The sequence below is a fragment of the Ammospiza caudacuta genome, chromosome 1 (genome assembly GCF_027887145.1).
Source record: "Ammospiza caudacuta isolate bAmmCau1 chromosome 1, bAmmCau1.pri, whole genome shotgun sequence".
Taxonomy (NCBI): Eukaryota; Metazoa; Chordata; class Aves; order Passeriformes; family Passerellidae; genus Ammospiza; species Ammospiza caudacuta.
Window position 1 is genome coordinate 64,377,849 of NC_080593.1, and position 72,089 is coordinate 64,449,937.

General features: G+C 41.1%; 1 protein-coding gene across 1 annotated transcript; it reads right to left on the reverse strand.

Moving 5' to 3' along the window:
• Positions 1-246: 246 nt before the first annotated feature.
• On the reverse strand, positions 247-53,372 carry RNF144B (ring finger protein 144B). Its single transcript, XM_058803672.1, has 8 exons — positions 53,161-53,372; positions 36,067-36,256; positions 22,978-23,082; positions 14,893-14,953; positions 10,131-10,335; positions 8,832-8,976; positions 7,026-7,115; positions 247-6,829 (listed from the first exon to the last, which is right to left on the reverse strand). Exons 2-8 carry the CDS (start codon positions 36,229-36,231, stop codon positions 6,689-6,691), a joined length of 912 nt encoding a protein of 303 aa, XP_058659655.1. The 5' UTR covers positions 36,232-36,256; positions 53,161-53,372; the 3' UTR covers positions 247-6,688.
• Positions 53,373-72,089: the final 18,717 nt, after the last annotated feature.

Sequence of the window (72,089 nt, forward strand, 5' to 3'; positions counted from 1 at the left end):
TGCACGCCCTGCAGCAGCTCCCAGGGCTAATCCAGAGCCTGCCCCACACTCTTTAAAAGGATTTTAATGTCAATTATTCTGAGAAAGTAAATAACAGTCCAGACTCTTGATTCAAACTTTTTAACCTTCTTTTATCCTCAAAATTTCCATTAAGCACATCTGATTAATTCAAATTTTTTCCATAAATTTTCTGTTATCTTTTTAAAGGCAGTTGAAGATTACAACAAAATGAGACGATGTCTTTACACTGATTTTTTAATGTTGCACATACCGCATTTTATAACATCAGAAGAAAAAAAATCCCAAAGTAAACCTTAAGGACAGAAAATAAATATAATTTTTATGAATATATGCAGAGAGTGCAAAAAACTGCATCTGTAAAACATTTAAATGCTGAATCATACCACAAAAAAAATTTACAAAAGCACTTATTTTTTTATACATATCAGCTTTCTTCTTATAAACACAAAAATATTTTAACAAATCTTACAAAGATCAAACCCTTTTGCCCTTCACCAGAAGAAAAGTGGTGAAGAAAGTGTATTACCTGGAGGAAAAGAAAAAACGCCAAAAAATAACAGATAAACAGAAGGTAAAATCTGTGAGGGGCAGGACAGGGGTCTGTGGCTGCTGCTGGTTCACACCACACACACAAACACACCCAGTGTCAGACTCGGACACTTCCATGCACACACATTTTAAACACAGGCTTTTTTCAGAAATGAGCAATGCTGGGGCAGTCAAAAGAGGTCTCACACAGCGACCCTTGGTGCCTGTGATGCCAATACCAGCATATGGAACAGTTCTGCTCTCTTCATTCCCAAGCCTTGCTCATTAGGGAAAAGTCAATGATCAGACCAGCTGAGCTCCAAATATCTCATGTGAACTGGAGCTTCTGTGAAACTGGACCAGACCAGCAGTGAGAGACTTGGAGAATGAATGGATTTGCTCTGGGTTCTGGGGTGTTTTGAAGGTGGGCAGGTAGCTATGGAAAGGGCAAGCTTGAGACAGGGCCGCTGGTGAAGATCTGGGACACAGTTGAACACGGTGAGACAGCCCAGCACAACAGGTGCCATAGAGCTGGTGACACCCAAAGCCTCACCTGGCCGAGTCCCTTGTGCACCACATCCACCCTGGGCCCCAGGAAGCCGTAAAGCTCAGGCACCTTCTGGAAATTTGAGCAACTCACTGCACACGTGCTGCAGCTTCGTACATTCAATCTGTCTGGGATCTCCTGGCACGTGGCCACCAGAAGCTGCAGCTTCTGTCTGGACATCCAGAAGGCATCAGCAAATTACTGACATCCATAATTTTCATCCAAGAAAAGATAAAGTTTCTGGGGAAGAAGGGAGAAGAATGAGGCTGTGTCCTTGAAAGAGCTGGTGGACCTTGTCAATCAGTATCATCTTTTACAGCTCAGATTGTGATGGTCAATAAAACTCATTGCTAGGAAATCACCTTCCCTAACAATAGAGATTTGCTCGACTCAAAGAACTAACCTGAAGGATCATAAGAAAACCCTCTGATATAACTACAAAACAGTAGGAAACATTTACTGTGGACTGCACCATATCACAGAAATTTACTTTGCAGGTGCACCATGACCTTCTCTACTGGAAGCAGAAGAGAAAAGCCTTCCAGTATGAATGCAATTAAAATAAATATCATATGATAAAGGCAATGATACTTCATCCTTAGTATTTTATAATTACTAATTATAAATTATATTTGCATTGCATAAATTATAATAATAAATTATAAAACCACATTGGTTATGAGAAACTTGACTGTCGTGACACAAGACAGACCTTTGGGCTTTGTATTCAGCAACATCATTCAGCTCTCACTTCATTACTTTGCTAACCAGAGTACAAATTAAAATGAGACTGAAGTTCTGCAGAGTCTTAGCAGTAAGTTAACCTTCCAGAAGGCTGCAAGAACCAACTCTTGCTGTTCCAGGAAAGGTAAATTTTCACATCTTTATTTCGAGCCATGTAAATTATGATCTCATCCTACACACTCATGTGTGAGAGATGTCTGACAACTATTTTATAACTAGCACACTCTGTTCAACTGCCTCAGCATATTTATAAGATTATCTTCCTGGGTAAGTGTACCCTAGAAAGCCTCCAGAGAGCTTGAATTCTTAAATTATGAATCTATACATGATAAGTATTTTTTATTTATATAAGAAAAATATGTATACAGGGTATAGGGGTTTTTGGCTTTTTTTCCCCCCAGCACATTTCCAAAGAAGTCTGCTTAACAACAGAAGCATCTCCTCTGTGAAGCTCAAAAGCTGCATGGCTCCCTTATCTATTAGCTCTAACAAAGCAGCCCTTATTTAGGTGTTAAAAGAGAACTTCTTAAGTCTCAATAAGTTTTTCTAAACAAGCCAAGTCTGGAATTTCTAACTTTGGTCAGGTAACTCAGCATCAAATTTCTTTTTAAAACCTGGGAGAAAATGGCTGGAAGATTTTTATCCTCATACAAAGAAATCTACTAGCTTTGCTCTAAGACTCTTTGGCCTGAAATACAGGATGAAAAATAAGATCACAAAAGGAATTAGTTTGAGAAAGAATGACTGGGAGAAGGAGATTACAGTGCAAAACAGATTTCAAATTTTTAAAGCAGCAGGCACTACAGTACAACCATCCATTGCGGTACCAAAAAATGGAGTTGCCAAAAATTGATTTTATTGTCCCATTGTGGAAATGCAGTTGTACCTGCCCACTTGTATTTATTTCTTCATGCAAATATGGAGGCAATATCCAGTTTCTCTTAGTTCATTCAAGTAAACTTTGTGTACATTTTAAACATGTCTTTGGATTTCATGCTGTGTAACTGGACAGACAACAAGATGTGGCATTTAGTATCATTAAAGCACTGAGAAACATTCATTATTGTTACCCCTTGTGCCCTTCTTTGGGGGAAGCAACCCCATGCACCAAAAATAAACCATCACTTACTGAAGGGCACCCACTATAGCTCTGGAATAAATATTGCAGAGATGCACTTGTGCTGTAGCATGACAAGTGTCTTCTTTTTACTAAGAGATGGATTTGGGAGCAGGTATCATCATGCTCATTTTAACACAAGGACATGAAGTGCTGAATGGGATCTTCGGCTGTATTGGACACAGATCCAGTGACTGATGGGAAATGGTGTGATATGTGTCCATGGAGATTTGTGGCCAGATGCAGTACAAATCCAGATTTCTAGCACTGGTCTCTTAAGTTTAGGAGCTGACCTTTAAACACTTAGGGCCCAATTTTCATAAGGTCTGAATGCCCCTGGTTCAGAAGGAATGGAGTACTTTCCACTTCTGTTCTCCAAGAGAGACATCTGTGAATGCTCTCAGTGTAACATTAAAGGCCCAAAACCCCCAAGGTGTCTCTCAGTGGTTAAAGGCCCAAGGACAAACTGGTGATGAGTCCAGGGTGGGCAATTGCTCCTGTGTGGCACCTGCACTGCCACAGCCCTGGGCTCTCCCCTGGCTGCCATCCCCACACCAGCCACCTGCTACAAGGGCAAGAAGAGAGATGGTAAGAGCAGTGAAGCCTGGTAGTTGGTGATGTGCACCAACTACATCGCACAGAGGGAGCTCAGGAGAGTGGATTTACAGATACCTCGATTAAAAAGAGTTAGATGTAGTCAGTCCTCTTTTTTAGTTCTACCTAATTATTACTAGTATTATTTGTCATGCTTTCAATAAATCTTTTATAAAGTGACTTTAATGTTTCCTACAAAATTGAAAAACAAACCAAAGCAACACAAAAGCAAAAGCCAACACTGTAAAAAGATTCCTGCTAAAATGCTTCTGTGGAAACTCTGTGAGCGTAGCCAGTTGGTGCAAAATAGCTGCCTTCTGGAAAACAAAGCATCAGGACTTTCCTGCTCCCAGCACTTCAGCATAGGTAATGCTTGACTCAGCCAGGCCAGGGTCTACTTAATGCACATGCTCAAGTATTCCCATGCAATGAAAAGCCAGGATACATGGGGCACTGGACACAGCCTTTTTTAAAAAATCAATGTTGTAAAACTTTAATTTTAAGCTCTTAAGATATCCAGAGCTTTTCTTGGTCCATTTGTTGCACCTACACAGCCAAAGGAAGGGGTGCCTATAGCTTGTGTTCTCCTTATCCAGTTTTTGTGTAAAGACCTCCAGCAAAAGCTTGGGCTACTAATCCACATCTAGATTTCTTAGATGCCTGGACTGGCACTGAGACTGCCAGGATGTGTTAACTCCTGCATGGTTAATTTATATGAGTTTTGGTGTGCCCACCAGGCACTTAAACTGCCTTCAGCAGCCTTTCTTTAGCAGAGGGAGAACCTGACAGTTTTGTTAACACAACAGTGCTAATGAAAAAAAGATTTGCCACCCTCATTCCAATAGGCATTGTAGCAAAACCAGGCCAACAGCAGGAGGGAGAGGAAAAGGAAAGAAACCAGACTAGCAAAGGATGCATCGGTCATGGGTAAGATCACAAAACATGAAAAACACTCAAATTTCAACATGCAAAGGATATTGGTACATTGCAATGCTGGTTATGGTTAAAGAGACTGTACAGCTCCTACGTCTTTGTCCTTGAGGCTCTGTTAAAGTAAGACTTGCAACTTCAAGTTCATAAATAAAATGGAAATGACAGTAGTGCCATAAAAACGTAGGTAGAAAAATAGTGCAAAGCCAAGGGCTGGACACTTTAATCTGTCGCGAGTACCCCAAAGCACTACCATTAGTGCTCTTCAAGAAAACACATACAGAAAACATTCTTTATTTATTATAAATGGCAGTTGCCTTCATTGCACTCTGTATTTAGAATATACTGTCTACCATTCTGCTTCCCTTCAAAGCTGAGGATGAAGAATAAATACAGCCTTTCACACTGGCGAGCACTGCCTGCCCTCCAGCCACGACTGGTAGCAAAGTCAGACAGTATTTATAAAAGAAATCAATTAAAAAGTAAAACAGACAGTATCATTTAAGGCCTCTGTCCTTGCTAGTCTGCTCAACAGACTACACTTTCTCAAAAGAAGAAAACCTGCCACTTTTGTTACAGTAACCAGAGAGCAAAGTTAAACAGAAAAAAGGTCACATTTACAGCTGCCAAGAAGGCAAAGTTCCTGAGGCTCGGCCAAGCAGCACACACACACAGGCAGCACTCGCAGCACCCTCGCAGCACTCCCAGCTGAGCTCCGACAGGGGCAGCCGGGCCCAGCGCCAGCCCGACACCGCGCTCGGGCCCAGCATCTCCTTCAAACCCTGCAGCCCTTGCAGAAAAGGGTTTGGAATTACAACCAATTGTACAGTGCAAACTTGAATCTGCTCCCACAGATATAGAATGCACAGACGGGAGTCCAGAACAAAAGCGCCACCGGCCCCGGTTGTGAGGAGCACCATCCATTAAGGAAATAAACTCCAGGGAGCAGAGTCTGATCTCAGCTACTCCTGACTGAAGAGCTGCAGTAATTCCAGCTCTTCAGTGAGCTTTCAGTGAACTTACACAGGTGTAACTGATACCAGGGCTTGAACTGGTTTGGCAGTGATGCACCAAATTAAAGTGAAACACTTATTAACTGACAGCCTTCCAGATTTAGAGTAACTGAAAAACATCACTAACAGAGTTTGTTAACCTTGAGCAGGACAAGAGAAATACCCACCAATGGATGGAGGTCACATTTACACAGCATTTCTCAAGATTCACTTCAGCAGGTCCATAAGGTTTTGAAGGAGGGCTTGGCTTAGCCTGGTTTCAATAACTTTTTATCAGGGTTCTTGCTGCCACCCCATGTAAACTGTTGAAAAAAATATACTGACTGCCCATATGTACTTAGTATATCTGTGCCCATGCTGCCACTCTGCACAGACCCAACCAGGATCCCAACGCTCTGCACAAAGTGGGAACTGTATCACAGTCTTTCTTATGATATTACCTTCACTGTGAGTTTTCTACACCCGTGGTACTGACAAAAGGCATGCCCAATGGTAGGGAAATATGCATATTCCTAATATTTCATGGTAGATATGTCATGTTAATGTGAAAAAAATAGCAGCTTTCTCAAGGTCCAGTCTCTCAAAAGAGAGCCCTATCTTAGAAACAGTTTTGTTGGTTTTTTACTTCTGTAGTTGAGATCAATGGCAAAAATCAAATTGATTTCAATGCTGAAAGAAATGCCATGGCAGCCAATTGACAGGAAACTACCAAACGTATTTCCTTAATGGTTTGTTACATTTAACTGTACATAAGCTATCAGACAGAAGAACCTAATCAGGCTTTTCCCTCTCCCTCTTTCACTAAAGACCCAAAACTTTCTGAGAAATCTGAGTGTCACCAAGAACCAAGAGCAAGCACAACAGTAATGACTGAATCTGCAAAGAAGAGTAATGCAGCAGGATCAAGTCATGTGCAGCTGATGGAAAATGGGAATGTTCTATCAGTCTTGAATAGGGTATGAAGGACTGAATGGTGTCCTGTTTTCCTCTTCAGGAAGCAAAAACCTACACTGCATGTACTGCACAATAATCTGGACTTGTTAGTGATAGAGTAGCCTGAAAAGAATAGGCACTTATCCCAAGAACTGGCAAAAAAAGGGAGCATTATTTGGTAGGTATGGCACCAAAACACAACCATTGTGCTTCCTCACATACGTATGCTGTACAGATGGAGACTCAAAGAGACACAGAGTTTTAGGTTGTTGGCAGGCTGGGTTTTTTCTTTTTGCTCCGGCAAGATTTGCAAATGCAACAGATGATGCATGGAGATGCCACAAGCAGCAAGGGGGAGGTCACCAACGCTATGATACCTAGTCCAACGAGGATCCCCACAACCTGAAAGAAAGGGTGGTGAAAAATACATATTTAGATAGTATGGAAAATAAAATATGCATGTGCATGCATAAACATAGCATTGGTCACCAAAAAAAAGATGAAAATATGAAAATAATCATCTTGGGTCTTCTCTGAAGGCTAAAATCTCTTTGCTTCAGCATGCATGAGAGCTCTGCCCAGCTGGTTAGGAACACACCTGTGTTCTGTTCCACATCACTGAAGCCCGTGAGTGGCCCAGCTTGTTTCTGCAAGGGCCTCTGTCGTAATGCCGTAAGAAAATATCATTCTGAAAAACAAAAGGAGAAGCTGTAAGAGCAGGTTAGAGAACTGCAGGGAGAAGTTCAAGACCAGAGTGGAAACACAACCTTCCTGGCACTGCTTTGAAATTGCCAGCTGCCAGCAGACAAGTTCACCTGTCTTCCAAATCATTACCTAGAGTAACTTGCAATTTCAGAAATTGATGTATGTTTGGCACCTGAGCTATCATACAGCATCTTTCCTCCTCCACTTTTAAAAAGCATAAGCACATGAGTTCCACCTAATTGCACAAGTACCTAGGCTATAATTTGGTGATGATAAAGGGAACTGAAAACAACAGGCATTTCTGAAACCTAGCAATGTGAGGGATCGTCCTCCTGAAGTATTTTACCTTCTGTACTCCTGCTGTACCTACTTCACAGTAATTCTCTTCTTAGACTCAACAGGAAAATATAAAAAGTACAAAAATCCTGTTGAATTTTTCTTTTACCATTAATACTCATCAAACTACTCATTCTTTTCTTCAGAAGGTGACTCATGCCCTGCATTACCCTCCCTAAACCACTGTGCTGTAACCTGATGCTGCTTCCCCTTTCATTTTTCAGCTCTGCTCTCTGGCTTTGCAGGTACTACCTTCATCTACGCCTGGAGCTCCTGTAACCCCCACACATTCAGAAAAACTACATTTGAATCACACAACTACAGTTTCTTTCTCTCTTTCTCCCTTTGAACTGACAAAAACTCGATAAGGGCATGTCTGTGGAGTCTGCAAGAATATGACACCCCTCAGGTTCAGCACAGTGTTAAGCAATCACCGTGTACTGCATGTACTCTGAGGCAAGCCCTAAGACTCATGTTGAAAGAGCACGTTCGCCCACACAGAAAGGGGACATAACACTAAGAGAAATCTGTTTAGTGTGCTGAGTAAAGGATGAAGACTGAGGAAGTCTCATTGTTTGCTGGCTGTGGAGTACAAAAAAGACAAGAAAAGCTACGCAGCACATAACATTTTAGTTCAAGTGCTGGTAAAGTCCTTTTCATGCTCCCACAGCTGTTACTGATGACTGTGCCAAAAGGGCAAGCTGCCATATATACAAGTGCATTACTTCCAAGACTCTTCATGCTGCTAGGATACTTGAAGTCCACACAAGCTGAGACTGGTTTGTAACCTTTGAGAAGTAACTAGCAACATGCACTTCACAATCTGTGTTCATGATCCAACATTTTTATCCTCAAGCCTAATAGCCAATCGTTCTCTTCAGCAAACATGGCACTAAAGATGGACTAGAAAAGGAGACCTGGTGCTCCCTAGCCACCATACCATGGAACAACCCCCTTCACCCAGCACCATACCATTTTTAGACAGACTGTGTCCTTTGCTGTTGAAACAGGTGGAAGACATCTATTTCCCTCACTCTCAACCAAACTGTTTTTAGGAAGAGAGAATCCAAGCAAGGTATTGCTGAAACAAACCTCCAGAAAGCAATGTGTTAGTCCCATCTCCCTCATAGAACTAACATGGGACCCATAGACATGGCCATAACCCTTTATGGAAGAAATAAAAAACTATATTGATATAATTAAAAGGACTGGGTGAAAGAAAAGAAAACAACTGAGTCAGAAGCTGAATTGAGCCAAGAAATTTGCTAGGACAGCAATGAACAAACAAAAAGCTTGTGCAGGGCCTTGGACTAACCCTTAACCCCATTATTCTTCATCCTGGTGTTTTTTCTGCAGCACTTACATCCAAGTTCTGTAGACAATACCAGCAAAATGTGTGCTTGCAGTTCTTGCACATCATCTGAGCACAGCCCTCGTTTCGCTCAATATAAATTCGACAAACTGGGCACTGCTTAATTGGTGCCTCTGTCTCTGCTCCAATAAGAAATCTAGAAAAGTAAGGAAACATTAAAGTGAGATGTGAACATATTGGTCGGTATTCAGGTCCACTGCCTGATGTGTATCGTGCTTATCTTTCAGAGCATCTAATGTTGTCCTAAGTGTCCTCAGTGTGTGAAGCTTCTATATTCAGTACAATACATTGAAACACACTCTCTACTAGGCGTAAGACTATTAATGTCACACAAAAGTGAAAATCCCTTGCCTTGTTCCTTTATGCTGTATAAAAGTAACACTCACTACACTCGCAATTAATCACCTATAGCATTAAAACTTAGCATTTTGTTACAGAGACCTTACACAATTCATTTAACAGGACTAGATTATGCAACTCATAATCCTTGTCTGAATCCTCCTTGTCTGAATAAAATAGGCTTAAACTCTACCACAGCCAGAGATCACACCTAGAGAAGAAAAATCACAGCAAGAGCTTTTTGGCAACACCTATTCCATGGAGTTTCTAGCAAGCAGAATGCTCTAGGTTTTAAGTTGTTCATTTATTGAAAAAAAATTATATAAAACTTTGAAAACATGACTCAATATAACCTGATTCTGAAAACAAAGATGGATAGCCGAAGACATGACATAGTTTAAACACAAAAGCCTCTCTTCTATAGATCAATGGCTTTTACAACCTGATCTGCAGGCTGTTTGCAGTTAAGGAAAATGAGCATAAATAAGGCTTCTCACTCCAAGTGAAATTTACACTGTGTAGGAGTTAAGGTTTTTCTATGCAAAGATTCTGTAAATATTAAGCAGGGGTGATTTCTTAACCACAGTATAAGCAAAATTTGGATCCTGCAATATTGGTATATTGGATTTTTGGTATGGGCACAGGTCATAATTCTAGCACGTGAACAAAGCCTTTAGGCAGATTTAAAGTCCTGGAGGGCTTCACCTTTTAGAAGTGTCAGTTGCAACCCAAGCTTGATAAGTACACAGATAATACTAAGTATGTGAAAATAAAATTTAGCATTTAAAGTAATATTTAGACTGGAATTGTATTTAGGAAACACCAGGAGAGTTGGACAGTCTCCAAGCTGAAGCTGTGGACCTAGAAGGAAGCTGCTCCATGAACGCAACGTGAGGCCCTGTGATGAAAAGAACCAAAAGATGGCACGGCCATCATGGATTCCCATCTTACCCCTGCTCAGTGGGTACCGGGGTCATTTGGTTTTCCTGGCACAGGTGCTGCCCGTGCCATGGCTCCTTGCAGGAGGAGCAGAAGGTCAGGCGGCAGGCGGGGCACTCCACTGGCACCGGCGCTCCCGACTCGCTCGGTGCGATGTGGCACACGGTTTGGCAGTCGGCTGTCGGGCACCATGTTCTCTGGGGGTCCAAATGGACTTCTGAAATGCAACAGAGAGAGAAATAAAACTCTTTATGCAGTCCTCTTCTTGTCCCAGTGACATGTGTCTAGGTACACAGCACCCAATTCTGCACAAGGGTGTGGAAGCCAAAGCGCTCCACACCCACACCCACGGGCATTTGGGCCTGCTCTTCTTCAGGCAGGTCTGCATTTGTCCTCTGCTAAGCAGTTGCACTGAAAGCATTGCGACAATAGAAATACACTACACAGAATGTGTTCCTTGCCTTTTTATAGCAAGGTTCAAAATATGAACCTAGCTGCTGCTGGCTGAGAAGCAAGTGTCTTTTGTAGCACTAGTCTTGGACATGTGCAAGCCATGCAGTAACTTCCATGTAAACAGCAGAAGGACTGTAATTAAATTAATGTCAAGTCACTTTCCATGCCTTATGTACTATCCTTTATCTATAAATTGCAGTTAATATTCACTGCATCATATCATTACTATTTGTCCGGTATCAGATTATCACAGGAGTCAAGATTCAGTGTGTAGACACTGAGTTACAGTCATCACCACATGGCAGAGAATGATAAATGTTGATCCTCTCTCTCACTTCCCAATCTTTATTCAAGGACTTTGCAACAAAAACCCAGCTGGGACACATTCACCGTTGGTCATTTGCTACTCAATTCCATGAAGTGCATGAACACTCACACCCTGCAGAGCCTCCCCAGAAAAGGGCTGTCAGGGGCTACCTTGCCCCTCCTCCTTCCCTGGTTGCTCTCTGGGACCACCACTGAAAATCAATAGATGGAGGGGATGTCTCCAAAGTCAATGGAAATCCTGACTGTGAGATGGCAAAAGACATTACAAGGTACCTCCAGCAGATAAAATTAGTTGTCCCACTTGAAACAAAAAGCTGCACAAGGACGTCATATACGAGTTCTCCAGCAAATTTTGCTGAAAGCACATATGGACACACAGGTACACACTACTCTGACTTTGGGTAACTTCTGAGTCTGTGTCAGAGAGCTCCAACATATGTAGAGAATTTCTATTTCCATGCAAAGGTTGTCACCTATAATTTAGGCAGGACAGCAAAACACCTGTGCCATCTACCTTCAGCCATTTCATGGATTTAGTTGCATTCTTTTCTCTTACTGTCTTGCACACACTTTGTTTGCCTCCCAAAACAAACATTTTGCTTTCTACTGAATGAAAGCAAAACCAAATTAGATCTCGGCTTCATTAGTAGGGAGAAGAGAGCCACAGCAAATCAAGTAACTTTTCATATTTACATACTTTTAAAAAGTAATGTCCTGACTGAGAAAATTTTATTTCTCTAGGTTCCTTTGGTGTCTCTTAAAAGAAACCCTGAATTGGTTAAGACTATGGCCTAGTACTTGCTATTGCATTTAATCCTTCACACAATAGATTCTGCATGTTTTCTGTTGAAAATTCAGCTTTGTAAACCTAAATTCCCCTATCCTGTGTTTGGGTGAAAGACAGAATGTCTGGTTTTGACATCATTGGGAGGAGGAGAATTGGGTTGTAAACCTGTTTTTTACAAATTTGTTGCAGCAAGATGTAATGCAACAGATGAAAGTCCCTCCTCTCCCACTTCCTCCATCTTACAAAGAACCTACAGATGGTGTTTTGCAATCCACGCTGTCTCATACTGTTTGGTTTGCCATGGAGCACAAGCAAAACCAGTAACAGCTAAAAAGGCGCAGCCAAAAAAGGGAAAGAGGCTATCAGCCTGCTCTGGCAAGTTGCTCCATCTCTTGGTTAGGGCCATTTCTCTCCTGAGCTTTTCCCCTGCTACCCTGCAGCCAGTTCAGCCACAGCTCCCTCAACTCTCAGGAGGAAAGCCTTCCCAAACAGTGCCAGTTTTGGGCAGGGATCTGGCCAGTTTTCATAAAACATCCAAGCAAGCAGGTGAGATGTAGGTGGCAGACAGGAGGAATGCAGCATCCTGAAGAAAATAATTTCTGGCTCAGAAGGATAGGACTGAAAGGATAAGACTGTGTTTCACAGAAATCTCCACTTAAAACAGACTACTTTTGAGTCAGGCATAAAATGGAGATTCTCCTCATCTACCCCTCAGCCTACTGGCAAATATTATGCATGTGCCCTAACCACTTACCATTCCTCTATTTCTTTACTTCTGTTGACTACATCAACACCATCCTTATAGACATAGAACAATTCCTGTTTTTCTAATAAATATGCTTCACAGAAACTCTGTGGCTTAGCCCTGACTGGACGCAGAGAAGTTACAGATATGCAAAAAATCTTGTTTTTAAAAACACATTTGCATTCTAAGAACACAAACCCCACAAGAGAATAGCTTATTATCAGTGCATCTATTATTAAATTTAACAATTGTCTGTAGATACACCATTCTATACCAATTACTTCTCACTATGTTTCCACACAATATTATTGGCCCATTAAAAAAAGAAAGCAAAGAAAATGAGAAGATATATATTCTATTAACATAGCTAGCATAGATTGGGGATGAGGGAAACGGCTGTTGGATGAGTAAGTCCTTCCTGGGGTGTTCCAAATTTTCCTAAAAATAAATCTCACAATGGAAAATGTCTGGACAATAAGTTGAAGATCAGGAAGGAGTCTCTGGACAGATTCTGGGTGAGAATTCATCCCCAGCAGATGCCATTAGTGAGGTCTATTGCTGGTTTCAGAAAACGAGTGTCAGAGCAGGGCAGGCAGGCTTTGCCAGGTAAGGCTCAGGTCTGAGACTGGTGCTTCAGGCCAGCAGAAACTAATAAGCCAAGTCCCAAGTTCCACTGATGAGTGCAGAAAGGTCAGCCTTGGCGACAGCATTAAATCCAGGATAGGCAAAAGGTCTTGGCTAAGGCTGGGATTAGTGCTGGGTGTCCAGGTCAGAGCTTTAGCTAGCAGGAATCGTTCCCAGACATCAGTAAGCTGGATTTATTGCCGGGGCCAAAAGGCAAGGCAAAAGGGCTATGCCTAAGTCTGCTGCTCGGACACCAGTTTTATCATAAAGGAGTAAGGGCAGATCTTAAAATCATAATGAAGAGAGATAGCAGAGGTGGAAGAGAATTTGTCAGACTTAGGCAAGAAAGAAAAGGAAAGGAGGATTTATAAACTAGACAAGTTTTAGGCTTCTCTGCGTGGGAGGCAGTAAAAAAAAAGTAACAAAAGATCATGAGTTCAGCTTTGGCTAGTTATAGAGGAAGAGATACCAGGAAACCAATAGTTTCAGAGTCATCAGTAAAAAAAGGTTTTACATAAAACAGATTCATGTATTGCAAGAAAGTCCCTTTTTTTTAACCCTTTAATATGGTGAATTAACAAGCTGTGACTTCCATTGTCTAGGACTGTAGACAAGCCACTGATTAGATCATGAACTGGAGAGACTTTGTAAGAAATTAAAAATAAACAAGAAAGTGGTAAAACAGGAGAAAGAAACAAAAAATAAAACCAAGGTTTGGGATTTTTTTTTCTTTTTGTTTGACCTGAGTGCCTGAATATCATATCTACAATCTGCATTTGCCCATAAACTCTGGGGTATATTTGAGTATTATGAGCAGTTTTTCTACTTTGTGGTCATTCACAAGGATTCATGTCAGATGAGATTCTGTAAAAACCTATATATTCTTCTACCTGACCAACTTTTCAAGTGCATTATTTTGCCTAATTTTTATAGACCTCTGCACTGTCTTACACAATCCACTGCATCTAAGCAGGCATGCAGAGTAAGAATATAAATCCAGTCTTTCAAGGAAAGTTTGAGAACTGGCAGAGTGGGGCAGTGTCTCAGACACACCATTCTGCACGCTACCATGCACTGAGGTCTTTAAAAACACTGCACCTTCCAGCTGAAACTTTGAAGCTGGTGGCAGTCTTTAAAACCAGGAAGGGGATCTCATCTTTCTGACTAGCAAGTTTCTTCTTCAGCCTTGTCAAGGACCATCTCTTGATGCAGAAGAGTGACCTCTGGGCATAGGAAATCTTGACCTCAGTGAGACCTTCAGTTTTAAATTTCTTTACAAAGTAGGCCTTCCTCAGGAATGAGGGGACTACTATTCCTTGGGAAGAAAAACTCTACTAGACGAATACATGTGAGGCTTCTACGTAAGCAAAGCTATTTTGAAGGGATGCTTGTAAAAATTCACATTGCATTTCAGAGTATGTGTCCCCCAGAAGCTCTGAAGATCCCTAGGGATGTGTAAAAGGACTGTGTGCCCTAGCCAGCACCAGCCTCTAGCACCTTGTCAAGTTCTACCAGTACAACCACCTCAAGGACCCAAGATGAACATGCCATCAGAAGAACAGTGGAGCGCCAGGCACACAGTCTGAGAGTGTTGCCCACAAGCTTGAGTTGAAGTCTGGTAATTCATTAAGACGCTGCTTCTTTGAGTCTGCAAAACAGAATTTCGACTTTGTCTGTGGAGCACAGCCTGACCTAGTGACTGCTCCTGAACTATTTAAAAGCAAAGACATCTTCTCTGTCTCTTCCTTCACTCACTCCACAGGCTCTGTCTCTGCCATATATAACAGTGCTGCCTCCACTGACAAAAGAGAAAGTAATAGAGACAAAAAGCTTCACACCTCGTTCAAACTTCAACCTCTTGTATAACTCAAACTGGTCAACAGGAACCAAACAGGCAATCTGAAATGAGAAACACACAAAAGAAGCATTAGAAATAGAAACTTTTAAAAGTTAAAAAGTGTTGCAATAGGACACAAAATGAACTATACGCACAAGCTGAAACGTCCAAGGTACAAAGAGTATAGTTTATTTTCGAACTCCAATATTTATAGACTTTCAAAAGTGACTATGGATTGGAGGATGAAATTGCCACTTCTCCAGCCACACTGGTCAAACTAACAATTCATCAAATTTTTTTCCAGAAAGGAATGCAAAACAATCATTATTTACATGAAAAGTGTGTGAGAAACTCTATTACAAAAATGTAAACATCAGAAGGCTTAGAAGAACTTAGAAGAACAGGATGACAAATAAGCACTATGTTCTACACACCTGCTTTCCTGAGCTGGCTCTCAAATTCACCTTTTTGTTCCTGCTTGCTTTCAGCACCACATTCTTCCACACCCTGACTTCTTCTCAAAAAAGTGGTTCTGAACCTCCCCTGTTTCAGCCACACAACCCAGTAGTGCAGCCCATGTCTTTCTTTCCATGCACATGCAAACCTTCTCTGTGGATTCCATATTTACTTCAGGCTCCCCAGTTTTATTTTATGTTGGTTTAGTGTAGCAAAGGGTGACATGCTGCCAGCCCTGGAGACTGCAGCATGCTGTTCATGCACAAGAATACAGCTCAAATGAATGGTTCTTCATTCACATCTCCCAGTGTTAATGGCAGGAGCCACTTAGCTCTCAGGAGCTGAAAGGCAGTCTGGTTTCCAGTTTTTATTCATTCCATGGGGTTTGGACCAAGACAGATAATGCCATTGCTGTTGGAATTTGCCTTAGACACGGAGCAACCTATTGGTTGCTGACTGAAGTTAACAAATGTAGTTGGCATAGCCAAACAGGCTTTGCTGATACATTTTGCACATTACCCTAATTAAACTAGCAGCCTAAAAGGCTAAATGCTCTAATCTCCAATTAACACTCTACGTAAGAAGACCAAGTGTCCTATTTAAAACTAATAAGAAAACCTGCATACAGGCTATGGAGGGGTTTAAAAGGAACTTCACAGGCACTTCAGGAGTCACATGTTTGTCAGATTCAGAATGTGGGACCATTCTCTTTATCTTATCCGTTTGTAATATTGTACTAGCACTGGAAATATTTTTCTCTTTTACTGAAAATAAACCTAGAATAACATAAGACCTGGGACCTGATCATTTGAAGCACAGTGAGACAGTGTAGAACTGACAGCTTCAAAATGGCCTCAGTGAGAGGCTTTCAAATCTCACATCCAGTATCCAACCACAGTCCTTCAGATTATTGTAAAGGGCAAAATTTGCCCTCAGTGAAGTGGACGCTGGCCCTTGCTGTCCTCCTCAGTTGCAGGGCATAGCACCCATGAGAAGAAATAAAATGACAAAAATCCAATATATATTCAATATCATGCTATAAATCATGCTATGAATACATTTTCTTTCACAGATGGAAAAAATTGTACTATAAAATACAAAATTGCTTTATTAATAACTCAAATAATTTGGACTTGATTGTACTCAACTGTATTTTGTAGCAGATACTTGGCTCATTTATTTAACTGAAGCCAGAGGATGAATCCAAATTATGTCAAGATTTAATAATTTAAAGATTCAAATGGCTTTAATTAATTAATATTTAAGATTAATGTGACTGTAAGACACAGAGATTTTTCTGGGAAACTCTTCACCTGTTCATAGGAAGTCAGCTGAAATACTCTTGGAAAATACTTTTTAAAAAAATCAAATGGGTAAAAAGAGTGAATTTTAGCAATTTCAGCAATGACACATCATTTCAGTTTTGCCCGCTCCTCCCCAGGGCAGCTTCACATATAAATAGTTTGGAAAATGAAAAGAGTCATCTGCATTTCTTTAGCTGGGTGAGCACTGGCAACTACTTTAAATTTTCCTTCATTACAACTAAATTAAAACAGTGAGTCTCAATGCTGTAAGAGCCACTTGAGTGAATTTTTTAGTTGGCTGGGGTCCTTCTGTACTTGCTTTTACTTCTAACAAACAGTTTTTTCAAGAGCAGTTCTATTGAGCCCAGAATTTCCCATGTATTAAAAATCAGCCTTTTTCATTACAGTGGGAGCGGAGTTATGCATCTTAACTCAGATTTCAATAGGAAGCAGAGGCAGTGCTGAAAGCTTCCCATTCTCCTGGGGAAAACTTGAGCTTGCCATGCCAGCTTTCCCCACTGGCTTCACTCAGCTCCACTCTTTTTCCTACATGTCTTCTTCAGAGCTCAGCTTGCCCCTCCCTGGGTGCAGCTCTGGGCGCTGAACACATGCAGCCCATCACCAGGGCCACTGACTCCCACAGGCTTGGAAAGGCCAGGTCCTGATGGCACCCACACACAGGTCAGCCTGAGAGGGGCTGAGCCAAAGCCTCTGACAGATTTAGCATCTTCAGGCATGAGGAAAACAATGCACAAATTCCTGCTGCTGCCTGAATTCAGTGCCACGTGAAAGCTGTATGTGCAAACTTAATTGAGGAAAAAAAAAAAAAAAAAACAAACAAACATGAATATCAGGTCCCTATTAAAAAACAGCCAATCCTTTCCTCAGGGAACTTTTAATCTTATTTATACCTAATCAAGAAGGACAGTATTAAGTACAATAAGGGGATTAGGTGTTTATCTCCTCCTACTTGGCATCAGTCTAAATGTCCATTTCCAGACAACTTCTCAAGCCCCACCTGGGTGTCTGTCCATCCCAAACACCTCCTCTCCTGCACAATCACTCATGTCTCTGGGCTGGTCAGGGCATGGAAATCTGGGGATGCAGCAAACCAGCAACCCAGCAGATGGCAAAGAGCCAAAATAGGAAGACCATGAGCATACCAGAAAACAGGCTTTTCTTATTCTATGCTATGAAATTATTCAATGTAGGAAGAAATGCTAGAGGACAGTCTGGTGAACTTGTCTTTTTTTTTCTTTTTAATACTGGGGGTTTAAATTAAAAAAATATACAGGTAAGAACACTCCTCTCCTGAAAATATCTTGATTTGAGACTTATTAGGCTGTTAGGAGTTGAAATAAGTTTTCTGATTTCCCACACCCTGTAAGCAATATCTGCAGTTAAAATCCTCTTGCTATACAGCACAAGGATACACAAGAGCTATTGCTAAGAACAGCAGCATTCACCTGAAGTAAAAACATTGATGGACAAAAGCAAAATTCTGAAGGCTTACTACCACAAAGGGCTCCAGCTGGATCCTTGTCAAGCATTCAAAAAGATCATGTCATGAAATGTGTCACAATAACCAGGGTCCCTGCTACTACATGAGACAAAAGAGCAAAGAAAGGAAATTGAAATGGTTCAAAATAATTTGGTTCAGTGTACACAGCAACAAACTTTTCCAGGCAGTGCAGTAACCAGGACCCAAGGAAGAACAACTCCCCTGTTTTTAAATACTGGCTACCACAGTGGAAAGGGAAAATCACCACTCCACCTATTCTCAGACTTTCAAGGGGCATGCAAGGAGGCAATCAAGCAAATTGAATAGATCTTACTTCCTTTCACACCCATATGAATCAAACTTTGATAATGCCAAGGGAGGGAAGTTCAGCGGGCCAAAAGCTTCTCCCTCTCTCACTTTAGCAGACAGCCAGCAAGGGCAGATCCTACACTGGCAGAAGAATTTGCTAAGGGTGGCATTGCCCACCTCTGCCAAAGCCCCACTCACAGAGGCACTGTCTTCTTTTGCAAGCAGTGTAAAATGGTTCCAACAGGGGCTCTGGTTTGCTTTTGAAAGGGGTATGGGAGCTCAGTCTCTATGTCGCTAGAAATTACACCCACAACTTTCTTTGTCAAGCTACTATGCTCACTAGACTCATAATGAAACACTAAATTATTCATGTTCTCCATTAAAGAGCTCTTCTCTTATTTAGCGACAAATAAAAACAAAATTAAGGCTCTCTCACTTGCTCCCCTAGGTTTTACATAAAAACAAGTAAATAAGAAGAACAAAAATTTTTATTTTGACCGTGAAAAAGATAGGCCAGCGTGCAACATGTTCTCACATTGCTTCTCATTTTACCATTTCAATCTCTTCTGGAGCAAAGCATAAACCAATTTTGAAATTAAAAATAAAACTGATATTTTAGACTGAGTCCTAGTGGGATTTTGTGTTTGGCTAGGTATGGAATATAAGGCAATTAAGAATTCTAAGATCTGGGTTACTGTCCTATTTCAGCATTGCTTTACAGAGTGCTGACAGCCCTCTGTCAGGTTAGCACTGGCATGGATCACAGATTTACACAGACAGAGGGACAATGAGCAGAACCTGCACTGCGTGCAAAGGGGGAATTCTGGACAAAGAACCCAAATCAGTGCCTCCTTTACTGACTGCTGCACAGCTTTAGTCCAAATCAGATTGTGTATACATGGATCACTGCATCGATGTCATAAACCACAGAACAATACAGGAATCAGAAACAGCAAAGCACAATGCCCTAGATATTATCCAAGTGAGTATTACAGTAGAAATCCCTGTATGCAGTGGAGATTTATCCTGATTCATAGCTTACACTGATGACTGGATTCACACCAAGCAAAATAATTTCAAACCATGATAAATTACCCCTTATTTAGATTAGCGGTATTAACTGGTCCAATTACATCAATGGCGCAAGTTCCCAAGAGAGGCAGGAATATTCTAGACATAAGAATTCTGCATGTTTAAAGAGAACTGTATTAACATAAGATGTTCCTTCTACCTTCTGCTTCCAGGAAGGAATCCAAGTAATCTTTGTTTATTGTGCCACTGGAGCTTGAAAGGGCAAGCATTTTGTTTAACAAGACTGTTTTGGACTTCCCCTGTTTTGTGTAACCAGCTATTTGAAAGAGAGTCTGTAGCCAAAGTCACTGCCTTACCACCACCACCCCTCATTTATTTCTGCTACAAGACAGCTATACTACAAGCTGCTATCTAGATGTAACAGGTCAAGATGTGACCTAGGATTGCACTTGATTTCAAGCACTTCAGTGGAACAGTTCCTTCTGTTCAAATGCACTATTTGTCAAAACAAAAAACTACTGGGAAATAAACCAGTTTCAACTAGATTTTGTTGAAGGAAAAAGAAACCCAAGCCAGAGGGGTTTCAGAAAACATATTTTCAAAGTACTGAAAAGTATAATTTTCTAGTTCAAATGACTTTTCACTTTATGCATTTTAAGATCAAAAAACCTGGAACATTTTTTTTCTGAGGTCCAGAGGGACCTCAGAAAGTAAAGCCTTAATTCCCAACATCTCCTATACTCTATGAATAAGAAGTTTATTCCCTAAGCACTGATTAAATATTCAACTGTTTTAGAGAAACACATTCCTACTATTCACACTTGCTCATTTCTTCATGAGACATACAAGAAAAAATTCTATTCTGTGTTTAAAATGTTAACCAGAGCTTTTCCCTCCCTCCATCCCCTAAAAGCAACTGAAGAAGAACACAAATCAGAAGCAAGGCAAGAGCTTTGAAAAGGCTCTAGTAATTTAGCACCAAACTAGACAAACTCTTCAGAATTTTACTGAGAAAATAAACAGGACTTAATTCTGATTTGTCTAAATGAAGAGAAACAGGTCACTGGAAAGCACTGAAGGAATGTTACACAGCTTGAATAAGGACCTTGAGAGGGAGAAGAAGGTGAAATTTCAAAGCTATACTGTGTTCATAGCTATACTGTGTTATATATGCTTATAAGCTTTGTTATTAATTGTTCAGTTTCCTTATTGAAGAAAGCTCAATCCAAAATGCACTGAAGCCAATGAAGAGGCTTTCCTTCACTTCAAATTATGCCCAAATTCACCTTTAGCTCCCTTTTTCAGGCTATGGCAAAAACAAAACATAAACAAAACAACTGCTTTAGCTAACACAGTGAGATGCATTTAGCTCAAAGTATAGGAGCCAATTTAGCAACACATCCATGACAAAGACAGTTCGAACTGTTATTTTTTCTTCAAATTGTAACAGAACCTGATGAGCAGCAGTCACAGCATAGTCTGAAATGAACATGACATGAAAAATATACCTTTACAAAACACTGATGCTATCTCAGAGGAGAAAAAAAAAGGATCTTTTATTTTTGTTTTTCCCCACAGTACAGGCAACGTGTATTCTCACCATGGTCCTGGTGAGGAACCTAGTCCTGCCAGAAGCCAGAGAAAAAATCCAGGACCCCCTCAGAGGTGAGAAGCCGCCCACTTTTACACCAGGAGTTTGAGAGTGTAAGGAATGAACTGTAACTCTAAATAGTACTTCCATGACAAACAATAGTCCTAGTTAAGCACATTCTGTATCATCTGATAAGGTTCTGCTTTTTTAAGAAATAGCTTTAAAAGGCTGCATTTTCACAAAGAACAGCCTTTATTTATAGAGAGGAAAAAAAGTAATAGAAAGTATTCATACATAAATCTCTAGTTTACATACTGTTCTTTTATATTGTGAACGGAGTCAGTTTATTCTTTATTTCATTACTGTTTTTCAGGGTGGTTTTTTTTTTTTTTTTCATTAAAGAAATAGGTATTTGGTAAAACACATAAGCAGTAATTTTAACCAGGCTGGGGATTTGTTTGCTATTCAAGCAAAAGATTGTGTTTCAAGCACCTTGCCAAAAGGGAGTGTCAGAACCTTCAGTCATCCATGGGACACTAATGCACATTTGGGCTGTTCAGTCATTCTGCTGTCAGCCCAAAAAACACCCAAGGATTAGGCCAGTGGTCCATTTTTAAATACCCCTGGAGTCTCCTTTACTAAGGGGAAATATATATTTCTTAATTCCTATAGCATTATAACCCTGGTTGAACAGAGCAAAACTCTTCCTGTCATTCAGTAATTTTTCTTTAAAAATACATTTTCAATAAAGGCTAGATGCCTCCAATCTGGTGCAATGGGTGGAAGGACATTGCTACACCCTCTCTGTATCTTTGCAGAAAGAGGAGAAAGGGAAACAGCTGGCTGCTTTTCACAATAGCTGGATTCAGCCAAATAAAAAGGCTCCACCATAACTAACATAGCTGAAAGTCCCATGACCTGATTAAACTAAGCACAACATTTCAAATGTTTCAAATGCTGGGGAATAGATCCAGAATTTTTTCTGGAGAAAAAGTAATTTTTGGTATTGGGAATCACACTGTCACTGATGACATTTGAATAGGATTATATACTTCTGCCATAGTTATGGCATCTGTGTGCACAGAGCTCAAGATAACCCAGAAGACAAACTTCTCTTCTGCAGTTCAAGGATGGAGATCTAATTCTCCTTGATTTTATTTCTCAAATACTGGGAGAATGTACAAAACTTACCAAAAATCCCTTAGCCATGTTATTTTTCCTGGTTTTTTGGTTTGCCTTTTTTTTTTTTTTTTGTCCTATTTGTATTCTCAGGCTCAGCAGAGACATTCCCGCCTCACAAAGCAGGCGAGCAAGCATCCTTGGGTGTATCCCAAGAGACAACTTCCATATCTCTTAAGACTTACCTGGTGTTGTGCAGGTAGCTTTCTCTCAATATAATTATACAGCCCTGCATTATTAGACTGGACTGCAAATTGGTTGTTGCAGCCCAAGATCAACATACACAAGGAAATTCTGGCCTTGCATACCATCAATCTGAGTTCTTGCTCTTAAGAAAGATGTGAGAATTTCAGTGTTTGCAGTCAAATCAAATCTGACTGAAATGACAGTCTAATGGAGGCTCAGCAATTCTGGGATACAGGGTACTCTGGTTAAGTCACCTGCATGGGTAATTCAGAGGCTGTCCAGATGCCAAGGGAACTTCTCCTCCAAGGCATAGAGGGAGGGAAAAAAGAGCAAAACCCTTGGAAAACATCTGCTTGTTTCTATCACCTCTTGTCAGTCAGGCCTCTTGCCAAAAGCTCATTAAAAGTAATTAAAGGGAGGAAAACTTGTATGATTACATTTATTATTATGCAGATAAAGAAATTTGGGGGATATATGTTTTAAAAAAAGAGAGAGAGAGAGAGAAAGAAGTATGAGAAGTATAGATACCTCTGCTTCTTGTAGGGTCCCATGGTTCAAGCATACCATGTCTGGACATGTGATAGGGGAACCACAACCTTCTTGAATTGCCAGCTCCACGTACTGTTTTAAACACTAGAAACAAGCAAAGAAAAGAAAAAAACGTTATAGCCCACATGTTGGTAACAACCAGATGTCAGAGATGCCTTGCAGTTCCCACCTTCACCACCTTAATTGGCTGTCCTGAAGCTCCAGCACACAGCAAACATCAATTATTGTAAGTGTGAATGCTACAAGTCATTACATTGGAAAGAATGCAACAAAGAACAATTAATTATGCATGACTTCATCTGCCAAGCATTGCATTTACCTAAGTCAGCAAGTCAGACCTTTCAGCCCTAACAACTCTTATGCTCTGCTAAACTGGGATTGGAGAACTTGGCAGGGGTGAGTATCTTTTATCCTAATTAAACAGGCTTTGTGCCTTCGTTTTTCCTCCTGTGTTCCTAATTCAGACTCTCATCCAGCAGTCACCATTGTAGGAGAACTCCTTTACAACACTGTTCTCAGCTGCACAAAAGAGGAAAGGGGTTTAGCACCTGCTTGGGAGGTTATAATGTGCCCTAGAAGATGTGCAGCTATCAGTTTTTCCTCCCCCTCAACGCTGCCCCCCCATAGTTCAAATAATATCCACAATTTATTACAATTTATCATCAGCCCCTACTCTATAGACTCCAAAGTCTATTTTCAGCATGGAGGCCACTTTATGAATGTATCCAAATTGTTCCATTACAAAAACAGTAGGCTTCCCCTCCAAGCTCAAAGAGCCCTCTACTCTCCTCACACTTTATTTGGTATGCCAGTTTCAAATATATTCAACTTGTCTTTATAACACATATTCTTCAGTAAAATCATGGCACAAAACTCATGCAATGGACCAAAGAACAGTGCTTGAACTGTTCCTCCAAATTGCCTAGGTAAGTAAGTAAGGTCACTTCTACAGAAAACAAAACAACAAAGTCTCCTCAAAATAATGGCAAAGCATACAATAAATTGCAAGTCACCATTAACAGAAAAACAAAGCATGGACTTCTGACAGATTTTGGTATCAGCTTGCAATGTTTACTGTAAATGAAAATAAACATGTTATGAAAAGTAGAACCGATGTAGTTTTTTCCCCTACAGTTTTATATTTCATGCCCACATTACAAACCTCCTCCCCAGTACTGCTGATTTCTTCATTATTGCCCCATCGATTTTCAAGAAATATGTCAAAGTGAAATAGGGTTTTGAGACCTCTGTCTCTCTGCCAACTTTTGGAAGAGGCACTGAGTTCCAAAGCTAATAGGTGAGTGATGGGGAAATCACAGCCCTTCCGAGTATGGCAGCCTTAGACTCTTCAAAAAACATTGTTTTATTATTTATAGGCATGTAACACTCAAGTCTGCGTTAGTCTGGACTATTTTGAGAAGGCCTTGCATATTGCGCTCTGATTAAAGAAATTTCCTCATTTGTATTTTTTATTGGAAAACTGATTCCCTCTAAGCCACCAGGATAATTAGGACCCTTACAAATGGAAATGAGATTTCCTTATTATTCTGTCTGTCTCTCTACTGAAATCTCCAAATCCACATTTTGTTGAATTCTGATGAGCTATAGAGATACTAGCTTAAGCAAGTAGAATAATCTTAACTTACTGGCATTTTAAATTAACTTACTTTTGATTTGTAAATATTTGAAGTGTACTCTCTTAGAAGAACATTGGGATATAACCTAACTGGTAAGCTTTAAATGTGTATCTCATTAAGAACTAATGTATTCAGATCCAGCATGCACCCCTATAAGAAAGCAGTAGAGCAGGTTGTAAGGAATTGATGGTGCAAGTAGTGTGTGGGAGGCGAGGGAGATACTCACAGGTGAAGAGCAAAAAAGAAATCATGTCAGCTACTGAAGGCAGTATTAGCTCCCTAGAGATTATCAGCCCAGATTTAACCAGCGTTATTCTTTTATTATTCCAACAGCAGTCTCCATGCCCTGTCCCATCTTCGCGCCCACTGCTCCCAAAGGCACCCAGGCACAGTGCTTTTATAAAGTCAGTTTACCCACGGGATCAAAGCACCCCCTGGCACAGCAGCTCCATCACAGAGCAGTGAGCAGCAAACAGAAGCAGGTATGGAAGCACAGTGGTGCCTGGAGTGGGCTCCTGGTGACACTGGAGCTGCCACGGCTGTGCCCACATCCGCCACCATGGGCTGGGCAGTGGCAGCAGGTGACATAGGGAAAGCCCAAAAAAAGCATGCCCAGAGCCCAGGGTGGCTCCCAGTGGTGTTACTGATGCAGATGGAGGCTGTGGGTGACCTTGTCCGGCAGCTCCACATTCATTAAGCACTGAGCATTGCCCACATGCTTCAGCACATATCACAGGAGAAATGGGGCAGCAAGTACTCACTCCCTACACAGATTTTCTCCCTGGTTTGTACCTGTTCACAGCCTCCTCCACAAATAAAGTAAACAGAAAATTCTGCCCTCAGAGCTCTTTCCCCAAGGCCTGCACAGGCTGCAGTGCGTTAAGTGTACTTCTTAAATCCGTGGGCAGAACCTCCTTACATCTCACTTCATCTCCTCATGGGAGACCTGATTATTTTCTGGATCAAGTCTCAGGGCAGCATTTGGTGAAGGGCAAATGTTTCCTTCCCACCAAAGCATTTAGGTTGCCTTAATTCCTCAGCAAGCATGAGAGAGCAACCTTTTACTTTTGCTAAGATCCTGGCTTCTGTCTCCTCTGTGGGGCCGCCTGATATTTAGTAATTTGTTTTGACAGCATAGAACAGTAGATTTGTATTCTGGGGGCAGCTCAGGTCAGGTGGTTACAGAGGGAGGACAAAGCCTGAGAAGTTACTGCAAGCCCAGCAGCAGCCCAGAGGCTTGTTCTTAATTTAGACTCTCAGGACAGGAGCTCGGAGCACTGACGATTACACTTTCGTACAAGGATGGGCATGAAGCTCTTAAGGAGCTTCGATCCACAGTATGGATTTTGCAATCATTTTCCATATGCAGTATCTAAGTCATTATGGGTACCAAGCCAGGAGAACAGAGGTTTCTGAGGATTGCTAATGATCTGGATTCTTCTTCTCTTCTAACCCACTGCTTGATTGTAGGTGAACATAAGTGGCCAACCAACATTCTGTGGTTCTTTTAGAGGTTGCTGTGTTTTCAGCTTGGGGAGATTATGTAATTGGGCTATGCAGTGCCATGGATCTTCAAGCATTTCCCAGAAAATCTCTCTGTTAAATCATTTTTATAGATATGAAATATTTGGTCTTGACTTTCTGTGCTTGGAGAAGGTGCTTTGGGTGCAATACAAGAAAGGCTTAAAGTTGCCGGGAAACTTGAAGGAAGCATTTAATATTTATTGCTGAAGGATTAGGCTTTTTACCAAAGGATGTACATAAATGAAGATGTGAATTTCTTGTTCCCTCTTAGCACCAAAGAAGAAACATTGGAAAATCACTAAAACTTTAAAGTATGCCTTCATCTTGCAGAGAAACTCTTCTCAGAGGGGTTTCACCATTATTTACAGCTCAGCTACTAATTCAGCTGCTTACTTGAGAAGCGGCAACTAAGAGTATCTGAAAAGATGCAAGCCAAAAACGTGATGAAAAGATGCTTTCATGTCTGTATAATGAATCACAACTGACCTTCTCAGCAATGTGTCCTCCCACACTTTAGAGAATACATTATTACAGACATAAAATGGCAAGATTTTTTGGGCATTTTGTCTACAAAAATCATCAGTGTCTCAGGAAAACTGCATACACTACATATGCTACTTAATTGCTCTTCAAAGTGAAGGGAAAATCAAGATGCTCTGCCTTCTGTGATACAAAGAACTTCCTGAAAGGGTCTTAATCTTGACATGCTAGAAATTATGAGATCTCAACACCCTGGGCTACACTCTCCCAGCAATTTCTTGCAGTACAGTGACTTTTGAGCACGGAGAGCAGTCAGTGGCTGGGGTGACCTCAACACAGGATCTGTGACTTATGGTGACATTAATGCCATCCTCTTCCTTTCCATGGCCGGAGCCAGCAAAGTTTCCATGAAAGTTTCACATAGCCAAGGCAGGATGGTTGAGACAACAAACTAAAAATTGACCAAGGTCCTGCTGAACAGGTTAGAATCCTGCTGACCACAGAACACACACTGGAGGTTTGATTCCATTATGTTCACCCCTCAAATAAAAAGCAGACACCAACACAAGTAGTTTTAATTCCCATACCTGCAAGTGTGCTCTAATCAGTTAACTCAGATTTTGCCCCACTGAGCAACTATATCATCTACATTATCTGTGGTCTGGGAAACATAATAAAATCCTGAGGCATTCAAGCAAGAGAGATCAATTCAAATGTGATAATATAATTCCACTAGTAAAACTCAGTACACCTAACAGAATGTTTTGTTGCTGATCTAGCTTTGTGAAGCACGTTTTGCTCACACAGGACTACTGACAACTTCAGTCAAAAGAGGACTACAACTATTTTTTTCTCTGCCTGAAATTCATAATATGTAATGACTTTTTTTTTCAATAATTTGCTGTCTAAGCATTTTGGGGCAAGATTTTTTCCTCTTATGCTAGTTTTGTCTTTCAGGCCATTGCCTTCCTCTGTTGATTAAAATAACATCAATATCCAGTTACCTATGTCACAAAATGCTACCCATGAGGTTTTTTTGGTGGAGTTTTGTTGGGTTTTTTTGGGGTTTTTTTGGGGGTTTTTGTTTTGGTTTTTTTTGTACCTTGCAAAACTTGTAGGAAACATTATTATTTAGGCAAATTCTTACAAGTTCCCCAAGTAAATATTCCCCTCCTGGAGCTAAGGGGCTGTTGAAAGAGTACATTGAAATGCAATGGAGTCATCTTTAATAATACACTGAAAAGCCTAATCAAGGAATGCATGAACCAGTAATGTAAAAGATTCCTTCTTCAATAATAAACAGAAGTGCTTTCTGTGGTCAGCTTTGAGTCTAAGAATGAAAATTCTGTTCAGGCTATTAATGGATTTTTATTTCAACACTTCTGCATGCTGCTCTAACTTCAACTTTTTTTTTTCCCCAAAAGTATATTGTACAGAAGCTATTTTTAACGTACTTACCAAGAAAAAGACATCTGTTTGGTTATGTATTTACTCTGCAAAGGGATCATAACAGTTCTGCATTTTGACATAAAAATGAGTTCAAAGTGTAACTTTAGCGTTAGATTGCTAGGTAATGATGTGACAAAGGCACTATATCCCTTTCACTGTGAAATCTGAGGTTTCTATTCAAATCCACTTTCAGATAATTTATGTATCAAAAACAAAAGATGGATCTCAATCATTCCTACATACTGCTTTTCAAGTATCTGGACATGTTTCATCACCTTGCCCCTCTCCAACCTGCCTCAGATCCCAAAATACAGCCTCATTATTTTGGATACAAAAGCATAAAAGAAACCCCTTGTGTAATATGACAAAACTGAACAGGTATCTTTATTAAGAAACATGGAGGAAGGGCTAGAAACAAAAAAGAAACAGAAAACACTGGCTTATTTTCCTGTCAAATGCCACCAATACTGCTGCCAGCCCCTGTGCAGCAGCTGGTACAGGACAAGTAAGGGTATTTGTCTTTAATTCAATTATGCAAAGGTAAAGAACAGACCTACAGTATTTCCCAGACAGTACGAAGCCATTATCTACATTAAATGTGAAAATTCAAAAAATGATTGAAGGCATATTGCCAAAACAAGGTCTTTCCTCCTAACATTTAACTTGAAGATAATTTCCATTCCAAAAAAAAAAGAAGAAAAACCCAGGTCTCCCTCTTAAAATCTACAGGAATTATTTACAATGTGAAATCTGTCTTCCAAAGATCTTCTCAAAACTCTGTTTGTTTGGGGTTCAGGTTTTGTTTAGCCTAGGCTTTTTTACAAACTCCAAGTTTGAGGGCAGAGGGCAGAAACACTGTATATGGAGAGAATACTTCACTTTTCAGCTGACATTCCAGAGTGTCTCATGATTCAGAGCAGATGAACAGATAGGCATTCAGTTTTTATTTTAGTTCTGGGCCATGGTTATGTACTTTTTATTCAGTGAGACATAACATTCATTTTTTTCTTATACTTTAGAAATGTTACCTGTTCTTTAGCGTGTACACAATCTACTATTATGAATTTTGGTGAGACAGTTCACATCAGAACTCTAAATTTAACTACCTTGATCTACCCAGCATCTAATCAAACATGTACCAAGATAAATGTACTCCCCTAGACAGTACTCATAGTGTTTATGGCAGACCTATGTAATGTTTAATAATATGTTCATCATTGCTGTGACATCTGCACTTCCACATATTCCATCACCAAAATGGATCAGTCACTTTCAATGTGTGGTACTCAAACTCCTCAAGTCTCTCTAAGAAAGTCTTAAAACTAGATGAAACAAGTTTATTGGCAATTAGCTTGGAGGCATTTGCACTTCACTTGGAAAAAAAAGTGAGGCTCTTCCAATTAAAGTTTTTAGACAAAAATAGAAATCTCTTCATTTGCTACAGATAAACTTATGATAGGCACAGTTTAAAGCAAGGAGCAAAATTCCAATGAAATATAGCCCAATCTCTATTTTAACTGCTAAGAACCAGATACAGTGATAAATGAACAGACAGAAGATCAGGCCACATAAGAGTCTTATCAATAAAGATGCTTGAAAGGAAGTGAAAAAATGCCCCTGTAGCTTCAAAGAACATATACTCAGTTCATGGCTCAGAAGGAAGGAAGGAATAACATCACTAACAAGAATTTAATTTTGTAATGACCAAGTGAAAACACCAAGCAAACAAGACAGTGGACCAGAACATAATTGCCTCCTCTTGGTCCACAAGCCTAATTTTTATGGGATCCTTCAAATGTACCTGAGAAATATGTTGTCATCAGCTTTGTTTCAAAATATCTACCAGTGATGCTGAATTCTGCTCAGAAACACAGTATGAAACCATGAGGTCCAAGACATCCTAGCAGCCTTTCATAAAAAGCAGGCAAGGTTCCTGGTAATTGCTGCCATGAAGAGGTACCACCAAACAGAAAAGGCCCAGAGAAACTCATACTTCACCAAATTAAACCAGCTGCAAATATAATTTCTCTTGCCAAAAATCCGTGTCAGGCCAAACCTGGCCTTACAACAGCTACAAAACAGACACGAGCATGAGGCTTATGTCACAGTCTGGCTCAGTTACTGTGGCACTTCAAGGCACTGACAACCTACTTCATACAGATTTCTTCATTGGTTAAATGGAGATAACACCAACTGCATCGATGCAATGCTGTCATTAAAATGTTAGTTCCCTCTTCCTCCCATCCTCCCTTGGCCACCATCCAGAGGCTGCCACCTCTACTGACTTCGGAAACATGCAGTCCCTCTTCCGGAATTGTGGTATCCCTCAAAAGTCAATGGGTACATCTATACTGTTTTGATAACCCAACTCTGCCTTTGGTGTTACTCTGCACAGAAACACATTCAAGAAGTTCTTAAACCATCAAAATTACTACAGAACTGCTCTGTGTTCAGTACCAAATTACCAGGTGTAGGAATTCTCTTTTTTAAAACTTGAAAAAAAATTATTCTGAAAATTTCAAATGTTGAGCAGGGAAAAAAAGAATCCCAAATGTCAACACTTCCAAATGGAAAACAACCTGAGATGAGCTCTATATAAAGTAAGTGGGGCATTGCAGCACAAGGTATATTTAGGAAGAGGAGAAGGTCGTGAGTGTTCTGGTGCAGTTGTGAGAAGGTGTCTTATAGGATGGGGAGAAAAAAGAGAACAAACCCATTCTTGAAAATGAGGACAAACAAACAGAAGTGATACTAAAACCCAGTGTTGGCTAGATGATGGCAAATCCAAATATCCCTTACATAAGTTTTACTAAGTATTATTTCAGTGGGTTATTGATACACAGCTGTTTCACTGAGTAGGTATCCCATTCTTTTTTGCGTCCTCCTTGTCCTTGATCTGCTTGATCTCCTCTGCTCTCTGATTCTTCTGCTCATGTTTTTTACAAAGACCCCTCATATTGGTTTTTCCATTTTCCCAGTGCCCCCCTCCACAAACAATCTGAAACTTCACGGCACTAAGGGCCAAATGTCACTGTTCAGCCACCCAAAGGAGGCAGGACAATTCACAGCTGCTCCTGAAAACATTAGGGAAAGCAGAGGAGCCTTAGAGTCTGCTGTTGATGAAGTACCAACAGGGAGACTCCTATTTCTCTAACAGTTTCTTCTTCTCCTCTAGTAAAAGCAGCCATCAGCAGCCTCTTTCTGAGGCTGAAGCCCCCCCAGGGCCCAGGCAGGTGACTGTCCATGGCACCACACCATCCATGGCAGCAAAGGAGCCTTCTGAGCCCATGCCTAGCCCTAGCCTTGCTGTCACACACCGCTGCAGCAGAAAATCTTGTTCTCCAACTGCCTTTGGAACACTGCCTACTTGTAGAAGCACAAGAAAGCACAGAAGCTACTTTGGCTAGCATGCTGGCTCCTGCTTCTTCTAAGGTTGCATTGAAGTTTAATCTCATTTGGACTGCATTGTGTGCACCAAAATAACAAACAGGTAGATCATCATGGTATTTGTTTTGCGCATTTTGTAACCCAGTTGCCTCACACACTTCTCAGAAGTACAAGACTCAACAAAGAATTTGCTTGGGAAAAAGAAAGGGTGAATCATGCTAGTTCTGCATAAACCTGTGCCAACAACACAGAATAACATACATGAAAGCATTTTCTGTTTTCAGTTTGTTACACATTGTCTTCAACATCTCACACCCTGTGCCAGTAAATAACACAAGACAGATGGACATGAGCTGCTGCTTGACATAAATAGCAGCAATCCCATTTATTGCTCACCTGGCTCTCACTGAGGCCCTGAAATGCTTAAGAGGAGGCAAAGAAAAGAGGAAAGACAAAACCAGAAAGAATTGGTGTGCAGGGTAAAGCCAACACTGGTAATTTTTACTGACCCCTAAGACCATGTTTCTGCAACAGCAGTGCACTGGTTCCTCCTGTCACCGCTGCCACCAGGGCAATCTTACCCCACCTGCTAAAACCTCACCTCCACGACTGCTTACAGGCTACAGACTCACATGGAGTCTTTCATAGGGCCCTTGGTATTTCCAGTGTTCCTGCTAGTCCTGCACTCCTCTCTAGCACTTCCAAAGGGTAGAGTGTGCTGTGCCAGACACCAGGGCAGTTCTAGCCCAGGGGATGCAAGGAGCACACCACTCACTGTCTCTCCCTGCTGCCTTCCCAGTTTCAGCCATGTTTTGAAAAGGCAGGAGTCTCCTAGATACACACTTTCCAGACTGTCTAATGAGCACCAAAGCCCAGGCAACACCCAGTGTGCTGTGCAAAGGCAGGGTGGGGAGGGTGGCCCACCCATTCCTGGCACTGCCTCACCAGAGCACTCCAGAGCCTTACCTGAGTGAGGCACTGTGAGAGCTCTCTGGGCAAAGAAGGAAGGAAAAGAGCAAACATTCAGGGACTTTTATCAGAACTAAGTATAATATTCAAAGTATTATTCTGTAAGTGGATCAATCAAGAAGTAATTAGTTAGTCTGCTTTGGACCCAGATGCACTAAAGTGCAATAAAATACTGTATTTTTTAACACTGTAATGGTGTGGACAGACACAGTGTATAGTTATTTCACATACATATGTGAGCACCATGACCACCATGGGGGCAAAAACCTGAGCAGCTGCACATCCAAGGAAGAGAAAATTGTAACAAAAGGTAAATGTAAGGGCCTGCTGATAAGAAGGACATCCCCACCAAATATACAAGGATGAGTGGGAAGACAAGGTACAAGATGAGCAGTATCAGGAACAGATGAGACCCCCCTCCCCTTTTGGGAAAGGGATAAGTAAAGGTGACAAAGGGACCATAAAATCATGGAGCTTGACCAGTACAGATGTTGCTGAATATCCATATGTGAAAGTGTGCACCACAGCATGGCACCCTGCAAATATTTTATAGACACGTGAAATGAACTGAATAATGTAAAGTTCAGTCCTCTAAAACTTTCACAGATAAAATCTATCTCACATCTCTTCCCAGCCCTCTTCAGAGATCAGCCTTTCATTAAAAACTCATGTAAATCCAAACACAATGAAACCAAGTCATTAGGTACACTACAGCCATTTTCAAATTCTTGGGATGTGTGTGTGCTTTATCTCACACTGCAGTGGAATCTTATGCCAAGTGCAACACATGTTGAAAAATACAAGGCTCATGCCTCTTGAGACCTGACTGAGCTACCAAGTAAGATGGCAAGTATGCTCTGCAAGCCATCTGCTTTTTCTGCTGAGAGAGAGAGAGTAAAAATGCTTACAGTTATTTGAAAAACTCCTGCCCTACTAGCAACATTCCACCAAAATGTAAACATACACATGCTAAAGCACAGTTCACTTACTTTGGCTAGAACACAGCTTTTATGGGGTATTTTGTTTACAGCAAGTTTCTAAGAATAAAAAAAATAGCTGTACACAATTCTAAGTTGTCTGAATGCCTTGGTTTTACAGTCTACAAATGAAAAGGAAATATAACCTCACCCTCACAGATATCTAAATAGTAACAATTTCCAATTATTTCCACAGACACAAATACTATGAAAAATAATTATCGTTGCAGCATCACCATTACAGTTAGGAAGGAAAAAAAAACAAAACAAAAAACAAAAAAAAAAAAAAACAAAAACAAAAAACAGAAGACTTCACATGTAACAGAACAAAAAATTAACAAAAACAATGGTTTCAACTTATTGGACTATTGGACCAGAACCTATTATTTCCATGTCAAGCCCTTTTCTATTTCAAGTTTAATACTGCTCCTGGATATATAAAATTACCCTTAGTGACAGAAGAATAAGCTATACAAGCTGAGAGCATTGCTAGCTGAAAAACTGCAAAACTGATTGGTGCTCAATCCCAGAGCTCACAGTGGATATTCTTACCCCAAAATCTTTCTTCAGTGTAATGTGAAGGTATCTAGATGTCCTGGCATGGGTGAGGGGAAATTTAGGGCATGGCACACCAGCAGAGCTGCTGCAGGCTGTGCCCCAAGCAATCTCCCATGCAAGTCCTGACACTCCATGTCAAGCTGCTCCTGACACTGTTTTTTGGAGGCTGCCCAAAAATGCAACTCATATGGCCTCCCAGAAACTGCTCTGGCTTCAAGACAGAGAGCCATATAGCCAGATTAAAAGTTTCCAGAGCCCTCACTGTTACAGGATGCAAGATCTACATGTCTGGGCATGCATCAGCCCAGACACATCCATCGGGAGGACACTGGGACACAGGCAACAGTCAGACAAACGCTGGACTTGGGAGCACGAACACAATTGAGACATATTATGCTCATTGAAACAAATAGAGCGTGTCTAAAGGCTTCTCCCAGCTGCATTCAGGCTCACCTATGGCTGGCTCTTGGTTCAAAGTCAGCAAAGTTTGCACAGATGCCAAGTAACTGTGACTGCACCTTCCGTGACACTGTCACAGCACTGGAGCACCAAGCTCACAGGAGACTCTTCCTGGTGCTGGGCAGGGAAGGAGTGTATGGATGTGATGGCAGCTGTGGCACTGACAGGGGGCTTGCAGGCACAACAACACTCCCAGCCATCCCTGACCTCTCCCTTTGGCCAGTGCCCTGCTGGAGGGCAGAGTCCAGCTCTGCCTTGCACAGTCCTCAGCAGCCCATGCTTCCCTGAGGGTTACTCTACCCAGCTAGCACTGAGGTTCTTGTACCATTAATACTAAATCAGAGACACTGAGTTCTTGGCATAGGAGTGGGACCACTGTAAAAGCATCAACTTCTCCAGTTTTCTGGGTTTTTTTTTTTATTTAAAGCAGTATTTTCATATCTACCTTTTAGGTTACATGAACTTCAAAGTTTTGTTACAAACTAAAACACAGAAATCTTTGGTGCAAGTCAGTATGGAAAACAAACTTCATGAAGTTCAGGTTGAAATGCATATCAACCAATCTTATCTTCGTTTCTTGAAATACACAGCTAGATTCTCATCCTGTTTAAGCTACCCTGAATTCAGCATAAGTCAAGATATTCTCACCCTAGCTGGCATCACAAATATCCAATTTCTTCATGAATTCGAACAAGCAAGGGTAAAATTAAACATACTTGCTTGATGTTTATCCACAAATTTTTAAAAATAAAATCAAGTACATTTATTCTAGAGTTTAAAATAAAACCAAACCCACACCCACCCCACCCCCCCCCCCACAAAAAAAAAAAAAAAAACCAAAACAAGCAAACAAACAAAAAACAAAAAGCAGCACACCAACATCCTCTAGTAACTTCTGACCTGTTTTCAGGTCAGGTACTTTAGTAACCATTAGTGAGGTACATCAAAGTCACTACCACCAGAGAAACAAGGTCCATTTTTCCCATGCTGACAAAGAGACTGGAAGAGTACTACTATCTGTAGGGCTTTTATCAGCTCATTCAACTTCTCCCTCTATCACTTCCACGAGCTTTATTTGATCTGAATTTGCAGGCCAAAAAGTCTTTACTGACTACTATAGGCAATGCATGACCTGAGCAACATCTCTGCAGCACAGAGGCAAAGGTTCAAAAGGCCACTTTTGTTTAGGTTTTCTGATTGCCCTTAAAAGTTACATAGAAGACTTTAAAGGTCCGTGAGAACTCAGAAAAGGATAGCAGGGAAACAAAAACTCACAGGTATCCTATGATATTTCAAGGTTTTGCTACAGAAAAAAGTAAATACTGAGATTGCATGCAAACTGTGTATGTTCTCCAACACTCAAACTGCATCTTATTTCCTTTTATTTATACTTTTTACTAGTGCTTGTGATGGGAACATATACTAGTTACAAATCATCAAAAGTAAAATGACAAGAGAAATCTTTTAAATAACGCAAGACAGGCTAACACCAAATGCTCTTTAGAAAAGCATCCTGTGTCAGCACGGGTGTAGCACATGCTTGTAACAAGACAAGCAATCCCATCTCACAGCTCTGTCCATCTTCCATTACCCTGCTTCTGTAATGTAAAGGCACTGACAGATCTTACCGCTGTACAAAAGACACAGTTGCATTCCTGAAGAGTGGTCATCTTATCCCGGGAATATTCACAGAGACATAGCTTGCACGTGAGGAGAGGCTCCAGAGCTAACTCTCCAGCTTCTGACTCATCAGCTGTCATGGTGTCAGGACAAGCCTTCTCAGCAGAGTCCATGCAGTCATTAATGGTGCAACTCAGCCTGAAAAGAGAAATTGGCAGCTGAAACTTTGTACAAGCCATGCAGTCACTTCCGTTGCTTTGAAAATTTACATCTCAGATCCATAAAAGTACCTGCACACCCAAATGAACTACTCAACATCTTGGAGCCAGTCTCAACTTCAGGCCATTCAAAATTTACAAAGAGACCTGAACTGGCTGAGTTCTCTGAGAACATTCACCTTGCTGGCAAAAAGCACCTCAGTCAGGCTGCTTAACATCAAAATAAAAAAAAAGCCAAACAAAAACAAAACACATACAGATGAGGCATTACATATATATATATATCACTCTGCCTTTTCAAATGAGTTTCAGACTCATACTCCCACCCAAATGGGATCCTTCAGTCTTCAGTGCACCCACACAGTTTCAGTGAGTGTCTCCACTCCCACTTTCTATTCCTGTTGGTGACTTGGAAACTGCCCTAGGCAGTGCAAGACAAGAACAGACTCCCACTTTCCAGGCAAGCACTTCAAACATTTAGTCTGTAATGCTGGTGGTGGGTACCATGAACTCCACCTTCTCGTCACTGAGACAGTGAACTGCCAAGAGGGATGGTGAAGGCATCTAACCCAGGAAAGGACTTCAGCTTGTATGTGGTACTTCACACAGGGCTGGAGCTTAAAATCAAATGAGTAAGAGCATTTTATGCACAGTACTCTTCTTTGCATTGCCTTAATGATGCCAAAAAGTAGCTTTTGTGCATCCCTCTTCCTGGCATCCAGCTCTTCTATTTATTTCATAGACCTCTGAGGCATTTAACTGATGTTTGTGAACCAAGTGCACTAGTACTTTGACAGAGAGATGCTCACCAAAGCCATGTTTTCACTACACATCACAGCAGTGCTTAGGAATGAAATTTCTCTTCTTTGATGAGCAGCAGATGGAAATGCTATGTCTGCATGTAATGCTTTCTGGCCTAAGCATTTGAAAACACTGCACCATAATCGTAAAAAATCTCAAGACCCTCGTTCTTACACAGAAACACTGAAAAAGCAATTAAAGAGAATATCCTTGTGCTTAAGCTGAAACAATGCAAAGCCTATTTGCAGATTTTACTCACCTCAGCATAGACAGTGGGCTTCACTACTGTATTTAAGGCACAGAAAAATCTATCCACATCTCTAAGAAACTTGGCCCAGATTCTACAGACCTCCTTCTGAATACACTTTGCTGATGGCAAGACAACCTTCACACATATTTTACAAGCAGAGACCTGATGGCCAGCTGTGCACAGCTGCTTGCAGCAGCACCAAGAGTGCAGCTCTACTAAATCTGAAGAGCTGCATCACAAATGAAAGCTGCATGAACATGAAACCAATCAAAACCTATTGATGTGCTTGTCAGATCTGACATCTCATGAGGGAAACCAGAGACTTGAGCCCTTTGGTCCTCTTCTGCTGGCCTCCCCTGCAGCCCTGAGCACACTCTGGGCAGGGCTGTCAGGTCACATTTGGCAGCACGTCCCCGCTGCCATTCAGTGGCTGCCGGAGCAGCCAACGCAGCTGCAGACCGTCAATGCATATGTGATGTACTGACTTGCAGTGCCTGCTGAATTCCTCCCTAGGGGGAGAATGATGGGGCTCATGGAGTTTGTGGAACCCTTCCCTGCAGCTCTCATCTCATAACCTTACTCACAGCTGAGCCCATCCCCAGGCCTGCCCCCAAAGCCTCATGCCTTGTGCTCCCACAATCTGCAGGAAGACACTTTATCCACAATAAATCTGGGTCAGAGGATACTAAGCCCTTTTTAATTTTTACACTTGGTAGTTTCCTAGACTATCCCATCAGAGAAGCCATCAGATTTATACCTTGGAATGTCTTTCTTGTAAACACACAGTTTCAAGAGATATGAGCATCATGGCCAAGATTCTGGCAACCAAACTCCAAAGCAAACTTCTTTTTATGGCTTGCTATCAACTAGCCCATAACATACACTACTCCCACACAATTCTTGATGCAGTCCTGGGGCCAACTACCCTGATGCCCCTCACAATTTGCTCCGTACAACTCCAGAGCTTGAGCTCCAGTATGGCCAGAAGGCTTAGAAGGAAGTCTCCCTCTGAGTCAGGAACTCCAACAATCTTCTGTAATTGCTGCAGAAGGGTGGGAGGGAGCACTGAGTCACTGGAAATGCTATGGCAGATCAAGAACTACCTGTTATTTAAACCCACGTGCTAGACATTATCTCAGTATTTAGGAGAACTGTAACACATTTACTCAGGTTGCTTTTCAACAGCAGCTGCATCTGTACAGGTGAGCTACTCACCCTCACTCTGCAGTGATCTGAGATTTCTACACAGTAAAAGGCAGCGAAGCTAAAAGGACAGATGCACAAAAGAACAGGTAGGAATATTTCAAGATGTGGGAATGGATATAAAATGGGATACAACCATTTCAAAAGTCACTGTTCTTCGTATAACTAAAAGGGTTATGACCCTGCATGCAGGCAGCATTAAGGCAGCTGTAGGAAGATTCAGGTGTGTGATTGAGTTTTAGGGCTAGAGGCTAATTTTAGATGGCCTAAATCCAGCACTCAGTGTGACAGCAAGGAACAGGCTCCTGACACACTGCTCTGTGCTAGTAGCAGGCTAATGCCACAGTGTGATGGCTGTAGGGACTCATTATGATATCCTGTTCTCATTGATGATAACCCCTGTCCCTGAAGACTGTAGGTTAAATTCAGTTTTACTCCTTGTCCCTCCACATATTCACCCTTCCCTCACACCAAGATGCCAGAGCACAGCTGAGGTTCTCTGTGAAACAGGCAGAGCACCCTGTGGAAAACTCCAGCAGACAACACCAAGCACCAAGCAAGCCTGGCACAACAAAGGATCCACCCCCAGCCAGCCCAGGCTGGCTCAGCTCACTGCAGCCCCATTAACTCCATCAGAGTTCATCAAACAAAAGACAACAGGATCAGAGAACACAGAGACAGCTCTGTGTCCTGCCTGCTCAGCCCTTGAAGGAAACACCATGGCTACCAGGAAGAGCACTCCTCCCTGAGAGGCCAGCTTGTCCACAAGCAGCTCTCTGGGTCAGGCTGGCACAGGCAAAGCCATCCTGTTAGCGCTGGACACCTGCCTGTCAAAGGGGCAGCAGACCCGTGGCCTGCTGGCCCTGCTCCTTTTCCCAGAGCAACCCAGCCCACACTGGTCCTTCCATCTGCCCATGAGAATTGGGACTTCTGCTACTGCTGCCAAGGGACACTTGTTCAGGGAAGAGGTCAGGGTTACAGAGAAGGGTAATCCCATTCACCAGCAGCTGGGCTCTGAGATCACGTCTGCAGGGGAGGTTCATTCTCATCATCATCAGATCAGATGGTTATAACAGTATCTTCCTCCAGTTCCCAGCCTCTACTCCTCCTGTTCTTCCCCAACACTTCAAAATGCGTTGTCCTCTCTCAAGATCTGCAACTATCTCCTCAACTTTATGAGCCCAGCAGAACTGACTCTTCCAGGTTCGGCAGGGAAGCCATGAAGTTCCACCTCAGCTGCTCTGAATTTTCATGGCTTTCACTTTGCTACAATTGTCCCACAGACTGTCATTACTTAATTACATATCCATCAGTCCTCTTTACAGAGGATTAAAATTCCTATTGTAATTGCAACTGAGTTGCCAATAGGCTAGATTGAAAATTAAGCATCTTGGGTGTATGTGTTGTGCACGAGAAGCGGGAGTCTGAAAAATGAGTCAAGAACAAAAAGTAAAACATCATTCTGTGTTTAGTTATATGAACAAAAGTGATCAGAAATTAAAGTAAATTGAAAGTTTCTGGAAAACAATGGACACTCATATAAATACAACATATAGTTAAGCACTAAAATCTTCGCTTTCATGTTTACAAACACAAATGACCTGTTTAGGAATGCATCCCAAACAAAGCAAGAAATGTGTCACTGAAACTGTAGTGCAGCACCTCAATGCTGCAAAAAACCTCCACTGAACAGCAGCACAGGCTCCATGAGATGTCGTGGAATACGGACAAAGACTTCTTGAGGGCATTCTAATCCAGAGAAATATACTGGTGTGAATCCTGCACCAGCGTGAATCATGGCAAGGAAGGGTCAAACTGGCCCTGGCATGCATCAACACTCAGGAACTTGGAAGATCCACTTTTTTGGTCTACTTCTATCAGCCACATACACACACGCAGATCATACCCCTTTCACATTGCACAGGATTTCCAGGAAATTGGACATCTTTCCTCAAATTGTCTGCTGCTCAGCTCATAAGAACACTCATACTTTCCTGGCTGTGACCCTGACAGTGCTGATGGCACAGGACAAGGCAGGACCAGAAAGTCTGAACAAATGTGAGTGAGCTAGGGAGGATCAGCCCTGTGAGGCGCAAACTGCACAGTCACCAGGACCACAGCTCGCCAAGAGCTCAGACCTGCCAACGTTTCCATTTCACTCATCTGCCTGCAGACACTTTCCCTTTGTCTCTGGGAGGTGACAAAGCTTTGTGCTTTCTGTAGCACTGGAACATCTCAACACTGCCCATAAGCAAGAAAACATTAGAGAGTGCTCAAAGCAGAATGGGCTGAGAAGGGTAATACAAGCAGAAACACTAACACGAAAGATTGGAGCTTTTGAGTGAAGTACAAAAACCAGCAGAAAAGCACTGGAGGAAGGAATGCAGAACTTGTCTGCCTTCAGGGCCTCCTGACATTAGAGTGTCTGGTGTCTAACCTTGAAAATTACTTCCTAACAGCAAATATCTGTAATACCTGCTTCTAGACAGGTACTCATTGCAAATTCTGGCATTAGCATCCCAAAGTGGAAACTACTAATTCCCGGTGATGGGAGTGACAGAGCAGCTGGGTGAGTGAGTGTCTGGGAGACATCCAAAGCCAAGCCACCCCAGCTCCACAGAAGTATCAAAAATTGATGTAACCTACTGCTGAAACATTTCCTATAAGCAGGAATTTTAAGGTAACATCCTTGTTACAGTCACACAAAGGCTCACTTGAGCCTGCTCAGCTGGTTCAAATCATGACTACAACCCAAGAACAGAAGTTACTCTGTATATGCAATAGAGAAAACAAGCCAGGCAGTCTCCTGAGCTGGACATTGTCGATATGCCTGCAACCAACTCACTGTATTTAGCTAAAAAAAATGTGTCTGAATGTGACTTTCACCACTTAGAAACATCACACAGAATTCATTAATGCCTCCTGCACTGAAGCTGGAAGAGAATGAATGGAGTATGTTTAGCACCACAAGTTATGCTTTCATTTTTCACATGCTGCATCCAATTGCAAAAAAACAGAGCTCTTGGAGAAGCTACTTTAAGTCCTCTGCTTACAAAAAATTCTGCTGAAGTTAGTCAAGCTGCAATTAGAAGGAAGCCAAGAAATGCACAGGTATGAGACACATTGCTCCAGGAAACATTAATGGAACAAAAAGGGTCCTTAATGTGTTTTCCCCTGTGGGCTGGCACGTCCATCCTGAGAGGCCCCTCTGCCCCAGTACACCCATAAACCAACAGCCAGGCATGTGGACTTGCATAAACATGGTGAGATTGAAAAAAGGTATAAGGATGCATGTGGGTCTAACACCTAGCACAGCAACCCTCCCTTTTACAAAAAAAAAAAAAAAAATGAAAGAATTTACCATCAAGCAAACTCACAGCATGTGTGCTACACTCCTATTTAGTGTACCAGGTATTTACTAAACTCTCTTGGAGACACATTTGCAAGCACTGCAAGTAATTCTTTCTCATGCCCTAGAGATTTTTCAAGTAATCCACCCATATGAAATTAATTCAGTGCCATACAAAAACATGGTTTGACATTGTTCACTCAGGATTCTGTTGTTTCCTGTAACCAAGGCTCCCTCCTTAAAAAACAAAATTGAAAAAGAAAACTACCTGAAAAACATGAGTGTTCAAAACCAATGCTAAAAATCAGGTCCTTGGGGAAAAAGAGTAATTACAGAAAGATTTAAAGCATGTAACAGAGTGGTAGTAAGATAATGGAGTCAAATTGCAAGATATAAACTGAGCTATGAAATTAGGACTTGTGAAGACAGCTGTCAGAAACCCACATTTCTATCCATTTCAGTGAAATGCCATCATTACCACTTTTGGTTACAAGTCCTTAGCTGTCCCAACTCTCTCAAGACAATGTCATTCAAAATTCATTACTATGGCAGATTTTTTAAACTCAGCATCTCTGCTCAGATGATTAGTCTGAGCCAAGTGCACTACAGCTTCTGTGGTCTTACACACAGACCACTAACCCTTGGTGCAATAATTTCTCCGCTGCCTTCACAGAGCTACCTACCCAGTCCATACAGCATGACTTATCAGGCAGCGATCCAGTTAGGCTGTAAACATATGATTAAACCCACAATTTTAAAAAGGCTTCATCTTCAAGAATGACATTTAATCATATGTTTAAGTGCTCCTGTGTATCAAAGCCTCAATGTTCTGCTTTATTTAAATGAGGTTATTAAGACGTTAAACAAGTACTTAAATTTTCTGAAATCACGGTCTCAAAAAAGCAACCAAATTCACAAATAGAAGGTCTCATTTTAAATACATTTTTAATATATTCAGAATTACTGCATTACATCTGAGCCTTAAAACAGCAAGCAGTTGATTACATGCATGTACAAGGAGAACCCATTTCTGGATTACCATAATATGCTACCAAGCCGAAGCATTAGAGAGCATAAAAGCATTTCAATATCTGTTCTCTTTGAGCAAGGTTTAAGAAAAGTCAGATGTATAATATTTCATGACAGCTTTCTACACTGTGAAATTTTTATTGTCAGAAAACTTGTTTAAAGGACAAGCAGCCTAAGTAAATGCGCTGGTACATGAGAACACACCAAAGGCAATTTCTCTCACTTGTTTTCATTGGAATGCCTGGAAAAAAAACCCAAAACCTTGAGCTGCTGAGCTGCTATTCAAGAAGCAGTAGCTATATGGAGTATTTTCATATCAAGCTAGCAAGCAAAAAATAAATATTTCAAATACTTCTAAAGAAATGCAGTGAGTGGAAAGCCTCTTGCACCCAAAAAAAAAAAAAAAAAATTAAGGGAGTTAAGGGACTGACTACAGTAATTCAGAATATGATCTGGATTTCTGCCAAGAATTTTTATACCAGCACTTTAGGATATTTAAAATACACATTGAACAGCTTCCCAATAAACCAGAACACCACTAGAACACACGCAGATCAGTCTCCACAAGGTTTTGAGAATACACTTGTTGGATAACTTCTCTACTGTACTGCAATACTGTGAGGTATGAGTAACTTTGAACATTTAGAACAGCAGTTCTTCACAGCAACTTCTTGTGAGCCTATGTCAATATGTCCTCAGGGAGGTGGGGTTTTTTGCAAGAAGACCATGGTTATTAACTGAAAATAGCAGAATATATACCTTTTTTCTGAAACAGATGTGACTGCAGTTGTGGGAATCCTCTATAGATTTCCTTGCAATACTGCTTGAGAACAGGTAAGAGGGGAAAAAAATGGGAATTTCCCCCTTCCACTCTTAAAAAGCAGGAGAGTTCAAGAACAGGGAATCTACAAGATAATGGTGAAATAAATGCTGCCACTCACAGCTGAAGGGAGCTAGGAAAAGCACTTTTGGATCACTTAAATATAAAAACATGTCAGCTAAAAGAGAAATAATTCAGCCTGTTATTAAACTGAAAGGCATAATCAAAACATGGTATTTGACTCGTTGCAATACTGACAGGAGCCACACAATGGCAATACTCATGGAGTCCATGAGGATGGGAGCAAGCCATTCTGCATGGGATGAGGTCAGACCATATTGCAGAAGCCACCACTTTCACTCAGTTCTGTGCTTGAAACCAGCACATATCCAAGTTCAGGACACAGCTCTATCAACACTGGCAGCCTGGAAAGCCACAGCTTCCTGCACCAGATCTCCTGGATGTGAGTGCTGGGCAGGCCTGTGGGTTTCCATCTCAGGGTGACTCAGATGTATCAGGCTTACTGTGCCTTACTGAGCAGGGGGATGGTGCTGGCCCCAGACACAGGCTTATAGTGACCCCTGGTCCTGCAGGAGGTCAACAGCAGGATTCTCCTAAGGTTTTATGTTCATCCTGGTCACAGTGCTCAGCAAAGCTGATCAGCACAAAATGCAGTGAAACAAAATGCAGTCAGAAAAGAGAACTAGAGTGGTTTTGGCATCAAACATTTCCAAATATTTCCAAAACACATTCAAACAACAAAATTATACCAAGTGGAATCCCAAGTACTGGTTACCAGGTCTGAGATTAAAATCTAAAGCTTTTCTAAATAACATCCCCTGTTCTTAATGACACAATGCAACATATGCTAATGCTAAGCTACAAGGAATTTCCACTCAAACTAGCTTGGTGTACTTTACTTTTAATATCCTGTTGACAAGAGGTAATATACCACTATTAAATAAAAACACATTCCTCAAAATGACAAATGACAGATCTTTCTTTCAGACCACATGAAGGCTTTTGGTAACTGTGGAATTTACTAAGTAAAAGGAATTGACCTTTTGGGAGGTCAAATGGGTTGATAACTTGGCTAGCTGTCTTTGCTAAGACAGGAATAGAAAGTCAGATGTAACAATTTGCCTCTGACACAGAAAAAAATGTTTATTTTTGTTAATCAGATAACAAAACCCTGGGATATGCTAAATCTCTGAGCTGGAATGTTTACAGTTTAATAGGGTGTGTTCAGAAGACATTTGCAACACTAGCCTGTTCTAACATAAAAGATTTTTAGGAGAGACTTGTAAACACACATTGTTAAAGTGAAAGCAATGGAAAAACAGTGGAAAACAGAGGGACCAGCTCCATGTGACTGTAGTCTGCACTCTTCTTCTAACAAGAAACTAACTGGACTCTTGGGGTCCCTTGGCTGGAGACTGCCAAAGCTGTGTCTGGAGCAAGCAGTGTCCCAACTACAAGGCAAGCAGGTCAAGGCAGAGATGTGACACAAAGCCAGGCCTCCAAAGGGCCAGCAAGAACCTTACTGGTGTCAAGAGGAGAATGCAGAGTTTGCCAGAAGCCAAGGAACAACGCAACTGACAGGAACAATGAACCTGATCCTTCACTGAATTCTGCAAAAGGTACTGAAAGCCAACTATTGGGAAAAAAAATTACCGTGTGTTTGTTTTTAGAAGGGATGACCTGAGAATTTTTCTTTCAGTGCTTGCAATAAGATAATACCTTTAACATCTCTGTCCATATAGTTTTGTTAAGCCACAGAAAGTGCAAACTTGCAAGAATATAGCCCTACAAACTTTTTTCACTGCAAGCATTGAAAAGCACTTTTAGCAACTTTAGATTTACATCAACAGAAATGACAGAATAAGTTGATTTTCCTCCTATAATGATTTTTGTGTGACTGCTCAGTGAACAAAACTAATACATATAATATTTTAATCTGCCCCTATCTAATCTTACAGCCAAATACACTGCTGATTATTATACAATAAATATGCTGTTTGAGGTCACCAAAATAAAAACTGAAACATTGAAAACTGCCCTTGACCCAAATGTATCTCAGTGACTTAGAAAGCTTACCCAGTGGTAACTTTCAAGTCTTAGCTACAAGGACAGTCAGTGAATCAAAGACTGGAAGTCAAATCTGAGGATTAGACCTTGGGGAAGTCACTATCTCTAACATAAGCCTTTGCCATTAAGAAAACAACATGAACAGCTACTGACTATGCTGAAATTTGGCAAGAAACAATAGTAGAGGTTTGGACCCGGACATGAGGCTGTTTTGAAACTAAACACATTTATTACTACTGCTTTTCATGACTGGTAGTTAAACTAGTCAGAGTCTATCCCTAAACCACTCCTCTGCCAGCTCTTCAACAAGTCCTTCCAAAGGCAACTGGAGATGAGGAAAGGACAAGTTCCAGCTCTGACCTGATCTGCAGAGGCAAAAAAGGAGAAGTAAACACCAGTAGCAGTCCCCTGACTTTACATCTCTCTGCTTGTCCTCTCGGTATTCACATTTCATCTCCCTCTTTCCCAGCCCACACATGGGAAAGGGTAAGAACCCAGCACGCTGGGAGACAGATCCTGGGAGGAATTCTGCTGCAGGCAACTCCTTCCATATTGCCTACTGCTCCAGTGTGGAGGAGCCCCATGTGCCCAGGCTTTGAATTCAGGGCACCTCTAACCACTGACAGACCTCACGGACATGCTACTGAACAGATGTGAACTATGCTGGAATACCTTCAACTACTATTAGTCTTACACTATTGACGAACTTTAACAGACATGTATTTTTAAAACAACTGTATATTAACATTTTTATTAATAAACATTTTTAACACACTATTTTGCTCTGCATTTTATTAACAGTGTAAGACAAATACAGTATTTGCTTAAACCTGGGTAAAAACGCTGTTTGGCTAATGACACTGTATATCACACAACACAACGCTGTCTCATTGCTGCCCTGCCCTCTCCCACCCTATTTCTACATCCACCTTCTGTCTCTGTGCTTCAGGCTCCAAGCATTTACAAGAAGATTTCTGCCTGTATTGTGCCAAGCACAGGGAACACAGTTAGTTTCTCAGGGGCTCGATGTAATACTCAGAAATCCAGATGTTAGTATAAGACATGTAATAAACCAGAAGTGTCCATCAAGTGCAGTAAGAGGTTTGCATTCATCACTCCCTCACTTCAGATCCAAATTTCAACATTCATTGCAGAAATAATTACAAGGGAGAACAGCAACCTGTAAACATAGGAGATTTCAGCCTCAAGTGCCTCAGCCTCTGCTAACAATTGGCTAGTCTCTACATGATCTTAGCCATGCAGTCCAAATCCTGCCAAGAGGAGTGTTTCCAAAGGAGTGCTTTTCAATGGACCTGTGCATTATGTGTGCAAAGATAAGCAACTGGGAGCTTATCTTTGTAAGAAGCTGCCCCACCTCCCAAACTCTCAGAAAAATGAGTAAGTAGAGCTGAAAAGAGCTCATAGACTTGTTACATTACAGGATTACAGTCTTACAGAAAATTTTCTAGAAACTTTCTGTTAGCTGGTCTTTTAATTATGACCATGACAACTAATGCCCATAGGCAAAATAGGCATTTTGTCCTCGTTGTTGTGGAATTGGAGAAAAGACAAGAATTCCTGACTTTTTTCTACTCTTCACAAGTGTATGTTTCCTTAATTTGTTGGTCCTTCCTCCCAAAATGCGATAAGCAAAGTTAACAAGGGGGTTGAAATTGCTCAAGCCATGCTCATTGCTTGGGTATTTGCAACAAAAACATTGACCAACACTAAAAATACACATCCTCATAGTAGTATTGTCTAAATTATGTACATGTATGTGGCTTCTACTTCACCCCTGGCAAAGAGCATGATTGCCTTTCCCACAGATTTTCTGTGGAAACTGTGATGAAGAATCTCCACCACTGAAACCATCAGGGCAACTGTGGAGAGGTCAAGAGGGTGCAAGATTGCATCTTCTCCATTGTGCAAAATTTCAGCAAGCAAGTTATTGCTGGCCCTGTGGATGTTATCATAGCCCTAAAATGGGCAAACCCCATGGGGAAGAGTTCCAGTATCAGTGGCTGGCAGAGCACCCACTGCTGTGAAAAATGTTCCAGTGACTGCAATGGTAAACAGCCCACAGGATCAGCTCCATTTCCCCAATGACTACAGCACTGTAACCTTCTTTTTTTTTAAGGGGGGGGGTGGGGAGACTGGCTTGTTTTCCTTCATCATCTCCCCACCTCCATCAGAATGCTTCAAAAATTAATCACAGGCAGAACATATGAACTCTCCCATCTACTGCTCAGACATAACCAGTGCCAGCCTGTGTGTCACTGCTTCTACTTAATTCTGGAATTTTCTTTGCATGCAAAGGATTAGCCTGGATGCGAGTTGTCATTAAATGTGTTTTTCCTTCTACGTACATAGGGATTTAGAGCGTGCAATTTTGAACTATTTGCAGCTATATATGCACACATGTGCAAAGAAATCTCCCCCACGCCACAGCAACATACAGCACTAAGAGTGTAAGCAGTGGTAGCCTCCAATTAATCGTTTCAGTCCCCAAAAACAGATACAGCTCTTCTGTGCCCATGATTTTTCCTTTTGCAAATATACAGAACACAACAATGTTTTCAGATCTGCAAGTTTTGTTCCCATCTATCTGAAAATTCAACATGAATTCAATATCATCAAAGCCTCTGTCAGATACTCAGACAATGTCCACTCCTTGAGTAATGACTCATGTCTTATGCTTTCCATCCTCTCCTCATTTTTACAACAAAGCAAAAGGCAGAAAAGCTTGCAACAGACACAAATACTGACAGTCTCAATTAAAGGGCAGAAGCATGAGCATGACAGTAAAATGGTAATTTTTCCTTCTAATAAAAAGTGATTCTGTATTCTGTCTCCTAACCAGCATCTGGACAAACTAGAGAAATGGGTGCATAAGAACTAAATGGTTCAGCAAGTCCAAGTGCAAAGTGCTGCACCTGGGTCAGAGTAATCCCAGACATGGGTACAGAATGTGAGAAGAACTCATTGAGAGCTGCTCTGCCAAAAAGGACTTGGTGGTTCTCATGGATGAAAACCTGGACATGAGTCAACAGCATCAGTGCTTGCAGTCCAAAATGCCAACCACACCCTCGGCTGCACCAAAAGCAAAGCGGGCAGGAGATCAAGGGAGGGGATTCTGCCCCTCTACTCTGCTGACACCCCACCTGGAATTCTGAATCCAGCCCTGTGGTCCTCAGCACAGGAAGCACAATGGCCCTGTTTAGAGCACATCTAGAAAAGGGCAACAAAGATGATCAGAGGGCTGGAACAACTCTCCTCCAAAGACAGGCTGAGAGCTGTGATTGTCCCGCCTGGAGAGGGGAAGGCTCCCGGAACACATCAGTATAGCATTCCAGTAGCTAAAGGGGGTCTATAAAAAAGGAAAAGCAATTTTTACACAGGCAGATAGTGATCAAAGAAGTGGAATGGTTTTAAACTAGAAGAGAGGAGATTTACATTAGGTGTTAGGAATAAATTCTTTCCTCAGAAGGATAGTGAGACACCAGAATAGACTGCCTAGAGAAGCTGTGTATGTCTCATCCTTGGAAGGCCAGGTTGGATAGAACTATTAACAACCTGGTCTAGTGGAAGATGTCCCTGACCATGGCAGGTAGGCTGGAACTAGATGGTCATCAAAGTCCCTTTCAACCCAAGCCATTCCATGATTCTATGCTCTCTTGTCTCTCCTTGCAACAAAAAGCATGTATAACGAGTACCCCTGATGGCTGTGCCTACAACAGGCTTGGGAAATACACAGGAAGAAACTCCATGCAGAGAATTTGTTCTAATGTGCATGGACCCAAAAGTGTGACCCAGATTCATGTGTCCCAAATCATTGTGCCTGCTGCTGGCTGGCTTTGGGACTCCAAAGAGATATTGACTCCAGAGAGATATTGACTCACTCAGAAGGAGCAAGGATGCTAAGTTAGCCCAAACTCAACCAAAGCTGGAACTGTGCTTGCAGGAACCAAGTACACTCAGAGCAGAAGGTACACTGGTGACCTTTCTAACTACATATTATGGGTTTTCTCTTGCGGGCTGAGCAGATTCCCCTAAAAATATAAAAAAAAACCCCACCCAGATCTTGGGTAACTAATGACATTTTTTTATTATTACAATAGAATAAAAGAAACTAAAAATGAGCAACACGTATGTCATTGTGCACAAGTACCAATACATACAAAGAGATCTAGGAAACTTCAAAAAAAAGTGGTTTTTTACATAGCTGCATTTTTATTTGAAAGTATGTTTGCAATGCAATTAACCTAGTTATGCTCTGGAGCCTAAAAATTTCTACTTGGCACCTCTGTTCCTCCTGGAAGACTAGGAGTTGGAAAAGTTCTACTTCAGCAGGAAGGGAAGGATAAGGACCTTTGTAACTTGAGATTTTTTATTTTTGTTTTAGTGTTTTAGTATCTCCTAGCAGTGACCTACTTTACGAATGTAAAGCCCACTCAGTTCCCACTGAGCCAAAACTATTTAGAAGAGACACAGAACGATTACTGAACACTATTTTCTTACTGATCAGCACAAAGTTATTTGGCACAAGCATCTCTGTAAATGTTTGTCCAAGACTAGGTAAATTTGCAGTGTACGATGGCCCTCAGACCTGTGCTTCTGTCAAGTGAGAAGGCTCATAGTCTAGCACTGCAGCTCAGCTATGCTTCAGGAGAAATACAGAATGCTAGAGGCTGAGCTTAATATCACTGCTGTCTTTCCCTTTGGATCTGTTCTTTCTTGTTTTCCTCAATGTTTCCTTTTGCAAACCAAAAGAAGATCAGATTTCAAACGGAATGAATGTAAGGGCAAAGAAGACGATTTGTGAAGTGCATTTTACTGGGCTCCGCTTTGGCATGGAGAAACCAGAGGAAGAGAAGGGAAATGTACCCAGCTCTGGGCAAGTACCAGAGGAAAAGCACAGCTCCAGAATCACTTTCAGCCTCACAAAGCTGAAGGCAAAGTCTGCTTTAAGATATGCAAGGAGGTCTGATGGACTCAGCTCATGGCGACACTGGCAGCCTGCCACAGTATTTTGTTCACGTGTGCCTGAGCTATCCATGGGCCCAGAGCTGTAATTATGGTCTCAGATGTCACAGTACTACTAGCCCAGGAGATATTTATGGATCTGATACGCACAACCTATAGGCACTGTGAAGTTACAGGCACATTCAAGAAAACTCCCCACTCCAGAAGAGGGACAGCAAGTCTGTAGCAGTTCTTTCAAGCTACATCAAAGCAACACACTCCACTGGGTCTCAGTCACTGAAAGGTCTGAACAGGGTGAACTGCAGGCACAGGGCTCAGGCTCACACCACAGATGATATCAGAGGCATACTAATGAGCTGGGAACCAGGTTAAGCATTAGCACTGCTTGTTTCCCTACAGAGGGGTTTGCTGATTCTCACAGTTGCATTTTAAACTCACAATAATAATATGGACAAGTATGTGCACAATAATATGGACACTTTCCTCCACCAAAAGGGAAAGGGCAGACAATCACTTCCACACTGTTTATTTCTACAAAGGTTATGAAGCATTTAGAGAATAGAGTGCAATCAAAAAACCTAGCTAGAAAGAAAAAACTCCATATTGTTTGCTATTTATACTGCTAACTTTTGCTCCAAGGCATACTACCACAAAAACAGAATCACCAAAATGTCACATCTGCGGGAAAGAAGCCCACAACCACCACTGAGGTGCATGCAGAATGGGGAGCAGAAACTATTCCAGGTTGCCAAATGCTAGTTCCACATGAAGCCTAGGGAGGTTTCTGTGTCCTGACGTGAGCATACAGGACTTTGTGTGAAACACCCCCATCAGCCAGTAAGATGCATGGAAGAAAAGGAGTTTGATTGTCATCACACTTGCTTGGCTCTGGAGTAGCTGTGGTTTATTCTGAAAGAATACCTCCACTTTACTACAGCTTTAGACACTCTGCAAACACACACTTCTCAATCCATAATCTAAAGTATTACTTTCAGCAGCATAACTGCAGCCATGCAGCCCTATCAATGTGCAGTTCTTTCTCCAAAATAGCTTATGTTCATTGATGGAAGCATTTCAGCCACTTTCATGTTAAAGCAACAACCCAGACACCCACTCACATTCAGGCACAGACAAGTCCTATACAGGACAAGCATCAGGACAATCTGCTTGTTTTGAAAAATATTTAAAACAAGATTTTGAAACTTCTGTTTCCGTAAATATTGGAATCCCAAACGCAGTGCCTGCCCTTAACCGAGACCGCTTGCCCTTCAGGCTGAGGGCAGCCAAACATATCAGATTGCCTGCTCACAGGCACATGGAAAGTTGCATGGGGGTATTTTCAGTCACAGCTTGTGTATCTCTGCTAAAATTTACTTCTTTAAAGCATTCGGTGTCTATTGACCAAGAAGATTCGAAGGCACCCTGCAATGCTTTCTTTACTATAGTAATTCTAAATATTTTACAACTTACAGTGCTCTCTGAAGGAAGACATTCGATATTGCTGCATGCAGTTAGGAAGCAAAGTACTTTTGTATTACAGAAAATACAGAGCTTTAAAATAAACTAGACTGAAATATCTTTATTACTAAAGCTGCTTCGCACTGAGAAAGCCTTATGATGAGAAAGCAGGGCAAACATTCCAGTAAATGCAGTTGTCTATTCTCAGCATCAAAAAAAATTTAAATGCAAACTAGGAAACTAAAGTATGGCAGATTTTGTATGTGCTTACATAAACGACATAACCCTAAACCCTGATCAGATTAGAAGTGTACATTAACACGGATTAGAAGTTAACACATGCACAATACAGATGAATGCCTTTTTTCCTTCCTGATACCAGCTGCATGAAACTCTGCCAGAAGAAATGCCTTTAAACCAGGAGGAAGTATCAGCATTTTAAACTCAGGCTTCCTCCAGCTTAATCAGGTATTTTTCCAGTATGAAAGTTCCTCTATTTAAACTAAAACATAAGCCATTTTAGCAACTGCCTTTCACACAGACATATCCTAATTCTGCAGCATTTTCAAACACTTCACATAGATATTTCTCCAAAAGTTACACTGTCAAAAGTCATTTCACCCTTTTGGGAAGTACTTGACGTCTATTTATTTTCAGCCTTTTAACAGTCAGGACACCAAGGTTTCCTTCTGCCTCAGCTCTAAGCACCACGTAGTTTGATTTTAGCCAAACCACAAATAACATTTATTTTAGCTATTTAATCATTCTAGTCCTTACCTTGGGGGGGGGAAGGGAAAAAAAAAGAAAAAAAGCCTTTTCCATTTTCTTGCATTAGAAGCAAATGCTGGCTTTCTGTTCTTTGCAGGTATCCTAAAACAGACAGAAAGCTGCATTCCAACATACCTTGAAAGGAGAGCAGCGCTCAGTGCCAGCTGTGTGACTTTTCAGCAGCTGCACTCAGACTCGGGCATTCCCAAGGAACCACGATGCCACCGAGCCGCGCAGCTCGCAGCGAGGAGCGCAGCCGATTCCTGGTCCCTGGCGCTCTGACAGCTGAACGCTTCTAAGGGCTGCAGCAGGGCTCGTCTGCCAGCCCCTGTGCCACTGCGAGAAACCATCCCCTCCCTGCTATTAAGTGCGTGCTGCCATTATATCTCACCCGCGCCTCACAGCCCGCATGCAGCGGCTGTGGGAAAGCCGCATTTATTTGTACAGGAAGCGTGAGCACAGCACTTCCTACTTCCCATGCCAGACTCACTTCAGCCGCAGGTGATCGCCGGCACCCGGGCAGCTCCCGGCAGGGCACACCTCACCTTCTGCTCGGGGTCCCTGGGCAGCTCCCGGCCAGGGCACGCCTCACCTTCTGCTCGGGGTCCCTGGGCAGCTCCCGGCCAGGGAACGCCTCACGTTCTGCTCGGGGTCCCTGGGCAGCTCCCGGCCAGGGAACGCCTCACGTTCTGCTCGGGGTCCCTGGGCAGCTCCCGGCCACGGCTCCCACCCCAGCCCCGCAAGGTAAAAAACTGAAAGCAGCGAGGCTTCTTTCAGATGTGACACTCATCAAAACCCTCCCAAATTAACCTGTTTGGGGAGAGCACTTTGCATAGCTGCTGATGTCTGAAACCTCGCTGGCTTCTGCTTGTGAAAAATGTCATCTAAAAAAAAATTATTTCTTCACGTTGGAGAGGAATTGAGCAAAAAATCTGAACTCAAAAGTAAAGTACCCGTGTAATTTCAGATCTGAGTGTTTAATGATGATGGTGCTCATCTAACTCTGTCAATACTAAAATTACACTCTTTAAGCGGTCCCTGTGTGCAAGAGGGGTTGGGAATCCTGCAGTTCCGTATTCCAGACCTACGGGTGTGATTCACAGCAGCCAAGCAGCAGGAGAGAATATCTAATTGTGCCACATGACACCAAACCCTCAAGAACTTTTCCTGCTGTAGGAAATGCACCACACCCACAGATAAGAAATATAGATACATCAGAGTGCAGAGAGTGCACAAAAACAGAAGGAAGTATAAATGTTAATCTACAATTTTCTTATGATGAAATAAATTTACTTTGTATTTCATGCAATCATTGCTGGCATTTTGCCTTCAGTACTTTCCTGTGAAAAATTACATATAGGCATTTCTTCCGGGGTGTATAAAAGCTCACAGCTGAGCTTTTAGTTATTTTCAGACAATTATACTGCATCAGATTAATTTAAGGAAAAAAAAAAAAAAAAGCTTGTGCAACTTCAATTCAGCCTCCTTGCTAAATTATTCCTTTATATTACAGCTTTGCTTGAATTACCATCATATACTCTTTTCATCTCAGAACAAGTACAAACTTAGAATTTATCTATTTAACACTGGGTGCTGTAAATAATTTTACATATAGTTATATAATATATATAATTTATATAATTTTATCAATACAATTTTCATATATTTTTATATATATTTAGGGAGGGAGGGGATAATAACCAGAAAAAAACCAGCTGCTCTAACATGTGGGATGTTGTTGATTCTTATGGTGTTCATCAACAGGGTTACAACAGGATTAGGCAAACTAGAGCCATGTCACATTTACTGCCACTTGAACTAGGAGAGCATTTCCCAGCAGATGCAGACGTATGTATTCTCAGCAGTGGCCAGTCCTAGACAAGACTCAAGAAACATTGAAGGCTCAGAGCTATTTTTTAGGCTCTAGAACAGTACTGAAAATGTGGAATTCTTTGGAAAACTTTACAAGTAGAAAACTATTCTCCTTCTGTGGTTAGATTTTCATCCTCCATGTTCTGTTCTAGTATGAAATAGCATGAGCCTCTATCACTACTCTCTTCACTACCTTCCCTCTGCTTCCAGCTCCTATATTTTCTTCCTGCAGCTCCCCCTTTGCTACTCTGCCTCAATCACACAAGTACTTGGTAGGCCACAGATGAAGATCAGCAGGAAAACTCTGCCTGTTCTCAGCCCCTGTGCTCAGCACCACAGCACATAAACAAGCAAAAGGCAATTATCTCAAGGAGGAGAGTGGTGAGAGAGAGAGGATGAAGGAAATCAAGTCATCCATGCAGGTGTAGGAAAAATAGCAGGGCAGCTGCCAATAGCAGAGTAGCAAAAGTAGCATCTGGTTTGGTACTTACTCCTTGCTGGCACAACAAAACAAAAACAAGCTTCACTGAAGTAGCCTCCACCAGTGAAGAGACAGAACTACAACAAAGATCAGCCATCTTCCCTTCAGATAAATGATGAGACCAGCTTGTATCTGGGGGGAATGTTCTTTTAAACTATGAAAACTAGATTTAGTACATTAAAATGCACAGACATTCTGGAAACTTCATCTACAAACATCCCACAGTATTTTTATCCCATTTCCTACTGTCTCCATGCAAGTTATAATGTGATTCCATAAACATGCAAAACTGCTTACAACAAAATTATTTTCCTTTAGACATCACAAAATTAGTGAGAAAAATAATGTTTCTCGAGACATTTAATTAACTAGAAATGTTAAGAAATGCTTGTTTCAAGCACTCCACTTCTTGGGTATCAAATCCTAAACTGTGGGGCCCGGATTTCCATGGCAGACAATCACTTACTGATGTTCTTTGGACAGCTGGCTATGCCTCTGCTTCCATCTTCTCTTCAGTATTTGCCCCTACTTTTGTGCTTCTCCAGGATCTCTACAGCAAAGGTGAGCTGAAGGTGATGTGGGACTGTACAGAAGCTCAGGCTATAAGGACTTGAAATGATCGATACTGATGATTCTTTCAATTGCCGTCACCCAAAGACGTGAGCTGGACTTTTATGAGCTCTTCTGTCAAAATGATTTCTCTTCCAGCTGTACCTGTAGCCCAGGTACTTCACAGTTTCACAGAAGCACATCTTCTTGGCAAGCTAATTTTATGAAGTGTTATGAGTCATGCTAAAATTGCTACCCAGCTCAAATCCCTGAATCTCTTAACCCAGACTGATTGGCTTCCTTTCTGAGCCAGCAAATAGAAAAGAAGTTCACATTGTCACACAATTCCAGACAAGGCACAAGCTAAGTTCTCCCCATTTGCCTTCTTCTTGGACAGCTGTGATATAAAGCACAAAACTGAAAGGGTCCAATTAATTTTTGGACAAGCTTAACTGATGCTTTTATACCTCCAGACTGGGGGAATAGCTGAGCCTTTAAGATGCCAAAATGCACTATCACTGGAAACTTTTAGTTGAGTTACTAGCCAAAATAAGAATGAAGGCTGGCCTAGTTAATTACTAACATGGCTGTGTCATCCTTGCAATGACTTGAAATACTTCAGAAATGACTAAGCCACTCTTCATTAACTGAAATTGCTAATTAATTTTTGACATAGATGGGTAAAAAAGTAATAGCGTGACCAGTGAAAAGATAGCTGACATCCCACAAACAAAATACCATTAACAGCGAGTGAAAACACTGAGTTAGTGTATAACTAACGGTTTCATTGTAATTCTACATAAAGAAAATAGGACTAGCTTATGAGGGCAAAAAAAATTTCACTACCCTGTTTCACAGTTTTCAACTAAAAGAAAACAAATCACCTGAAAAGCAATTGGCATCCATAGGTGTAATGTAAAAACAGGTTTTATAACAAGCTTTTTAAAATCAGAGCCTGACTAAAAAAAATTAGAATCAATTTTATTTAGTGTACATGCAAATAATCCATTTTGCTATGGAAAAAGAAAGTATTTGTAGATGTGAGAGAGACAGTTTCACAACAAAAATAGATACTAATGAGTAACATAACCAATACTGAAAACAAAACAGGAAGGGGTTTTGCACAGGGAGTATACATATATTATCTGAAGTTGAAAGTGTGACGCCCCTGAAGTCATGGACTATTAATAGTTGTCTTCAATGGGAACTATTTTAAAGGGGAATTAAACCATAAAAAGTCATTTGTGGTACCTTCATAAACCAAATGTTTTAAAAAGGGATCTCTATTCCATATATGTATTTATACAATCACACGGTGCTAGAAATCAGATGACAGTGCAGAAAAATACAGAGCTATGTAATATTTTGCATGCAGATAAGCTTTAATGAGTATAGCTACAAGAAAATCAGGACCACATCTTTTTCTGTTTAAATAACCCTATTGTTCTACAATTCTGACTTGGTATGCAAGTCACTCACTGACAAACCAGGCTTGAAATCTTCATTAATCCCTTTAGCTAAAACATAAAACTTTATTATAAGGAGTTTTCTATTAGAGTGAAATAAATCAAGTTAAATTTTTTTTTAAATAATTGTAGGTGCTATGTAAAGAGCTTTTAATCTTACAGTAAAAAAGGGAGTGGGATGGCCCACTGTCTCTACTGAACATCTATGATTATGATCTCAAAAATGAGTGAATTTGTCTCAGACACAAAGAAGAGTGGTCGGTGACTTACACTCATCCTGTTCCTACGAACAAAGCAAAATGCAATATTCATTAGACTTTGTTGGCATAGTGGATAATCTCCAAAGAAAATCATATGGCTTCCATAAGTTCTATATTTCTTCTCCATTCGTATTTTTTCCTGTGTTTATACTTTAAACTATCTTTTGGTATTTGATCCATACAGAACTGTGCTAGAGGGGAAAAAATAAAATAGAGCCTCAGCAGAAAACCATGAGAAATCAGCCTGCTAACCCAGTGGGTGGGTTTCAGGTGCTTAGAAATTTCAGCTTAAAGATCCAGGCTGATGGCTTTGACAGCATATTACTGGAATTCCAGTGCAACTTCTCTCCTTGGGATCTGGAAGCATCAAAAGAGACAAAGTGGATTTGCCCCCATAGCAAAACCTCCTGGTGGCAGAACTCTACTGGCAGTACCACCAGGAGTGGGCATTTTGCCACTGGCACCAAACAGCTCTACAGAAATTTTTGCTTAGGCTAACTCCTTCCTGCTCACTAGGTGCATGAAGAACCAGTCTGCTGGAAGAAAACAAGCTAGGTTTCTATGAGCCTGCCATAAGTAAGACACTGATGAGCTGCCAGTGAGCAGCAGTCACCCAGCCCAGGGACAGCCAGAGCAGCACCCTCAGCTCAGGGCACGTCCACAGGCACCTCCTTGCACTGGGGACACACTGGGGGCAGGCTGCTGTCACACTCCCCCTTGACCTTCTCCTGTGACACGAGGCGTGCCAGCCACCACTTCACAAGGCAGTTCTGTCCCTCCCCAGCCACACAGTGGCCATCAATGAGGTGACAGCACTGCTTCTGGAGACACTGCAGCCAGGGTCATGGGACACCTCTCGGGCCCATGTAGCCCCCCCCCAAGCCAGCACCACCTCGGGAACTGATGATAAAAAATAAAATGGAACCAAACAGCTTGCTTTGCTCTCATATTCATGTGTTACACGTACAGAAGTGGAGTTGCTCAGTTCTTACGGGCATCAGGTAACAGGTGAGATTCTCTAGATGTGAAAAGAGTAATTTATAAAGCAGCATGGAAGGAACCACACTAATTACACATGAAAGAGGAGGCACTGAAGCTGTCCTCTTCTCCTGCCTTCTCTTAAAGTTAGCACACATTTTTAACAAGAGAATATAACAATTGAATGGAGATAACCTAAGACTCAGATAAATTAATTTCTTTTCTATTAACAGTGCTTATAGCTAACTTCAGAGCATGGCACAGACCTTCAATCATGCATAGATTTTTTTTTTCTCCTTTTGATTGTGTGCCCAAAATGACACATTCTGTTGACTTTTAACAAAGTGTTTTTGTAATGTACCTGGAATTGCAATGATTTCAGACATCAGAATCACCATCAGTTTAAAAACTGAGAGGGGAAAACCATCCTGGCAGCCAATGCAGGAAGCTTCCTCTGTAACAGAGGAGGTCATCAACCTGTCCTTGTCATGAGATAAAAATGTGCACTGTTTTCATCTTTGATTCTACTGTGTTTTCTGTCCTGCCTCAAGCTCTTGACTGCTTTTCTTGGAAATAGTAAGAGATAGCTTTATTCCGTCCAACCCAAGCCAGTCTCCTAGGTGATGGTTTTGCCTTAGCCTGATGAGACTCTATGTACAGATTTACAAGACAGGTAGAATTTGGAGGAGAGGGTGGCAGGGGGCACCTAATAATACATTTCAGCCCAGTCTTGGTTGATTTAACTAATCTTTGAAGCCAAGGATGGGCAGGTCAGAGATGAGACAGAGCTGAGGCACTTAATTTTATGGCTATAAAAGCCAACAAGAGGACTTTCACTGACATCTGGCAGGAAGAACCAAGGTGAGGAGCTAATATGTATCTTTGAGTCATAAATTTTCTTTAGTATTTAAGTATGACACACACAGCCTCTGGTTTATTTAGGGTGAGAAGTATTTTCCAAGAGAGGATGGAGAGGGGTTACTCCAAAGGACTGGCTATGCAGGGAAATAATGGAGCTGAAGCATACCTATAGGGGAAAACCAAGAACTCGATCCTCTCTCCCAGCATCCCTCTCCTTACTCAACTTCCAGGAAGGGTCTCCATGCCATTCCACTCCCTTTTACAGTCTCCTTTCCCCACCAGAATTTACATCGCGCCTTTTTATGATGAGACCAGATATGAAAAGATTTGTCCAGATCCACTTTTCTCTCTATGGAATTCAATCACCTGGTCATGTAACACAACTAATAGTTTCTAAGGATTTCAGCCTCTCAGTGCACCACAACACAACAGGGCAATGTTTGAGTGATCCTGTTTTCTGCCTGCTGCTTTAGGCTGGCCACCTTTGTAATGGCAGCATCCAACAAGGACACAGTACCACTTCCCAGATGAGAAGCAGCAAAGTGTTAAAACATGTGCAACTGTTTGCTGTCAGCATTCTTATCACATCACAGCTGTAGTAACAAAATCCAAGATTGCTTCACATTCTTGTTAGGATAGTGATAAAACTTTTTTCTTTGCTCAGAGCAGAGCAGACAGCAATTACAACAATCTCCTTGAAAGGACACCTTCCACACACCAGCTAGCAAGCAGTTGTTAAATTCAACAATTCCAAAATTAGGATAGTGGGAACTCAAAACCAAGCACGTGGCTTGCTTGCAAGTGACGTAAGAATTTATTTAGTTGTACTGAAATAATTTGGGAAGTGTTTACTTAATGGGTTTTTTTGTGTCTGTTAAAAATTAATTTAAATTTGTGTATGTTACAATTTTTGTTAATGTTTATTTTTATGTTAACTGCCAGATAACTTCATTAAAAATATGTGCTTTTAACCTAGCAATTTGTTTAAGACTCTTATAAAATTAGGGATACCCAGCTGGGCAGAGAGAATCTCTAGGAAAAGAAATCTGAGTTTTACAAGACTGATCAGGGGCAGGAGGGCAAGAGGAATACCAAAACCTTTGGTTTTCCAAACGCTGCTAAAATCCAAGCAAAAGGTGTTTTTTGTTTCAGTACTATCTGCGGTCACTGAAGAAATTACAAGTGAGCTCATCTTTTTGTTAAGCTTGACTTCATCTTTGAAAAGCCCCTGGCTCCACTTTACTGCCCTATACTCATCAGGAAGAAATTTAAACACATCAAGTATTTCCTCCAAGTTTTGATTTTGTACATGTATATATACTTCCTGGGACATGACATAACATAGTCAAGGCAAAATGCATCAATAAATCTGTTTCCACTGAGAATTACTTTGCATTATACAATATAAACAAATATATATAATATATAAATAAAGCTTTTAAGTGTGAACTCTGAATTTTTAGTTTCCATGAGTTCTGTCTTACAAGGTGAAGAAATCTGTTTAGTGACCTCTGACTGTGAGTAAATTTTTCTAAACTAAATTTCTTCTTATTGTATCCTTAGGCTAACTCTCTACATGCTTGCAATTTACATAGCTTGGGAAAAACAATATCCTAAATCACAGAGAATGGAAATGCTGCACTGTGGAAGAAGAGAAAGAGACTTTAGACAAAAGGAGAAACAACTGGCCTACTTGCAAGGAAGAACCTGACACCTTTCTCACTTACCAAACGAGCAAAGCTAGGTCAGATCCCACCTGCAGAAGGCAGATGGGAAGAAACTTCCAGGATCCTGAAATCTGCCGAGGAGGTGTGAGAGAACATGAAGCTTAAAGAGGAACTCAACACAAAGTTCAAGGAAGGTTTGGTGATGAGAGGCTGGACATGACCCAGCAATGGGCACTTGCAGCCCAGAAAGCCAATTGTACGCAGGGCTGCATAACAGGAACCACGGCCAGCAGAGTGAGGGAGGGGATTCTCCCCCTCTCTGCTCTCATGAGACCCCACCTGCAGTGATGCCTGCCCCTCCTGGGTCCCACACACAAGAAGGCCATGGACCTGCTGGGGTGAGTTCAGAGGAGGACCACAAAGATGATCAGAGGGCTGGAGCACACCTCCTACGAAGACAGGCTGAGAGAATTGGGGTTTTTCAGCCTGGAGAAGAGAAGGGTTCAGGAGGACCTTATAGCACTTTCCAGGGACCTACATGAGAGCTAGGGAGAAACCTTTTACAAAGGCAAGTAGTGACAGGTCAAAGGGGAATGCCTTTAAACTGAGAGTCAGTTTAAATTAGATATTAGGAACGTAGGGTGGTAAAACCCTGGAACACATTGCCTAGGAAGCTGGTGATGCCCCATTCCTGTTCTAGGTCAGGTTGGATGTGGCGCTGAGAGACCTCAGCCCGTTGAAGATGTCCCTGCTCATTGCAGGGGAGTTGTACTAGACACGTCCCTTCAAGCCAAGATGCTCCATAATTCTAACAGAAGCCAAAGGCATGGAAACCATTTGACTCTCCTGAATATGAAATTAGCAACATGAAGAGACTGAGTATAACACTCTCCAGTCTTTCTGGTTTTGGTTCATTAATAGAGTAATTTTGCTACACTGAATAAAAAGCAAGTGAAAGGAAAGAAGAATCATACACATTTACAGAATATTTCTAACATTGTATGAAAAAAACATTAAGACCTTTTAGCTTTGTATATCTGAATGGCTTTTTGAACAACATAAACAAAAAGATGACAAACAACACTTCCCAATAGCCTTCCAGAGAACAAACTCAGTGTCAAAATCTAGACATGTAGCATCCCCAGCACCCCTCTTGCTGATCACAAACATCCCACCAGTCTCTGGGTGTCCCAGGGAGCAAGCTGCCACAGCCTTCAGCACAAAGCATCTCTCTGGGCTGACAAAACTGGAACAAACAGGCTGCTTCCTACTGAGCAAACCTCAGAGTAATTATACAGCACAACTTGGTAAGAACCAAGAAACTCCACCTGAAATCCTCTTGAAATATGGTGATCATCACACTATGCCACAGGAACAGGGTTTACAACAGTGGCTTCTCACCTTTGGGTTAAAAACAGTATTAGATCATGATGTGAGATGTAGCACTCAAACTTGAATGTGGAAACCAAATCTGGACAGCAGGAGAACATAGCTTATTTCAACTATGGATTTATTCCTGATAATACTGGTTTAAGGATTTGAAGAATTTCTGGCAGTTCTGTTAAATTGTTTATTTAAGCATAATTGTTTCTCTTTCCCCAAGGAAAATGACAGGAAACATGAATCAAGACTGTTCAAAAACTAAAATAACAACTTCCTTTGTCCTTATTGATAACATTTTTGTTTTTGTGGCCTGAGTGGGTATTTGTGTGTTTACTGTGTGAAATCTTTTTCTAATGAATCATTATTTTGATGCAATATTTTACATAAAGCCAACAGCTGATCTTTTGTGTGATTTCTTTTGTTGTCAATAGGATTAGGAAGGAGAGGAGAGAACTGAAAAACCCATAGGAAGAATAAATAAAATTAATGGTTTACAGGAAATCAGATGTTCTCTGGATGTTCTGCTGCAGTTAATTTCCCCTAAACACAGCAGAGTATGACGGGAATGGAGATAGTGACTGTGAAGGAAAAATTCCAATAATGTGCTTTCATTCTTTGTCTTTCCAGGAAATAGAGAAGTTGCTTCAGCCTCCTTCAAATGGCAACAAGTGCGCAATAAATTTTTTATCTCTTAGTGATAACCCAAATGTGCAACACTCCACATACCAAGATGTTTTGAGTTTCAGTACTATTATGGGTCACAAGACCCATCCATCACTCTGTCTAGACCACACAAACTCTGTTATTGGCACTGCATGAAGGTTTAAGATTCTCTCACATTAAAGCATCCCTGAACTGCTGATCAAGATCTCTGCTCTCTATACCATCCATTGCCAAACAACTTTATTTTTTCTATTGTGAAAAGATTCCCAAAAGCTTATGAATTTAAAATAATGAACAGTTGTACAAGTGTTTCCAGCATGTGGCTGAAAAACAGTCAGTGAGTAAATTATTTTCCTCACTCAGAAGGAATTGCAAACCATGGTTTTCCTCAGGAATGGAGGTTTATTAATTCGGCAAATTTTATGCTCCAAACTTGTATGTGAAGAAATGGTTGAACAGCAAAACTGACAAAGCCTGGTTTCTAAGGATTTATGTGCCTTAAGACTACTAAAACAATAACCCTAGTTCCCTGGTATTGCTTCCAAAGTGCCCCTGGAGCAGTCATAAACTGCACTGCCCCACATGCACACTGATTAGTGAGCCTTATATGTGATACTGGTTTTTTGACTGGATGTAGCAGAAAATGTACAACAGGGGAGTCCTGCCTGCCTTTTTACATCTATGGCTCAGAAAGTTGTCAAGCATATCAGTAGACAAATAGTGTAATCCACATGAGCTCTATTTCCCTAAGAAATTCAGTTAAGCAGGAGACCTAAATCAGCTCAAACCTTTTAGGATTAGACTGATTGTTTCACAAAATCATAGCAGAAGTCAGGGCTCTTTACTGGGTAGTCTCCAAATGTGTGGAGAATACCCAGCCTTTCAGTTTCATTATACACAGTAGGAAGAGGAAACACTTTCATTTGACATGCTGGTTTTGACCATTGGAAGTCAACTTCAGGAGTTTTGCAATAGGCTTTCCATCTCTTTAACAAAAAACACCTGAAGTACAAATAAAAGGGTTAGAATTTTTTCTTCTTCTTTTCTATGCTTTGCTACAAACACCCTCTGACCTTGGAAAAGCACAGTAATTTTATCATCTGTAACACCACTTACTTACTTGTATACAAAGTATACAACACATGCCTCAGCTGTCCCGTGTGCTTTGCTACAGACTGTAAAGTGCCTTGCATTCAAGGGCAAAGCAGTGAAACACAAATTTTCAAAGGGAAATCTGGAGTGAATTCAAAGATGAAAAGTTAGTCCCTATAAAAATAAGTTTTCTAGTGAACATCACTGATCTGATGAAGTATATTTGTTTGGAAGATTATACAAATGATCATTTAAATAATACAAAGTGTCTACATGTGTTTCCATCAATCCTGCCAAACTGAGGTAGAAGAAAAAAATGCCATATACATTCTACCTGCCTAAATATTAGATGCTAATACAAAATAAATACAAATGCTTGCAGAGGAGCCAAGGGCCACTGATACCTCTCATTTCTGAATCTCTTCCTGTATTTTTCCTCCCACCTTCCCACCATCTTCCCTTTGACTCATGCCCTTTCTATCTTGTTATCTCAGCCACACAAAATGTTTGGCAGACAGTTCCAAAAACTTCCTGCACTACCTGTCTGAAACCTGTCTGAATCTACTCTAAAAGTCTAAAATCTTTTCACCTTTTCTTCAGAATAGTTACTTCCATCAGTAAGCAAAATCCCAAATATCCCACTGTGAATATGGCACTAGCTCATGATTTTTTATATCTGTAGAAATATATAGCATGCTCCAGTGTGCTTGATCTTGTTTTTGCCTTAAAGCCCTTCTTGTGAAATGTGTTGAACAAACAATTTTTGCTTCAGTATTTACATCTGGGTTCCTATGCTACTGCCAATGTAATGTGCATCACCATGACATTTTAATGTTTGTCATTAATGTGTGCATAGGATTATCAGAAGGCAACTCCTTCAGGTAACACCTATTTGACAATTCCTAACAGCTAAGATTTCTACTTTTAAAAGTAATGATAAGAGGTTGTACTTTGAGACTATGAAGTAGCCTGGTGTCAATACTTTTTATGTTACAGATTTTCTGTACCCTACTTCAGACTGCAGTCCCCCGCAAGGCATCACCCAAACACACTGAGAGAAAGAGTTCACAGTCTGAGTTGCAGTCAGAGGAAACCAGAGGAAGAGTTGTGAAATAACACGAAAAAGAAGGCAGGAAGAATGTGACAGGAAGAAGATACAAGATACCTTTGTTCACAATTAAACCAGTCTGAATATTTGACATTTCTTCTTCAGCCTCCTTTCCTCCTCATCAAGAAAATAAATAGCCACAATTTTTGACCAGCATTAACTAGTCATCACTGTTGGCTGGCCACTGGTACAAGTCATAGAGGGAGCAAAGAAGCTGAAAGAAGAAATGTTTCCCTTATGAATAATAAGGCAAGGTGCTTTTTTTTATAGAGGGGCCCACATAGAACATAACAACACAAGCAAGGATGACATCGATGGCAGAAGACAAGGGAGTAGCAGTGAGTTGTGGAGGATTAGAAGGGTAGAGAGGAGAAGCAGCAATCCTCCCTGCTGAAAGGTTGTGGGTCGGAGAGAGGGTTCTCAGCACGAGCTACTGGCCAGTGTAGGGACTGTACAAACAGCTGAACAGCCACAGCCAGCACCACAGGATGTTTGATGGTAACACCTAATGCCTAAAAAACACTCACAACAAAACCACACATTTCCTTTCACTTGTTTCCAGAATCAGTCATTTTGTCACTTCAAAAAAACCCAAAAAAATCTCCAAAACAACGAGAAACTTTTTCAAGCAGATTTTATCCATTGGCCAGAACACTTTTCCAGACTCAAGAGCCCCATCCCATGAAGCACTCCTGCATCAGCTGATGTCAAACATTTTATCACAAAGCTGACAGTCCCTGCATGGCATTAAATGAACAATTCCTGGGAGACTTTCTCCCTTTTCAGCTTTTCCTAGTTCATCCACCAACCCCCACCCCCCCTCAAAAATCCTCACTGTTTCAGCCAGGTCTGGGGACAACCTGTTTTAGTAATCAGTAGGATGCTCCAATTACTTCATCATGACACAAATATTGCCAACACCTCAGATGCGGAGGTGTTTCTGGCAGAGTCTCTGTTTTGCCATGCAGTCTTCCTCCACAATGGGAGTCACCTTAATAAAGGAAGACATTTTGCTGACGTGCACAACTAAGAGGAGCTTTCCCTGGCATTTGTCATTGGAGCCCCAGTAACTGATTGTCCTGAAAAATGATACAAGGAAACTATTCTAGGAGGGATTAGCTCTTAGTTAGGAGATAGAAACAAAGCAGAGTGTTTAAATGCCATGAAATCAAGGAACGCTCCACAGACCACTCTGGAGGAACAGTTCTGTGTGGATTAGCTTCCTGAAAAACAGACGTAGAAGAATGCAGAGACCAGGCTCTAGAAAGCATCTGTTTGTGTGTCTGTCTGTCACTGGGGTTGGCAGTAGCCAGGCAGACAGGTTAGTGATCTCCTGACTCAGTCCCCTTGTAGTGTCACACAAAGCTTTGCCTTTTCTTGGATACAAAGTCCCAAGCCCTGCTGACAAAGTCAGCAAGGGATCAACTGTCCTAGTCCTTAGCTAGACACGTTTCTCTTTTCAAAGTCCGTTTGAGCCATTTAATTATCATGAATGCTGTCTTTATCAAGCCTGTCTCCACTCAAGTGGCAGATTCAATACTACTCAATACTGTCTGCCAGAGTAATTGAAGCCCTTGATGTGTGTGCAGAACAGTATTCTGCTACCCTGAAGTTCAGATAACTCTTGAGCATTGCCTTGCCATGATTTTAGACACTGGGAAAGATTTCGGCCTTTGAGAAACATCATGGCCTCCAGAGCTCCCTCTCCATTTCCAAATGAGAACAATTAATCTTTTTTGCCAGCCTGACCCAATTGAACAAGCTATCCTCTTTTATAGTTTTATATATATATTTCAGTCCCTTCCCCCCATATTGACACCCACTGCAAGGAAACAGTATTGGTCCATTTGTGCTCCCTGCAGCTATTCGGCCTCTTCTGGGCAATGCTACATTTGTAGACTTCCTCTTGGGACAACTGCTCCATGTTGGGTAAAACTACAGTAAAACAAAAAACCACAGACAGAGGGGTCTGGCCTGAAAGTCAAAAGGTTCACACAGCATGTTACTAATATCTGGAGTGTTGGACAACCTTTAGTCAAGTATTTTGATCATACAATTGCATTATTTGTCTTAATATCATGCACTAAACAAACCTGATGGTATCTAATGAGCTTTTCAACTTCTGCAAAAGGCAAAATCACTAATGCATCCTAGCACTGTGTGTGAGTTTCCAATAAGATTTCCAAGAAGCAAAAAAAAGGTGATAAAAGCCCTTTGCTTCTGTACCCCATCTCCTTCAAAGAGCTGCTGAGCAAAGTGCTAAATGAACATGCTACAAGGTCACCTGAAAACCAGCTCTGACCAGTTATTCAGTGGATCTTCAAGAACAAAAATAAATACTGAACACTTCAAAACGCAGGTCACAGCTATTATTTACCCTAGCTTAAAAGGGGAATAGTCAATAAAATAGAAGACTACTCAGTCAAAGCTACCGCAGTAAAAAAACACAGAAAACATTAAAGAGAGAATGCAAATTAAGAGCTGTGATAACTGGATGGTGTCTGGCATTAGTAGGCTGAAGGAAAACACACTACTGTGTAAAAGATGAATAATGTCTGAAGAGGTGTGCAATTAGGACCAGCTATCACAGGATTTAACACATTATCTCATCAGACTACACCAAACAGGTTCATGAGGATCTTTGTTAACTGAAATCAGATAGACGCTCCTGGAAGAGGAAGTTATTGGTGTTCCCAGTGGCTCACTTGCAGGATAAATGCCTTTGAGATCCAGAGCACCAAACAGTGCACCAAACTACACTTTACCTTTTTTTTTGTTTGCTTGTTTTTCTACTGACCATAGCTGCTTTATTCACTCCTCTTTCTGTCTTTTTATTTTGCTCTGAATTACAATGTGTGGGATAATGGTGTTAAACAACCACATTTGTGAATGTTAGAAAAAAGTATCCTTTTGAAATAATTCAGTGGGAAAATCAGCAGAGGAGTTGCAAATATGATTCCATCCCCTCCAAAACTGTGGCTTGTGAGAAGAGCTTGAATTTCGCTTTTGATGCAACTACATGCCAGTCTCAATTTTAAAGATACATTTCAGTAGAGCAACTGCCTCTGCATTCTTTTAAACTATTGTGAAGAAATATGAACAGAAAAAGATCTATTTTTATATCAACATTCTAAAGGCACATAAAAGGGAATCTAGCTTTGTCCTCATGATTTATACTGTCAATAGAAAAGCTTTAACTAAGTTACAGTAATATTATTCAGTTGGATTTGGGTTTTTTTGTAGAGCAAACATATGTGAGCTATAAATCTCAAGAAACAAAAAAAATCTATTTAGCTTTAGGCGCTTTTGTATCACCAGCAGGCTTAGGTATGCTTTCAACATTTTGTCTGCTCAATGCTAATGGCAATGGATTAGGCAGATTAGATATGCCTACCAGTGCAGTTCCCCGATAAATTACAGGCTTTCTATCCTCAGCAGGCCCTCAATAATTCCATTTTCTGTAGAAATGAAAATGTGTCTTTGGAACAAAAGAAAGCACTCAGTCTTCCAGCCATTCACACAAAGTTTTGCTGGTACACAGCCATATGTCAAAGCATGCCTACTGTTCTGTAAGTCACCCTGGGAATAGCAGGACTAATGAAACCTGGTTTCCTACAGAATCATGTCCTACATTTAGCACCCACAGTGTAATGCAGTTCCTGAGCCCTCCAGTGCAGCACAGCTGTATTGCCCATGTTCCCTCACAGCAATCTTGCACAACACCTGAACTGCTCCAACACACACAGCTCTGCCCCAGTGTCCTCCCACAGCATTTCTCCACTGCCTCCTCTCCATGCCCTTCCCCTTCCCAGAGTCACCTCACTCATCCTTCCTCCCTCCCAACTCCTGCCAGCCTGGTGCTACATCTACACTGAGGGGTGACCAGCAGCAGCTGAACATGATGAACTAGACCTGAGCTCTGTCTCCTCCAACCTGGCAGGAACCACTACAAGCTGGGCAGAGAGTCCAACACCATGAGAGGGAAGATGGACCGACAAAGGGATACATAGGGTGGTTGCACACACTGTGTTTTCTTTGAAAGCAGAAAATCTAGTCTCTTGAGAAGGCTGCTGAGATGCTTCTTTTTGCTTCTTTTCAGGAAACATGTCAGCATGACAGACTTACCAGAAAATTTACCTTTCAAAATGTCCTGAGATAATTATTTTCATTGCACAACTTCTGCTTCTGGGAGTTTACTTGCACAGCTAACTCAAAAGAAAGAAAATAGCCACTAAGTGTGATATTAAGTTTTATGCACTTTATTGAAGCCAATAAGAAGCTGTCTAAGAGGATCAGTGCTGCTGCCTCAGACTGAGGTTCTCAGCCCTACCTTCCACCTACAGAAAGGCCTTGGCATGACAGAAGAGGATGCACTATGCAGTTCCTCAAAAAAGATGGACTTGTGGCAAGCTGTTCAGTTTTTCCCCTCAGCTGTGAGCTATCAGAGCTGTATCAGCAAGAGATTTAATAAGGTTTTGGCTGCTGTATTATAAGAGAGATCTCAACAGCAGTCAGGCAATTTTTGTGTTCATATTTTTAAACTGTGTCATGGAGCCTAGAGCAAAATTTGCTTTATGGAGGAAATGTGCAATTGGAAAAAGTATGAACTCTTGGCAAAATGAACATGGATGGTTGGGGCAAGTCCACAGGATCCAGCCTGTCTTTGTGAATCTTTGTCCCATGAAAACTAAATAAAAAGCAAGAATGGAAAGATAGGGACACAGTCGTGGTTACACTGAGAGTATCTGTATGTTTTGCATTGGAAAAGGGGTTATTTTTTACCACCACCAACATAAAATTTCCCACTTCCATCTAACTTCTCAGCTGAAAACTGGGAAACATCAATTTTAGATAATGGGTAGAGAAAAATATATCTGCATACCTATCACAGAAAACTATTTAGCTGTGATAATATTCTCCAACTCCCACCTTCTGAGATTGAGAATAAGCTGCATTTATATGAAAAGCTATTAACATTAATTATATTGCTTATATGGGTTACTAAATATCTGTGAGTTTTATAAACTTCATCAAAACCATAGACCTCTTCAGCATTCCCACACCTACTGGTATACAAAGTAATGGGAATTGGTTTGGCCCCATCACCACTGTTTTCTATCAGCAGAAGTCAGGGTCTAACATTAACATTTCCCTTTCTTCCCTTCCTTTTCTTTCACTGCCTCTCTACAATCCAGGTAGACATTATCTTTTTGTCTAGAAAGAACCATGCCTTTGAAGAACAATATTAATATAACTTGTTATAGACTGAAAGAGGCATTGAGGCAAATAATACTACATATTAAAAAGGATTCCTCACATTTGTTAAAATTCCCAATCCCTACATTTGTTAAAATTCCCAACAGAATTTCTTTCATCAGAAAGACAGAGTTCTAAATGTGCTTTTAAGTCTTGATTTTTTTGTTGATGATTAGGCTTGGCATAATTACTTGTTTACAAAATGTCAAAATTATACATTTCATTAATTGTTCAAAATGTTTTTACCAGCAATATAGTCAAATGTTGTCTGCAGCAAGTTTTTGCTTCAGAATTTATGTAATACTGAACAAAATTACTCTCTTTCAAAGAACCCTGTCCTTGGACAAGTTAGCATTTTAGAATTATTTGATTCTTTTAAACATAAGCCTTTATCTTCTAATAATGTGAAACACATTAATCTTTCCTGACTATGTTTGTCACAATTTAGTTTCCTCCTGATGTGCTGCAATTCTTGGCAATTATTTGAATCTTGCCCTAAAACCTAGAATTGAAAAAGCTAAAAATATTATTTCAAGTAGGAATTACATAGAATTAGATGTATGTATATATTAAGTCACATTAGCAAAAACTTAGTAGAGCTAGGAAATGAGCTCGGGCTTCCCAGAATCACAGAATTTCACATTCTATTTTTTATTCAAGCAAAGCCTAGCCAAATAGAGCTAACATGACACAGAAGACTGAAATATTTTCTAAATGCATTATATTCTTTTCACTGAGCATTCAGTCTGTTCAGCCTAGTGCCAACAAAGGCTCTCCTGAAATCCTAGACTGCACTCATGGGATAAACTGCTGATTATATCAAAGGAACCTTCTCATTGCCAAAGTGTTTGATACCTGGCTGGCATTTTCCCTAGGCAAGTGTGTTTTGCAAGCTCTATGAACTGTGTTGTAGCTTATGCTATTTTGGTTCTATGATAGTTAGAAGCAGCAGCTGAGACAGATCCAAGCCTGTCATCTTCTAATCTAAGTCACCACACGGCATCATGCTTCATCAGTGATGAAAATAGAAATATAGCATCCAGACACATCTTTGGCCATAGAGTGTCCAGAAGACATTTTAATGAAGTCTAACATCCTAGCTCAAATTCACTTTGTGTGCAGCAAACTGAACTACACAGACAGTGCATTCATCCTCAAAGAAAACTGAAATTACTTTGATTCTGGTAATTGTTAGGTCTAATATTGGCAGTGTTTGGGAGAAGAGAGCTATGCTATCCTCCATGCAATCACTTCAAGGCACTTCAGCAAGATGGATAAAACCAAATGCTACTGCCCCGAGGATGAGAAGAAACTAAGTACTTCTGTCCTCATTCCTGTGCCAGCAATATTTGGAAACAGCAGCAGAGCAGGGATAAAGGTAGGGCAGAGGTGATAGGAGTGGGGTTATGGTAGGTGGGAAAGTTGTTG

Coding starts and splice junctions, on each gene's coding strand:
- RNF144B (XM_058803672.1), bottom strand. CDS start 36,231: ATGGACTCTGCTGAGAAGGCTTGTCCTGACACCATGACAGCTGATGAG. Junction 23,083..36,066: donor ACTGTGTCTTTTGTACAGCG/GTAAGATCTGTC, acceptor GCTTGTTTCTAG/TGTTTAAAACAGTACGTGGA. Junction 7,116..8,831: donor ATTGTCTACAGAACTTGGAT/GTAAGTGCTGCA, acceptor TTTGTTTTTCAG/AATGATATTTTCTTACGGCA.